This window comes from Magnolia sinica, chromosome 8 (assembly GCF_029962835.1).
Source record: "Magnolia sinica isolate HGM2019 chromosome 8, MsV1, whole genome shotgun sequence".
Lineage (NCBI taxonomy): Eukaryota > Viridiplantae > Streptophyta > Magnoliopsida > Magnoliales > Magnoliaceae > Magnolia > Magnolia sinica.
In genome coordinates, this window is record NC_080580.1 from 57,580,768 (window position 1) to 57,652,856 (window position 72,089).

Genomic DNA, 72,089 nt, shown 5'->3' on the forward strand with positions numbered 1-72,089 from the left:
CATCTTCACTTCTTGTCCAATTGTGAAACCTTCATAGGTCTTGAAGATGGGTCCTTCAATATGTGAATGGTTGCACCAGTATCTAGCCACCATCTACCATCGGATATTACTGTATTAGCTTCAGTAACCATTGCTACAAGTTGGTCTTCTGTCATGTTAGCCTGAGCTTTCAATTGCTTCTTCCTGTGTCGACATTCCTTTATGTAGTGTCCTGGCTTATTGTAGAAGTGACAGTTGTCATTTTTCTTTCCCTTTTTCTTAAACTCTATATCTTTCTCTAGGGGAATTGATTTGGAGTTCTAAAATTTTGGCTTGTCATCTTTTACTATATTTGCTTTGGAATGATTTTTCGAAACATTTTCTCTCTTATCTCGGTTTTTAGACTCTTCTTCTATACGAAGATGTCGTTGAAGCCCTTAAAGAGTGTACTTCCTCTCATCATGTTTCAGTTTTTTTTTATAATCAAACTATGATGAGAGTAATTTTGCAATTACTACATCGACCAGAAATTCTTCAAGAAGATTTATACCACTAATCTTCAATTCATCAACCAAATTCTATAGTTTGGTTACTTAAGAGAGAATTGGCTGATCCTTTTTAAACCTGAAGTAGACATAATTGTCAATCAGAAATTTCTGAGTACTGATCTCTTCAATTTTATATTTTTGATCTAAATTTGTTCACAGATCTTTAACAAAGGATATTTTACGGTACGAATTATTGATAGAATTAAAGAGGACGTTAAGGATATGACATTTGCATAAAAAATCGTCATCCTTCCTTTTCTTCCATTCTGCCTTCGCTTAATCCGAGTCATCTTCTTTCGGCTCGAGCAGAGAAGACAAATCATCATCTAGAATGTACGATAACTTGAGAGTAGTTGGAAAGAAAAGCATCTTCTGTTGCCATCTTGAGAAGAATTAACAGTCGAAACGATCCAGTCGTACAAAGTCTTGATTCATAACCTGAATAGAATGAATTTCCTCCATTGTGAAAAAATAATAAAATTTGTCTTGAATGTTAGAAATTAAGTTTTTCTTGTACACAACAGAGGATAAAAGAAAAATATAATGAGACGATCAGATTTATCGAGTTCAAGGCTCGACGTGAATAGTCAATTTCTCAAGACAGATTTGCTGCCATTTTTCTGAAAGTTCTAGTTAGTGTAAACGAAGGAAATTACAAATTGTCTTTAGGATACAATGAATTCTCAATCCAAATTTCAACACGAAAATTTGTACATTTGAATTAAGAGTATTAGCTTCTGGATTATAATATCCAGAATTTATATCAATTGAAGGTCATGGATTTCTTCCTGAAGAGATGCTAATATGCCTCTTTAAGAAATTCATACCCATTCACAGCAAACAATAGTATTTCATGAAAGGACATGACTCTTTGTCCTATGACGGTTATTTATGTACTCATTCAGAGAGAAACAATTATTCAACAGTAAAAACTATATCCACATGAGTGAGACGTGGCATAGGTGTCACATATACAATCATGTCACAGTTACTCTCAATCAACACAAAGGAAATAAAACATCAAGGTAGACCCTAGCTCCCAAGCCGTGCGCGCCCTTGAGGAGATTTAAACCCTTGTTGCATAAACAAAACCCCCTTCTTTTACCAACTAGCTATACACACTATTTATGGAAAGTTTAAATAATTAATATATTTATTTACTTTCTAAAAATAACTTTTATTTTTGAAATTTATTTTTATTCTAAAAAAACACAACAGTAACCTCGTGTTGAAAACCCACCCCACGGTAGTTGTGGCAGGGGACACCATATCCTATGAAAATCGATTAGGGCATTGAATATTATTATTAAAAAAATAATTTAAAAAAATCACTTGGTATTGTGGGTACGCGACGAGCACCCTTCGTTAGTGTGGGCGAGCTTCGCTCTCTAGTGTAGGCCTCTACGAGTTCTTTGGTTAGGGTCGTGGGCTTAGCTTTGGTTATACATGCAGTGTGGGTACTTTTTTTTTTTTTTTTTTTTTAATACTTAGAATATGCATTTTTTTCCTCCATTTTCTTTTCTTTTTTCTTTTTCTTTTATTCCTTACCCAGGGTATCAGCCCTTTCTTACGTTTGGCTTGTATTTTTTGACTACTGATCCTTTAGAATTAATAAAATTACTCTTAATTTTAATAAATAAATAAATAAATAAAAATAAAATAAAATAAAATCTCCAAGGATATTCTATCTTTGTTCTGGATTTATAACTAGGATTATCCCTTGGAATGTAAACGGTCTGTTTGTGGAGAGAGAAAATAAATTTTTTTAAAAAAAAAAATAAAAACAGGTTAAATATAACCAAAATTAATACACCAACCTAAAAAGTTGATAGACCACCCCAACCAGACCTCGCCCATTGATAGCCCTGATTTTATGGATGTAGTCAATTGCCTTTTGCATCATTAGCAAGAATCCAATTGATCCAAGTCTCAGGGAGTGGTCCTATAAAAGATCCATTTGAATAGATGGTTTGAAATGAAATGAACATGTCCGGGGATAAGAGTCATTGAAGGTTAAATACTAAATACAATTCACCTACATAAAGTGTGAAGCTGCTCTAAGAACTTGAGCAGCAGCGACTAAAATTTCATGTTACAATAGTGTTTTCAAACAATTTCTGATGTTCATCTTGAAATGGGAAATATTCCTAAAAGATAAAGGCCCGGGCTTTGGCTCGAAACGTCATTTATGTGTCAAATGCCTCTTTGTGGGCACATCTAAACGTTCCCTAACAGTAAGTGCAAAAGCATGGTAGAAGTCTTCCGTAGTCAATTTTCAATCTTGATCGTTAATCTTTTGAAATCACGTGGTCCAATAAAGAAGCTCATAACTCCCTTATTTGATGTTGGATTGGGTCAATTTTAGGGTCATTTGAAAGGTACTTAGGTGCTTTTTCATTCCTGACTGAAATCGTCATATTCCGAGACTATTTGGGCATCCAAAAATGAGATTGCAGTCATCGGTCCTGAATTCTCCTACTTCTCCTGGTCCTACGGAAACCCTCATAACTTTCTCTTCAAAAAACGGGAGAATGAATGGATTGTGTTGGGCCACACCGAGATTCGTTCATGCCTAGGCCATGATCTATATACACTTTCTGGGCCTGGCCCACTCGATTAGCTAAGAATCTAGTCCTAGGCCAACCCACCCAACCAGCTTCCCAAGCACCTGCTCTAATAGTATTGAATAACTCAAGTTGGGCTGGGAGTTTCATTGCCTTTGTAAAAGGCTCACACACCGGCCCAGGAAAACTACTTATTGGGCCTCAAAAATCATTCCTAATTCCACCGAAATCCCAAACAAAATGGGCTGAATTTGAGATGGGCCCGAGCCCGCTTAGCCCACTTTCGCCCTAAATCTGTGTACGAATATAAGTTTTCAAGCCATCATGCCGTTTGATATCAGCCAAGTTGTTTCAAGTCTTAATAAGTGTGAGAGAGACGACTGATGGTCTTTCAGAGATTTGGAACGATTTTATTTTCACCTTACTCATCATTTCTGTTTCTGTTTCTTCTAGTATTTCTTCCAGATATAATTTCTTCACTGACTTGACTTCATTTTACTTGAATTATGCTTTTGCTGTCAACGAATCCAAATCCTATATACACGTTTGATTCGTTTTCACACTGGCCGGGTTGATCGAGCGAGAAAAAAATACAACAATAGACTCATTCCATGGGCCCACCACCTTCATGAATCAATCAAATGGCTTGTGGGTCGCTCCCGACGTGTCTATGTAGACCCGTTTTCAGCATGGGACGAGTCAACTTGGGCCCGATTCGTTGAATTAGTGTACATTTACTTCAGCTGGGTTACGAGTCGTCGTTGCATATTGCTTGCCCAGTCTATGTTCTTGCAATATTCCAACACGTCGAGATGTGATTTGGTAAGCTCTCTATTTTTGAGTTCTACCATGCAAGCAACATGTACTCACTATCTCTCCTATTGCCTTAATGTCATTAAGCAATTTCAATCATTAAATTTATTTAATTAAAGAAAAATCTAATATCACACCTACGGAGTGGACCACCTTTATCTTTTCGTAGAAGCATCTACATGGTGATGTCCACATGATGGACTGCTTCATCTGCACAGCGTGTTGGCATATGTCATGGCATGTCCATTAGGAAGTTTTATATTATTTATATAAAATTTTAATTAAAGATATATTAGATCTATTCAAAATTTGCGGACTGAGCCAAGTCACTTGGAAACTTGAATATGAGAGTGAATCTGCCTGGTCATAATGAAACTTATAGAATCTACTCACTAGCTTGGTCCACTCGAGTCCGAAACCTATTAAAAATATGGAAAACTTTACAACCAACAAGCCATGAACAATTACTTAGTTACTATTATGGGAAAAATGGACTGACCCATAAAAGAAGGTCGAACCAGCAACCAACACGAACCAATGGGCCAAGCAACTCGAAGTATAACTGAGGTCAGAGCCGGCACGACAATAGGTCGGGATGGCTATATGTCAGCATCACCTCTGATGGGCTACCCCAAGGAACAACCTAGTTAAGGAAACTAAGGGCTATTGAAGTTAATGACCATAAGGACATCACAAGCATGCTTGGTCAGTATTATCATCAGAACGACACCGACTTCTGATAGCTCGGTATCAGTCAAGGTGTCGTTACCCTTACCGTCCGACCTTATCTATGGGTCGGGCGAGTTTATCGGCTTTCAATTGACGTTCGATCTTATCCATAGCAAATGATCCGAAGGTCTCTCTTGAGATCTTGAGGGATAGGATTGGGATCCCAGAGATCTCGGACGTCGAAGATCTTGAGATAATCTCCAATAAGATTAGGAGTTCTAATTTGACTACAACACGTACCTACCTTATAGGAAAGATCGGTCGACGGTGTGATCTTCCCTCTATTATAAATAAGGAAAAACCCTCAATGGTGAAAGGTACATAGTCCTTTATGCACTGATGAGTTTCTACTAAGACCACTTCCTACAAAGACCCAGATCCCTGACTTTGGCATCGAAGGGTCCCCTGCACTAGACAAGGTCTTCCTTGTTTGTTTTCTGTGCAAGTACTCAAGGGTCCAAGAAAGGTCTATCGGGAGACTACATCAACAGTTTGGCGCCTACTGTGGGAAGCGACATTAAAGTCTTTTCCTAATTTACCAGATAACTACAATGGCTAAAGGGAAGAAGAAATCCATAGTCTTCTGTGCTACGACTGATCTTACGCCATCGGAACAGCTTGACAGTCATCGCGACTCCACCTCCCAACAGCAGGCTGATTCCAGCCCCACAAGGCAAGCTCAGCGATCTTGCAATAGAGGAGGGCGGCTGCTCCCTTGAGCACCAAGTTAAAATGCTGAATGATAACGTGAACTCCATGAGACGGTTATTGGAACAATTACAACCCTGACAAGTACAGAGGACCGCCCAAGAAGCTGAGCAAGTGGTCCACGATCCTCCTCAGCCTTCCAACATGTCTGCTACCTCTCAAAGGAGCCGACAACTCGAATCGGCAAGGTCGGCCCCTTCTCATGTTTATGGGACTGCGGTTCTACCCGCTTCCAACCTATGTCATGAGCTGGACCGAAAGAAGCACGACAAAGCTCCCATCGAAACCGTAGCCGAGAGTGGCGAACCATGGAAAGCTGAACTAAAGGATTTGTGTGGTCAGATTAGGGACATACGACAAGCCTACCGTGCAAATGCTCTGACCCCAATGGAGGCAATAATGGAGGAAACCGAGCCTCCGTTTAGTGTTGACACTATGCAGTCGTAATTGTTGGACAGGTTCCATATGCTAAAAATCACCCCCTTCTCATGAACTACTAATCTGTACAAACATCTGGAATTATACAGGGTCTGGATGGAGCTCCACAATGCATCTGTTGGAGTGATGTGCAGAGCATTGTCATTGACCCTAATTAGAGCTACCCGACTATAGTTCAGATAGTTGAAGTCAAACTCCATTAGCTTGTTCTCCCAGCTCGATCAAGCTTTCGTCATGAACTTCATCGGGGGGAAGGAGAGACTCAAACCAGCCTCCCATCTTCTCCACGTCATTAAAAAAGAATGAGAGTTTTTGAAACATTATATCAAGCGCTTCAATCTCGAAGCAATGCGAGTGCGGAAACACTCCAAGGAACTTTCCCTGACCACAATAATGGGGGGATTAAGGGATCCCAAATTTCTCTTCTCGCTAAATAAGAACCCTCCGATGATGATGGTCGACCTACTAAATAGGTCACAAAAATATTTCAATGCCGAGGAAGCATCTACCCTAAAAAATGCTATCCAGAATAAAGGAACATCAGCCAAAGAATGGCAAACGAAGGTAGAACCTAGCTCAGCCACTGAAAGCAAGAAAAGGAATAATGATCAATTGCGTGATAATCAGCGCCCGAACAAGCGACCTAACAGTAAGTTCAAGTCATACACTCCCCTGAACAAAACACTCGAGCAGGTCTTAATGGAAATCCAGGATAAATGAATCCTTAAATGGTCGAACAAGATGAAATCTGATCTTGGCAAATGATATAAAAATAAATACTGCCAATTTTCATTGGGACCATGACCATTCAATGAGCGATTGTTTTAACCTTGAGGAAATTGAAGTGCTCATCCGCAGCGAGCACCTTGAGGAATACGTTAGTCAGAAAAGAGATCGGGCTGCCTCGAAAGATGAACAGCCCACAATAAGGAACGACAGGAAAAATACACACCATATACGGGGGTCCCACCGGAGGAGGAGACTTGAACCGAGCTCGAAGAGCCCATGCAAAGAGCATTAGTCACTCCAACTCGGAATGAGAAATCCTTACCACCAGCAGACCTTCAAAAGAATAAAAAATAACCACTTGTAGCATGACCTTTACTGAAGAGGACGCTCGAGGAGTCCACCATCCGCACGACGATGTGCTTGTGATCACAATGACCATAGTAAACCAAAAGGTATTCCGAATCCTCGTGGATACTGGGTCCTCGGCCGACATCCACTTCTTGCAGGCGTTCAACAAAATGGGGGTTGGACGGCCTGACTTAGAGTCGTCAAGACTCCCTTGCTTGGATTCTCAGGAGGCAGAGTTATCCCCGAAGGATCGATACAGCTTCCACTCACAGCCGAAGACAGACAGAACCAAGTAACCACAATGATTAACTTTTTAGAGGTGAAGTGTCCATTTGTCTACAATGCGATCCTCGACTGACCCTCCCTCAATGCCCTGTGAACCGTAGTCTCGACCTATCACTTGGCAATGCAATTTCTGACCAAGTAGGGCATCGAGTTGGTCAAAGGAGATTAACATGAAGTTTGGCAGTTCTACACAATGACACTAAGGGCTTCACATCAGACGATGACCATTGCCTCTCTGGACCCCCGAGAAGAGTCTGGAGAGAGGAGTTGTCCCATGGAGGACCTCGTTCTCATTCCACTTGACAATTCAGATCCATCTAGGATGGTCCAGATTAGATCATCTCTGACATCTCCAATGCATGACAAATTTGTAAACCTCGTTCGACAATATCAGATGTCTTCACATGGTCCCACGAAGATAGCTCGGCATCGACCTAAAAGTTATTGTTCATCGGTTGAATGTTGTTTCGATCATAATACCGAACAAAGTAAAGACTTGGCCTCGGTCGAAGCAAGGTATCCAGAGTAAGAAAAACTGGCTTTGGCATTAGTCATTTCGTCTTAACGATTACGACCATATTTTCGGGCCCACACCATTATCGTCTTGACAGATCAACCTCTCCACCAAGTGCTACAAAAGCCTAAAGCATCAGGGAGGCTGACCAAGTGGGCGATCGAACTAAGTGATTTCAACATCAAGTATCAACCCTGAACAATAATTAAGGGTCAAGCGGTGGCCGACTTTATTATCGAGCTCACCCTAGCACATGGACATCATTCCGATCCAAACTATCGAGCCGAGCCAAGCCATCAGTCCGAGTCAAGCTTCAATCCGACCATGCAGGCCGATCTCAACATTCAATTCGGACAAAAACAGTTACGAGTGTTCTGCTAGAGCAAACACCCGATTGTCTGGCTGAGCCTGATCTGTCGAGGTGGACGTTATATGTTGATGGCTCATCTAACTCTAAAGCCAATGGGGTTAGGATAGTCTTGGAGATTCCAGATCATGCATGTGTTCAATATGCCTTAAGATTTGGATCCCAAGCCTCCAACAATGTAGTAGAATATGAAGCTTTGCTCGCCAGACTCAGGCTAGTAGCCACCATGGGAGCCCAACACCTTTAAGTTTTCACTGATTCACAATTAATCGTCAATCAAATAGCCGACAAATACCAAGCTAAGAAGGAAAGCATGAAAACATACCTACTGAATGCCAAAGAACTAATCGGCCGGTTCCAGAGATGCATCGTCGACTTGAGCCCCCGAGCAAAGAACTCCAAGGCTGATATGTTAGCAAAACTGGCCACCTCAACTAAAGATGATATCCGAAGATCAATTCTGATCGAGCTCCTCACCAAACCGAGTATTAGCGATTCTGACCTTTCCATAGCTCTTCCGATAAGCTCGATTCCAACTTAGATGGATCTGATCATTGATTTCCTCAAAAGACGATAAGCTACCAGAAGATCGAACAGAAGCACGCAAACTACGGACCAAGGCAGCTTGCTACATCATGGTCAATGACATCTTATACAAGAAAGGGTTCTATCTCCCCTATTTTAGATGTCTCCGACTTGATGAAGCAGAGTATGTCTTGAAGAAAACCCATGAAGGTATTTACAGGAACCATTCTGGCAGTCGATCTTTATCTCACAAAGTCATTCAACAGGGGTACTATTGACCGACTATCTAGGCTGATGCTCGATAGTATACCCAGAAGTGTGATAAATGTCAGCGCTTCACAAACATACCTTGGCAGCCACCAGAAGAGCTGACTCCTACGATCGGGCCATGGCCATTCGCCCAGTGAGGCATCGACATCATCGGCCCTCTCCCGACCGACAAAGGTCAAACCAAGTTTGCAGTAGTTGCGGTTGATAACTTCATAAAGTGGGTTGAAGCTGAGCCTCTGACAAAGATTACCGAGTAGAGAATAACGGATTTCATCTAGAAAAACAACATATGCAGATTCAGAATTCCTTGCATGATCGTTTCTAACAACGAAAAGCAATTCGACAACAAGCAATTCCGATGGATGTGCGAGAACCTCGGGATTCAGAATGTTTACTCCTCGCCATGACATCCACGGGCTAATGGACAAGTCAAGGCGGTCAACAAGATCATTAAGCATCATCTCCGAACCATGCTCGAGAAAGCCAAAGGAGCATGGGCAGAGGAACTCTTCAACGTTCTCTAGGCGTATTGAACCACAATCAGTACGGCCACTGGGGAAACCCGTTTTTCCTTAACTTTTGGAGTTGAAGCCATCACTCCAGTCTAAATCAGACTCCTAACTTCTCGGACCGAATCCGAAGACGAACAACAGAATTCTGAGCTAATGGCACTAGATCTCAACCCTTGTGAGGAAAGAAGAAAACAAGCTCAAATCAGGACTGCAATCCGATAGCAGCAAGTAACTCGTTTCTACAAAGCCAGGGTAAAAGTTAGGAGATTTTGAGCTGGGGACTTAGTCCTTTGACGAACCTTCCAAAATACTAAAGAAATTGGCTCAGGAACCTTGGGCCCTAACTAGGAAGGTCCCTATGTAGTAACAAGTACGAACCGACCGGGATCGTACCGACTTGAAGATCTGGAAGGTCAGCTCCTACCCCGCCCATGGAACATTGAACATCTCAGGATTTACCGTTCCTAAAAGAACCGATCTGCCTCGATTGCGTAGTTTACTGTGTACTAGTTGCACGACCATAGGTCAAGATGGCTATGGGTCGGCACGACCATAGGTCAGCATCACCTTTGACGGGTTGCCCAAGGAACAGCCCGACAAAGGAAACTAAGGGCTACTGAAGTTAATGACCACAAGGATGTCATGAGCATGCTGGGTCAGTATTATCATCGGAATGACACCGACCATCTGATAGCTCGGTATCATTCAAGGTGTTGTTAGCCTTACTGTCCGACCTTATCTATGGGTCGGGTGGGTTTATCGGCTCTCGACTAACATTCGATCTTATCCATAGCAAACGATCTGAAGGTCTCTCCTGAGATCTCGGAGGATAGGATTGGGATCCCAGAGATCTCAGACATTAAAGATCTCAAGATAATCTTTGATAAGATTAGGAGTTCTAATTTGACTACAACACGTACCTACCTTACAGGAAAGGGCGTTCGACGGCGTGATCTTCCATCTATTATAAATAGGAAAAAACTTTCAAAGGTGAAAGGTACAGTCTTTTACGCAGTGATGACTCTTTCTACTTAGACCACTTCCTACAAAGACCGAGATCCATGACTTTGGCATCGGAGGGTCCCCTGCACTAGCCAGGGTCTTCCTTGTTTGTTTTCTATACAGATACGTGATGGTCCAAGAAAGGTCTATCGGATAACTGCATCAACAGTTACTTATTTTCTTATTTTATATTTCCTATAGAAAAATAGCTTATTAGAATAATTCTTCATACTCTTATTATTTTTAATTTATAATTATTAGTTATGGGTTGTAAAACTATGCTTGCAACTAGTAAACAAAAACATGAAATCAAACCTAAAAATGGGTGGTTAGAAAGAAAATTCATGGTCCAAATTCAACATGCATATGTGTCCCAATTGATGAGTGAGCCATCAAGAACTATGCTTGCAACTAAAACAAATACATGAAATCAAACTTAAAATGGGTGGTTAGAAAGAAAATTATAATGGTTCAAATTCAACATGCATGCGTCCCACTTGACGCGTGAGCCACGTATGCATGCTCACAATGCATGATGCCTCATAAAAGGCTCGGATATCTGTTCACTCCCTAAGTATAGGGTTGTGATGTAGTAATAAACTCGGTAAGACCGAGGTCGAATCCACAGGGACTGAAACTTGTACGTTTCCTGAAACTAGGTAGAAATAGAACTAGACTAAGATGTGATCTAAACCAAATAGAATTTAGGAAATAATTGTGGAATAATTATCTAAAACTTTAAGGAATTCAGAGGAAGGAAACTAGGGATTCAGAGGATCCACTTGTAGGGATCAGGGAGATCTTTTGCCTGCATCAATGTTTATGGAATTTAAACTGAACTTACTTGATCTGGTTTTCAAGAGATGAAAGGTATATGAATTAGAATGGATTCCATCATCTAACCATGCCCAGGAGACAAAGCAAACAACAGGATTAAACTAATTACCAACCAATCAACAATGTATGAGGATCAGGAAGGGTACTGTCATCCTACCATGCCCATGGAGCAATGATGAACAACAGGGCTTCCTGACTTCATAAACATAAAAAGGGGAAAGAAATATTCAAAGCCATTGCAAACCCATTGTAATTTCCACAACAGACCATTAAAGACTAGGAAAAATATTCCTTTAATAATTAAATATATCAAATTCAGTTTATGAATTAAAGGCATGAAACAATATCTCCCATCTCGCTACAGGCTTCACCTCTTTTCTAGCAAATTTCCTGTCACGCCCCAAACTTGGAAACCGGGCTCACAAAATCCTCGATTGCCAAATCCAATGCTGACAGCCTCCGTAGTACCCCATTCTCGGCTCCCAGCGTATATATACGCCAGATTTTGATCCTGGAATCCTACAAGGAGGATTTTCCAATGTACATTTATCTCATAATGAGCATAAACACAAGATTACCCAAATCACAAAGGCAACATCATCATCACATATCCACTAATATAATCGTTTGAGTACAATACTGAAAGGGAAATACATATACAAAATACATCAAAGCTCCAGAAGACCGCTGCACGCTTCAGGCTCAATGCTGCTACAACCTAACATCACCTGCACGCATCTATCGTGCATAAGCTTATAGAAAGCTTAGTGGGTAGTAAAAGTGTGTGCATAAGGTAAGTGCCAAGTAAACAATATCAGAGTAATCAGAGTAAGCGGAAATACTGATAAACGTATAATCATACAATATCAGAAACGCTAGTAAGATCATAAATCATACGAAATCAGAGTAATACGAAAACATACTGATAGGCCCATAAATACCATCAGTCTTATCCAGGCTATGCGACGCAGAAATATAAATAAAAAAAACAATATCATATACTGATGAAGCAATGTAAATCAACTATGCAATGCGGAGACAACAAGCCAAATATTAGATGCCACTGGTGCAATGCAATATACAAATCCCGATGAGTCCACGAATACCGTCAGTCGTATCTAGGCCGTATAATGCAGAAACATAACAAACTAAAATGCTAAGTACTGCGGATGCAATGTGGTATGCGATGCGAATGAAATGACCATGCTGGAGTGTGAAGTCGGGATGATAGTACGTAGTATCGCAGGCTATGGGGTCCATCACATAGGACTTCTATCCAAACTAGTCTCATAGCTAAATTTAGATAGTCAGACTCAATGTGGTATACTCCTTATCTCAGGTTAGTCGCGCGCCCCAACCGAAATCATGGCCATTGCGAAGGTACACTTAACAAATAGTTACGCACCACCAGCCCGAGTGGATAGTGAATGAATGAATATGCAATTCCTGCTCAATAAGTCCACATATCAGTACGGTTACTCTCTGGAAAAATCACCGGGGTCTATTACACTCCAAACCAAATTGCCGCCCCATCGCGCGCAACAAGGTGAGTGGAAGAGACCTCACTATCCACCTGCCAATATCGGGCCCGACTCGTCGATAGCGGACCCATTCCTCAAGCTGGTCAGACTCAGCCTAGCATTGCCCCCTCCTCTCGGGCAGGTAAGGCCGTACCCCCTTCCAACCGACCACGACACAGTGGGAGACGCGGCCTAACGGTATACGGCCCTCATGCGCTCATGCATCCACTCGGTCTAGACGTTGGAGCAACATCTGGAACTAAGAGGATTTAGGGACTTTCACCCAGGGATATCAATAGCACCCCATGTAGAACAGATTTTCGGTATCCCATCTGGCCATCCACGATATGCCTATGGAGGCTACAGCCCAGATGTCGCTAGGGCGTACAGTGATCACAATGCAAGATACATGAGTCATACAATCCAATCATGCATCACTCTATGCATACCATGTGCTCAGGTGAGACAATCTCTGCCTATCATGGAGTCTCATAACAACCTGCCCAATGACATATGCAATGGTCAACCACATCTCATAACAAACATGCAGATGATGCGTATGGGCATGTATCATGATGCTATGCTGTCAAATGCTCATAATCGGTATCAATAACCGGCATCGACAATCGACCTCTACAATGTGGACATTTAACTAACATTGCCCCCAAGGACTGGCCCACATAGAGCCTAACATATAGCGGACCCATGGCCCCACACAAGGGCCTAATATACAACACCATGGGCCTCACTCAAGAGTTTAATACACATCACAATGGGCCTAACATACATCACAATGGGCTCCATCGCCTGACCCTCAAATGCATCACAATGGGCCTCATCACATAGGCCTTAACGATCGGCCTCGACAATCAAAATCGGCCTCGACAAACGAAATCGGCCTCGACAATCGAAATCGACACTCGAAATCGGCCTCGACACTCGATCTCGACAATTGAAATTGGCATATACAATCGGCCTCGACCAATCAAAATCGCCTCGATACTCGGCCTCAACAAATTGGAATCCCGATAATCGAATCGAAATCGCACACAATCGGATTGGATCGGAAATCAAACTCGATAATCGAATTGCACAATCGGAATCGATCGATAATCGGTCTCAATACGGTCACGATAATCGAATCGATCAATAATCGGAATCGAAATCACCACAATCGGATCGATCGATAATCGAGATCGGCAAATCGGTCCACGAAATCGGATTATCGTAATCAAGTCAAAATCGTAAGAATCGGATTGGATAATCGTAATCGGAAAATCGGTCATGCAATCGGATCAATTGATAATCGGAATTGGCAAATCGGATCACGACAATCGGAATTGGTCGATAATTAGAATCGATAAATCGGCACGACAATCTGATCGATCGATAAATCGGCAAATCGGTCACGCTAATTGGAATCGGAAATCGGTCACAACAAATAAGAATCAATTGATAATCGAATCGACAAATCGGTCACGCTAATTGGAATCGGAAAATCGGTCACATAATCGGAATTGGTAAATCGGTCACAACATAAGAATCAATTGATACTCAGAATCGACAATATCAGCAATTGGAATCGGCAAATCGGTCACGAAATAGGAATCAATCGATAATCGAATCGACAAATCGGTCACGACAATCGGATCGGTCGATAATCAAAATCGGAAATCGGTCACAACATTCGGATCGATCGATAATCAAAGTCGGCAAATCGGTCACGACAATGGATCGATCGATAATCGAATCGGCAAATCGGTCACGACAATTGGATCGTCGATAATCAAAATCGGTAAATCGGTCACGACAATCGAGATCAATCGATAATCGATCAGAATCGACAAATCGGATCGATCGATAATCAGATCAATCAAATCGATCGATAATCAAATCGGCAAATCGGTCACGACAATCAGAATCAATCGATAATTAGAATCGCAAATCGGTCACGACAATAGGATCGATCGATAATCAAAAGTAAATCGTCACAAATCGAGATCACGACCAATCGGAAATGCCAATGGATCGATCGATAATCGATCAATCGAATCGGCAAATGACATCGGGATCAGCAAAAATGAGCTTAATAAGGCCCAAGGGAAGGTCACAATGAGGACATCTAACCATCATTGCCTACCAATGTGGACATCTAACCAACATTGCTCCCGAAGAGTGGCCCACATAAGGGATTCATACGCAACATAACGGCCACACATACATCAGATCAGGCCTCACCCATGGGCCGCAAATACATCACAATGGGCCACAACCCATGGGCCTCTAATACATAAGAGGTGGGCCCTACACATGGGCCTAATATACATCACAGGTGGGCCCTGCACATGGGCCTCATACACATCAAGTGGGCTGCATTAATGGGCTGCACTAATGGGCCTCAACTATATCATAATGGGCCCCATTACTAGGGCCTAATATTCATCGTAATGGGCCGCATCGCGGTGGGGTCCACATCCAGAAAATAGATGATCAGCGCGATAGAAACACATACAACATGGTGAGCCTATGTCCAGAAAATGGATGGACAGTGGATATAGAATACATACATTTAACTGGGTCCCATGGACGGTGTGTATTCAACACATACAATAAGGTAGGGCCCACCGCTGCTGGATGATGTGGCAGGTGGATCTCACGGATGGACAGTGAGGATGAAATACTTACATCATAGCGGTCCGTCAGATGGACGGCGCAGATAAACATTCACATCTGTGGGTTCCACCGTCCCTATCTGGACGGTGGATTGCATGGATGAGCATATGCATCAAGTCAAGATAGGGCCCACCGTCTAGATCTGGTGGGCCACGTCAAAATAGATGGGCGGTGGGATATAAAACACGTGACAATGATGGGTCCCACGTGTCAGGGACGGACGGAGCGGATAAAACACTTGCATTATGGTGGAGGCCCACCAAGTGAACAGTCTGGACGCTAAGGTGGGGCCTACACAGCACCGTCCAGCAACCGGACGGTGCAGGTACAATCATGCACCATGGTGAGGTCCACATGTCCAAAGATTGGACGGTGGGGATATCTCACATGCATCACCAGAAACCCACATGTGTGGACAACACACTCATCAAGTGGGGTACATGGCCAAACTGCCTGGATGGTCAGATCCATCACGGTGGAGACCCACCGTCACTACCATGGACGGTGTGGTTAAGAACATATACATCAAGGTGGGTCCCATCCCCACACGTGCCACACTGTGGGGTGGGCCCACGCCAAAATAGATGGACGGTGTGATCAAACACATATATCACAGTGGACTACAACGTCCTCAGCTGGACGGGTGGAAAGTACGTACAATCAAGGTGGGTCCCACGCCCTGGCTGGACGTGGAGACTCCACACGTGCAGGGCAGGTGCCACACACCCAGGACGGTGTGTATTAAATATACATGTTATGGTGGGTCCATGTACACGTGGCCCACCCATCTGCATCGAGATGATATTTGTATTCTCTCTTCGTCTAGATGGACGGCTGGTCTACATCCAACGCCAAGGTGGGTCCCACATGGGGCCACCATCATAGATAATAAAATATATTATAATAATATTTATTATTATTATAATCATCAGTGTCCAACCAAGGAATGGTACGGATGCAACGCATCAACAAGGCAGGCCCCACACGTCCAACTGCTGGACGGTGTGGGCTAAACAGATACATCAGGGCGGGGCCTCTGATCTGAGCGGTCTGGATCATGCACGTGGCATATGGGCCCCACATGGATGAAACGCATACATAAGAGGTGGGTCCACACGTGTGGGACCCACCAGCTATATCATAAAGCTGATGTTTGTGTTATCCCTTACATGTAGTCCAGCAGCCTCTGCTGCTGGACGCCTAATGACTGGACGTGCAACACCAGCATCAATGCGGGGTCCATGTACACGTGGTCCACCAGCCACGCACATCGAGGTGGCCCTACGTCCAAGTGCTGGACGGTGTGGATCAAACTCATCATAGTAGGCCACACAAACACACATCACACAATAGGCAAAAGAGAGAGAGAGAAAGAGGGATCGGATGGTGATGGAGGGGCCCCGCCACTATGGGCCCCTCTTGATACGAAACATACATCATGATGGGTCCCACCATATGTGGGCCCTCAAATCATTAAAATCTCACAAATCGAATTATAAAATGCACCCACCTCAAGATCTCTTCGTCCTTCTTCCATCAACGCGTTCTATAGCTCCAAAGAACTTGATCCAACGGTTGAGATGAGGCTTTAATGGTGGAGATGGGAGGTAGGAAGGTGGGCCACACCAAGCTCTCTCATGGAAATTAGAGGAGCTTGGACGTTGGGTTGCTTGAAAAAAATATGGGGAAGAGAGAGAGAGAGAGAGGATGGGGTGTAAAGAGAGAGAGAGAGTGATGGGTGATGTGTACTTGACATGTAAGGGATGGGTTTGTAAGAGAGAGTTGACTTTAGGGGAGGGGTGGTTGTACTTGACATGATGTGGTGATTGATGGGATTGATGGGATTGATGTGATGGGTTCTCTTGGGATTTGCAACGAGCAGCGTTTTCTTCGAACTGAACGCGGGCCCACATCTCCTAACCAGGGTACTGCATCGGCGTGCAAGACGCGACATCAGAACCGCGGCAACGGCGCGGTCGCACTGGTACAAGTCTCGGGTTGCGCCGATTCTGATATATGGGACACGACTCAGGATCGCACGTAAATGTCGACAACAGATCACGGGTCACTGGAATTCGACCGGAGTATCTCCCATCTCGCTACAGGCTTCACCTCTTAGCCCTAGCTAAGAGGTTTAGCCACACATGAATAGCCTGAACCCGAAGCAAATAAAAAGAAAAATAAAACGGAAAAGTAAAGAAAAGAAGAAAACACTTATTCTTTCTTCACTCTCTTCCGTTCCAGCATCCTGTTCCAGCCAAGCCAACCTCTGGACACGTCTCTTCAATCCTTTCTCCAAACGGTTACAGCAGCAGACCACCTGTACTCTCTGTCTAAAACCCCAAAAACCGATCACCCTGCTCCCACATACAGCCTTCCTCAAGAAAACAAAACCCAAAAAACTTCTCCCCCCTCAGCCACTGATCTCCCCCTCTCTTTATAAGATTCCGGCAGTGGTGGCTGAGTCGAGCACTGACTTCTCCTTCGCAGCCTCTTTGCAACGGAGACGGACTCCCTGTTAACGCGAAAAGAACCACGGCCTTGCATCTGTGATGACTGGTGGGCCCAGGATTGATGTTGGATGAGAAATCCGACCCATCCATAAGTTTCCCCTCGAAAAACCAATGAAATCTGATTGGTTTTGGATCCGCTTCGAGGTGAACAACGAGTTAGTTTAATTTACCGTCGGTCTTCCGATTGGACGGTCGAAATCCAATTAAAACTGTCCTCTGCAATTCCACCACCTAGGCGCTGTTTTTAGGGAGCATGGGCGTCTGATGAACGGTCCAGATTCGACTGATAAGTCACGTCAGTGGCCCACAAGCTTTCTCCGCAGCCACAGACGCGAAACAGAGCTTCCGTGTCGGAATATCCGATGATTGGTGGACCCCACAGTGATGTTTTTGATAAAATCCACCACGTCCACTGAGTTACTGACGAAAAACCAGTCAGGAATGGACGGTTTTGGAGTGTAGTTGGTGTGGTCCACTGAACTTTGCTCGCTGCCGTCCAACCTGCGATTTATAGTTACGATCTTCCCGTAGCTTGCATGAGGACAAACGGACGCCTAGGAGAGGGTTTTCGCCCCCTTATGGACGCAATGGACGGCACTGATCATCCATTTGGATGATGTGTGGGGCCCACAACTTGAAACCGCGAAGCACGGCATAAAACGCTGTTGCGTTTTGGTGGGAATTGGAAGAAGGAGTCGGTCAAAAGTCGGATTGACCGACTTCTCGTTCCTGTGCACGGCCAGTGCACCTATGCACTATGCACACGCATACTCCAGTGGGGTCCATTATGATATTTTTGAGAGATCCGCTCCGTCTATCCGTTTTGTCAGCTCATTTAAACAGTCTAGAACAAATTTGAAGCATATCCGGATATCAAAGGCGGGCCCCACATAATGATTAAAGGGGCTGATCTGTCCGTTGAGCCACTTCCACGTGATCTAGGGGCTGAAATTTTACGTGTACGGTTTATTTATGGTCCTCAAGCCACCTATGAAGTTTCGAACTGATCGGATGGTGGGAACCCTATGATCTTGCATTCGGGACACTTTTCGGGCCACTTGAGCTTCAATTCCTCGATTTTTGCGGACCCTGATGTGTAATTCTATTGATCTTGGGTCTCTGGAGTCCGTCCCATGCTTTGGTGTCATTAGAGCGTTAAGTCCATGCTTTAAACACCCTTTTCGGTCCAGGCTCGTACATACACTCTGCATTACAAACACGATTAATCAGGTGAGCCACGTATGCATGCTCACAATGCATGATGCCTCATAAAAGGCTCGGATATCTGAACATGTGTCGTCCACACATCTTTTACACGTTTTATGCCCTCTCACGTGAGGGACCTTCCTCTAATATGGGTTCGGTTTGATTCATACACGGTCTCCTCACTATGGTAAATAAGTAAATAAGTTGTTTTTAGAGTTGAGTGCCAGCTATTGAGAATTTTCCTTTTCTATATCCAGAAATTCATCTAAAGATGGGATGGTCGAAATCTCAGTTCAACATAATGTTTTCATCATAGCCCCAATAGCATGGATGGTTTTGATTATTGGACCATTAAGCATGTGAGCCTCAGGTCAGTTTAGATCATGAACCTTTCCCTTGCCGGACGGTTCCAATCATTAATCTCATATAGATTAAAAGTCCACGGAATGGACGGTTCCAATCGAACTGCAACTTCCAACCAGAATTGCAAGGCTTAGTTTTTTGCACTGTTTTTTAAATGGTGGTGACTCATCATTCTCACGTGTGGCACTGTTGTATGGGTAGCCATTAAAATTGTGGAGCCAGCTAAGCATGCATGAAGCACGTTGATGCAGAAATCTAGGTAGCCTTCCCTGGACCTTCTAGTGTCAGGTAGAGAATCTGGATCCAGTCATAAATAAGACTGTGCGTACCTTTTACCATTGAGGTGCTTTTATTTATAGGTGAGGAGAAGCAGTGGCATAGAGGGATATTCTCTGATTAGTAAGAGTTTATTGTAGGATCTCAAGTTGGATTTGTTTCCGAGGATACTACGGATATCTTCCGATATCTTCAGCTGAGATCTCAAGGAGATCCATGTTGTAATCGACTTCCAAAACCATCGGCTAGGGTTTTGGATAGAGTCGGTCGAGCCCAAATCAAAACTAAAGGAGGCATGTGGTAGGAAACCGAGGTAGATAATCCGAGGTGACCTATACAGCTGTTCTAGAGATTGGTTTGCCGACCTAAATTCATTGGTGAATCATGGTCATATTTTCCCTTACTGCTAAGTGGATGGATGATTTGCCGACCTGCCCTAAACTGTTGAAGCCGAGTTGCTTCCCTGCTTAGGTCGGGGATCTTCATCATAACCATTGTTAAGTAACTTTGCGGTGCACACAGATGCCCGACCTTCTTTTTTTCCTTTTTCTTTTTCTTTTTTTGGAAGATCAACATAATATTATTACTTCCAAAAGGGCCAAAGGCTGAAAGAACATTCCACAAAGTTTTCCGGCAGACCCTCCGCAGCACACCTTCTTGAACCTACACAGGTGAAGGTGGGAGACAAAGGAGGCCCTAGCTTGTACAGGAGACTCTTCGATGCCTAAATCAGGTTTGAGGTCCTTAAAGTGGGGTATGATCTCCAGAAAAGAGACTAGTCGAATACTATGGTTTTCTCTTTTAACGTACCTCAAACGGTGGGACATGTTGATACATTTATAGGAGAGAGAGGATCCCGTAGTATGGGGATTCTTTCCTGATATCTTAGAGATCTGATATGATCCAGGATCTTCCCGAGATTGCAGGTTCCCGAGATTGTCAGGATTTAATCTTATCTCCCGAAGATCTTAGGAGGAATCTTCGAGACTTGAGAGGATTCTTTGAATCTGTAGCTTGGCTCTAGGTCGGATCCCAAGGCAGGTGCTAAGTTGTGAATGAATGACACTGACCTAATCGACAGATCCACATTCACCATTTCGACCGTCAGACGAGTTGGAAAGTTCGTGTTACCTTCAGTTAGGTGTTGAGCCCTTTTGACCTTGTCAGGGGTACTGTTGATCTATGATCATGTTATGGCCGATCTATGGCCGGTCTGTGACTGATCTACGATTGAGCTATGGTTGATCTGTAATCGACACGTGGCTGATTTATCGGCGATCCATAACTGTCCTATAATCGACCTATAAATTAGGTCAGTATTTCAGTTGCAGTGACCTCCTTGGAGATTACTTTGTTTCTAAATGTAGAGGCCTTATCAGGCTCGGGTCTCTACATCCTCAAAGTCCGGCTTCGCCTTCCATAAGCCGATTTATGGACTTGTAGATTTTTTCCCAACAGTGAGCCCCCCTTACTTTTTGAACGAAGGTTCAAAAAGTAAGCTCAGCCGTAGCTAGGTCGAGTTACATTGTCATTAATGCCAAGTATGGCGGCCAGCATGGTAGTCGAAGTATTGTCAGCCCATAATCATGAAGTGTCATCTCGTGGCTCGAGCTCACGTAGGGCATCAAGCCGTCTTTTTTATGACGGACCAACGACATCGTGATGCGTGGCGTCGTACTCAATATTAAGGTCGAGCAGCGCGTCGGGTCACACCATGTGTCAAGTTGGGGTAGCCAATGGGGCATTGTATGGCGTGGTATTAATGAGCACCTCAAATGGCTGCCACGTGGCCCGGTTATTTAAGGGAAGCCCTAACGCTTAGGGTTCCTTTCTTACGCATCTCATCTTCTCCCCCTTTCTGCTTCCCTATTCTTCTGTGTGCATTCCGGCAACTATTCTTCGCGGAACCCAGTCAAAATTCTGCCAATCTCAACTCTAGTGTGCCTTCTTTCCTCCTCCTCCTTTCATTTTTCTATTCAATCATTATGTCTAGCTCCATGAGCTTATGGGAGGGAGTTTTCGGTGGCGAAAGCGGAGCGAGTAGTCGCCTTAAGGTAATGTCGAACCCACCTTTGACACTGGTGGTGATGGCAGATGTTGGTTTTCAGTATTCATCATCGAGGAGAGCACCGTAGAGGTCTCCGGCACATAGACTGGCACCCAATGTTAGGGCGTTGAATCTGTCTCCCAAGCATGAGATGATGCTCGGAGCACGGGAAACGAACGCGCCCTCGGTGACTGAACAAGTCGCTGAAGCGCGTGACCCACCTAATGAGGATGGAACAGGGGAACATGAGGGCAAGGAGGATCCAAGGGGGTCAGTCCCTTCGACCTCATCCGAGAAGGAGTTAGTCCGGATCAAGCTCGGGTATTACATCCCTGAGTCTGTGATTCTTAGGCTCCCTTTGGCGGACGAACTCCCAAACCGACCTCCTGAAGGGGTAGTAGCGATATTTCATGTCGCCCTGCAATGCAGCCTGTGATTCCCAGTTCAGGGAATTGTCCAGCATCTTTTGTCCTGCCTCAGCTTGGCCCCGGGACAACTGACTCCGAATAGGTGAAGGGACTTGTTCGGTTGTGCAGTCTTATGAGCTAAGCTAGAGCAGCCTGAGCTATCTGTGGATAAGTTCTTTCACTTGTATCAAGTAAAACCGAACACCCTTCAGCCCGGCTAGTATTACTTTTCTGCATGGCATTTTCCTCCATTGGAGGTGGAGGCAGTTGCTTCAGCTTTCTTTCGCAACCCTATCTTTAAGGCGACAGTTGCGAACTGTCCAGACCTTCAGATTTGACCTACGCTCATGGCCAAGTCTGTACTGCAATGGTTGTTCGTTTTTATTTAACAGCTTAAACTGTTGGATGACCTTGTTCACTTGTCTCTTATCGCATCTGTTCCGAAGCATCAAGCTCTGCTCGATAGTGGGTCGTTGGCTTGGATTAGGGATCTGCGGGCCCTCGACGAAGGTAGACGATCTTGGAGGGTCCTTCTCCAACCCAAGCGACTCCTCTAGGCGGGCTTAGATTTAGCTCTTACATGTACGACCATAGGTAAGACCTCTAGCTGAGATTCGCTACTTTAAGAAATTTCCTTACTTGAAGACTTCTTCTGATACATTTATTTTTGTACAAAGATGCCTGAAGCTCGACCCTTCATTTGCCCTCTCTCTAAGGTCCGCGTGCCTCCTCAAGACGAGGTGGCGGCCCCGAAGAAGAAGAGACAGAAGACTTCCTCAAAATCTAAGGGGAAGGTCATTCCCTCTTACCCGGTCGTCATCGAGGATGAGGGAGAGGGCATGGAGGTGGAGACCTCCTCTGGAGCGGCGGGGATGGTCGCCTCCGACTGCGTCATTCCTGCTGCGGCTCTTGGGGTTGCCGAGCCTCTGGCTGAGGCTCGTCCTTCTGAGGGGGTAGAAGCTGGAGAGAGGCGAGGGAGCTCCCTTCATTAGACTGTGGAGGAGATCCTTACTTGGGTGGCTCGTCATACGTCCGACATGGAGTATGTCACTTTATTTGACTCTCCGACAAAGACGACCCTCGCACACATGACGACCACTCTTCTTTGAGTAAGTATCTCGTCCGAAGTAGATTTTATCTTTCAGATTGCTCATACTCATTTTTTCCCTTAGTCTACAGTTCCCTCCATGTGTCTTGAAGGCGCACGCTGATTTTGCTCGGATGCGCAGTAAGGAGGAGGGAACCGAGCAAAAGGTGGCTTAACTAGATGCCGAGTTTGAGATCGCAAAGATGGCTCTTGAGGTGTCTTCCACTGAGAAGGCTACAATGGCGACGCAGTTGGAGGAGGCTAAGCATGTGCATGATGAATGTCACGCTAAGCTGGTCGAGGCTAAGGGGAAGCTGGACAAGCTGAAGGCGGAGACCAAGGACGTCATCACCAAGGCTCAGGAGGAGGTCGTTCATCAATTCATATCTTCCCAGGCGTTCATGGATGAGAGAGACACGCTCTTTCGTCAGGGTTATGCCGAATGTACGAAGGACATGAGGGCTTCCTTCCTTGACCTCTCCACTTTCGATGAGGTAGAGTCGAGCTACGATGGGTCAGGCGATGAGGCGGCCCCTAATGCAGCTCCCGAGACGGCGCCCGAGTCTTAAAGTTAATTCTGCACAGAAGTATTTCCTCCCTTTTTTAACTTCATACACTTCAAGCAAACCAAGCATCTGGACTTTAAGCATAAACAACATCATCTTCTTTTATATTTTCCTTCTCTGGAATTTTGGTCATTGTCTGATGTACAAACTTGAGTTTGTAGTCGATGTAAAGCCGATGTAATTAGATCATTTTTGGGTCTTATCAATGAGAAACATTCCTTTTTTGTCAATCTTCATTTGTTTAAGTCAAGCAATTAGAATTGTCTCTTTAGTTTTGTTGTTGTTGGTCGGATTGAAACTGAGCTATTGCTCAGGCATCAATCCGATGCTGATCAGAATTTTATTGAAGTTCCTAAGGTGGGACAGATCAGATCTTGGTCAGATATAGGTCAGATTTTAATCGAATAGAGAACTGGTGATTTTATTAATCTGATGTAACTTTGACTAGTACGAAAAATGAGTATCACTTCGGTCTATCTATAGGTAGTAGATCTTTAGATACTCGGCATTCCATGGGTGCAAGAGCAATTGTCCGGTCAGATCTTCTAGTCAGTACGTACCAGGTCGGATGGTGCTCAAAACCATCTAGGGCCCTTCCCAGTTCGGGCCCAGGGTCCCTGTTCCTGCTTCTTTGGTGTTCTGGAATACCTTTTGGAGAACCTAATCTCCAACCCGAAACCTTCTAACCTTGACTCGAGCATTATAAAATCATGATACTTGCTGTTGACGGACAACAGTTCGAAGCCGAGCTTGCTCCCTCTACTTTTCTAAGAGGTTGAGACCGAGGGACATAAACTCGTTATTGGCCTGTTCACCGAACGAGCTCGTTCAGGATATAGGTAATCCGATCTCTATGAGGGTAACCGCCTCAGCTCTATATGCCAAGGAGAATGAGGTTTCCCCAGTAACTGTCCAAGCAGTTGTTCGGTAAGCCCATAGAACTTTAGGAAGTTCCTCAGCCTAAGCTCCTTTGGGCTCTCGAGTTTGGTTCAGAGGTGATGTTTGATGATCATGCCAAGTGCGTTGAGTTGCGGATTTGGTTGTAGATGTCATGGTGATGAGTAGATGCTACGAATCCCGAGGTTCTTGCACATCTCTTGATATTGCTTGTTGTCGAATTATTTCTCATTATCAGAGATAATGGTCCGAGATATTCTAAAGTTACATACGATATTTTTCCAAACGAAATCCGTAATCTTTTGTTCGGTTATCTTTGCTAATGGTTTAGGTTCTACCCACTTGGTGAAGTAGTCTACTGCTACTACAGAAAACTTAGTCTGACCTTTGCCCGTGGGGAGTGGGCTGATGATGTCGATCCCCCATTGTGCAAACGGCCAAGGTCCGGCTATTGGTGTGAGCTCTTCCGGTGGCTGCCAAGGGATGTTTGCAAACCTCTGGCATTTGTCGCATCTTAGGACGAGCTTTCGGGCATCGTGCTGGATAGTTGGCTAGTAATATCCTTGTCGAACAACTTTGTGTGCTAATGAACACCCTCCCGAGTGATTTCCGTAGATCCCTTCATGGATCTCCTAAGGACGTACTCCACTTCCTCTGATCGGACACACCTTAAGTAAGGAAGGTATAATCCTTTCTTATAAAGCACGCCGTTGAGTATGGTATACTGGGCGGCCTTAACTTTCATTCGATGTGCTTCCACTCAATCCTTAGGGAGTTCATTATTCTCGAGGGACTGGATAATCAGATCCATCCACGTTGGTTTTGAACTAACCAGAAGGATGGGCATATGGTTGACCTCATTGACGCTCGGTTTAGACAAGAATTCAATCAGGATGGATCTTGGGATTTCATCCTCATCTGCTGTAGCGAGCTTTGCCAACATGTCGGCTTTGGAATTCTCCACTCATGGAATCAAGGCGACTTTGCATTTCTGGAAACTTCTGATCAATTCCTTAGCTTTTTGAAGATAGGCTTTCAAGCATTCTTTCTTGGCTTGGTAAACGTCAGCTATTTGATTGATGACCAGTTGTGAGTTGCTGAAGACTTTGAGAAACCGAGCCCCCATGTTTGCTGCCAGTTTGAGTCCGACGATCAAGGCTTCATATTCTGTTGTATTATTGGAGGCTTAAAATCCAAATCTTAAGGCATACTGTATGCACGTATGGTCAGGAGTCCCCAAGACTACCCCGCCCCCACTTGCCTTAGAGTTGGATGAGCCATCAATGAAAAGCGTCCACCTGGGTGGGTCGGGAAGTACTTGGGTTTCGGATGGTCCTACAATATGTTGTTCTGCCGACCTCTTAGGTAAGAACCCTAACCTAGGTAGGTCGGTCGTGGGTCGGACGTGAATCGACCTTGACTCTGAGTTATATGGTTGGGCTATTTGTCGGTCGTTGGTCAGCTCTTGCTCTAGAGATTGTGTCAATTCGACAATGAAGTCAGTCACCGCTTGGCCTTTGAGTGTGGCCCATGGATGGTACTTGATGTCGAACTTACTCAGCTCGATCGCCTACTTAATCAACCGGCCCGAGGCTTCAGGTTTTTGTAGGACTTGGCATAAAGGGTGATTGGTTAGAACAACGATCGAGTGAGCTTGGAAATATGGCCGCAAGCATCAAGAAGATGTGACTAAAGCCAGAGCCAACTTTTCCAAGGTCGGGTATCTCGTTTCTACAGGGACTAACGCTTTGCTGACGTAATAGACTAGTAATTTTTTTCCTTCATATTCTCTTATCAATGCCGAGATGACTGCTGCATCGGATATGGCTAGATACAGCAGCAGAGATTCGCCTAGCTTGGGTTTAAAGAGTAAAGGCGGTGATCCCAAGTATTCCTTAAGCTGCTGAAAAGTTGTTTTGCATTCTTCAATCCATTCTATTATTTGTCTCCCCTTCAGCTGTTTGAAGAAAGGGAGGCATTTATCGGTAGCTCTGGACACGAAGTGGTTAAGAGCAGCTATTCTTCCAGTTAGTCTCTGTATGTCTTTGATTGTCTTTGGAGGCTGCATGTCGAGGAGGGCCTTAATTTTCTTGGGATTTGCCTTAATCCCTCGCTGGCTGATAAAAAATCTAAGGAACTTTCCTGAGCTTACGCTAAAAATGCATTTGCTCGGGTTCAGTTTCATCTGGTATTTACGGAGAATGAGAAACATCTCCACTAAATTGACCACATGGTCTGTGGCTTTTATGCTTTTGATGAGCATATCATCGATATAGACCTCTATTATTCACCCTATTTGGTGGGCGAACATCTTGTTGACCAACCTTTGGTAGGTCACTCCTGTATTCTTTAAACCGAAAGGCATCACGCAATAACAATAAAGACCTTTGTCAGTGACAAAGGTAGCCTTAGATTTATCTACTGGGTGCATTACAATCTGATTATATCCCGAATATGCATCCATAAAACTAAGTAGTTCATGACCTGCTGTATCATCGACCAACTGATCGATCATGAGAAGAAAGAAGCTGTCTGTAACACCCCGTACCTTCAATACTCGGGTGTTAGCATGGAAACCTCACCCGGCATGAACATAAACTTGATTAAAGTGAACATTCACACACTCTAGCCTAAATCTGACCATTAATGGTGATCTTCATCCATAGACCAACCCATCCATCTGTTAATTATTGAGAGAAGCCATCACATCTTTTAGTATATAAGTTACACCACCTATTGTTTATTACATCCATAGTAGCTCAAATGGTAGTTGACACCTAAGCCATACGTCCCAACTTAGATATGACCAATGGGATAACACTAGTCTAAAGAACAAGCCATCCACCCATTGATTTCCAAAACAGGTCATCACATTATCCCTAAACCTATTTCGATCATCTCATAAAACAAATCGAATCATTAATCGGGCCCTGAGAACCACTCAAGATTAAATTTAGGATTAAATGGTTGAAAAAGTTATAACCCTATTATTAATGCCCACACGGATAGCTATTAGACTCACAGAACTCTTTGAAATTCTGGTAATGACCACTTTAGTTGAAGTGGAAATATGTCAATATGTCCTAGAGGGGGGTGAATAGGACTTTTTAATATTTTATGGTTATTTAAAATCCTATCAGTCTAATCCTGAATAAATATGCATGCATCAAGATGTCTTCAGAGTAACTCTAATGGCTTCCAAGCCAAATAGAGGATCCAATCATAAAACTAATTGACAGGTATATAAGATACATATCATAGTTTATGATGGATGTGACTGTGTGTGAGGTGTGATCTCAGATAATCAAATATGAAAGCATTTAAGGAAATCACATAAGTAATGGAAGACAAATATCAATCTCAAACACAGTCATTTTTATAGTGGTTCGACTACTTGTCTACTCCACTTTCGGTGGATGCACTCAACCCTTGAGTATACCGGATCTCATTAAAGGAGGTTTCACAATAAATTCACCTCAAATCGGAGGTTTTAAATCAGGTTCACCTCTAACTAATACAACCTACACTTAGGCTGACACATTGTGTCTACACGACACACTTTATGCTCCCATGAGCAAGGGTCAACACACATCACCCAAATTTTAAGCCACACAAGCTAAGGATCCACACAAGGAACCTCACCAGTTTATGCTCCTATGAGCATAGGTCAACACACAACACCCGACTTTTAGACCATACAGGTCAAGGACCTACACAAGGACCTACACAAGGACCTAAGAGTTTATGCTCTCCACAGAACAAGGGTCAACACAAAGCACCCCCACATACGCTCCCGTTGGAGGCCTCCTATGAGGACTTGTAAGGGGTTAAAAACACCTTAGACCCAATCCTATAAAGGAGTGATCACAAGGGTCCTTTAGACTCTAATGATTTACAGATATGTAGAGGAGCCCCATTCACTGCGTTGTCAAAGATCTCCTCCTTTGTTGATGAAGAATCTTCTGCTTCCTTGAACCGCAACTCAGAAGATGTACCAATACATGACGACGAGTTGGGTCAAGGTTATGACGAAATCTTACTCTATTAAATGTTTTCCTATAAGAGAAATAGAGCGATTCCAATCATCTATGCATTCAAGGCATCCCAGCTTAATGATTTACCATTACGGTGGTAGCTGTAGATCCTTGAATGCAGAAGTTCATTCCCCAATCCACTCTATTGAATGTCAATGATGAGGGTGGATTGGAAGATGAACTTCCATGAGAGAAAAGGCTTTAGGATATATGATCTAGTGTTAAACACTCAAAAGCACTCTCTATTTTCTGTCCAACAACCAAGGACAAGTTCTCATTAAATAGGGAAAAGGTCCCAACGGATATAAAACGGTCACATTTTTTGACAGAGTTCGATATCAACGAGCAAGGTCGATATTATCGAGCGTATACTCTCGATAACATCGACTGGCTGCTTGATGACACGAACTCAAATGTCAAAATGCTTTTGAAACCTTTTGCCAGCTGGTCGAGGAAATCGAACATGGGTCAATGTCATTAGATTTCGAACTCCGATTTCATCGACACGAGGTTCGATTTCTTGACATTTGAAAATGTGAGAGGAATTGCCTTTGAAATATTTCAGGTATAAGATATGATCAAGCATCACTCGATATCATCGGAATTTGAATATTGATGATATTGAGGATAGGGTCAATTCATCAATAATTCCAAGGAATTTTCCTATAAGCTTGTTGGATAGATTGTGTCCACATTCGATGACATTGACCATGCCTCGATATGATTGATATTTAAATATCGATTTTATCGAGTGACCCTCGATCCAAGAGAAACAACCTGAAAACTTTGCTAGAAAAATGTGTGTCCAATCCGATATCATCGAAGGGCTTCCGATATCATCAAAATTTAAATTCCAAGGATATCGAGGTGCTCATTGATATATCGAAGATTACATTATTTGACTTAGCAAAATTTTAGACACAACAAACCTGATGTCAATTTTATCAAGTCTACTCTGATGGACTCGAGATTCAAATTTTGATGATATCGATACATCAATAATTCCGTCCAGAGATCTTTGTGGTTACTGGACATATTATGTCCTCATTTCGATAATATCGAGTAAGCTTCGAGGACATCGACAACACGGTTCGATTATATCGATCCATGTAATCAATCCATGTATCGATAAATCGACAAAGGTAGAAAACTTAAAGATTTTTCCTGAAGTTTAGGAAAGTTTTCTAACCAAAAAACCCTAAAGTATTTTATTCAATTTTAAGGGATTTAATTACCTGGTGTTTTGGGACATGGGATGTGAGGCTAACATTTACCTATGACTATTTCGAGCACACATCCAGTTGAGGCAGACGCTTGATCAGTCTTCCTGTGGGGCTTCTTTGTCTAGCTGACTCAACACTCACGCTAATTGACAAACCAAGGCACTTTCACCCTTAATGTGCAATTAGAATCGATCTGCCCGTCAGATTAGTAGAGATCGATAGTTAAAATAGATATCCACTTGATAAGGCCCACTTGGGGTATGGGTCTACCTCATAGTCAGATTGGATGGCCCATATTAAGCTGTTGAAGCTGACAGCCGGGCTAGATTTTGGGTAAACATCTTAGTGGACCTCTAACGATCTGTGTTTGAGCAATCCAACCATTTAAATTCACTATCATGCATCCAATTGAGATATAGGATCAGCGAATCATAGGAGTAATTGACAAATTCCCCCTAAATTGGACTATAAACCTTTGTAACCGCTAATGACCACCTTTAGATAGAATTTAACTATCGAATTAATGAAAATCTATGACTAAGGACCCCAAATCACAAAGTATGGCTGACCTAAGACTTGGATCTGCCTTATTCTTTGGACTAGACCTAATACGGGCTGACAAAAGAGATAAATGGTGTGGATCAGATCACAAATACCTTTGTGGGCCCCACCTTTGGGGCGTGTGCTAAACCCATGCATGCACTCGTTGTGCACTGTTCGGGGAGACCGGTCAAAGTGGATCTAACCCGTCAAATACAAGAGAGGAAGGAATTTCCCTTCCTTTTTCGCCCACCTGCAACAAATGGACAAACAGAATCCATTTTCTTCGGGCTATGGGCCACCACGATAAAACACCTGGGCGATCTAATCCATTCATCTTGTAGAGAACACGAAGTTGTCCAATCCTGGCCATTTTCACCCGATGGATCACACATGTGTGTACGCGACCTCGGGCACAAAACTGCTATGTGCGGCTGATTTTTCCAAAAACGGAAAGCTTCCATTTTGCCTTGCCTTTCCACGTTGGAAATCCACGTGAAGTCTACTCCTGAGATCTCAGCCATCCGGTTGAGAAAATCTCAGCCCTCCATGCTAAGGCTTCTTAAAAACCAAACCAAGTTGCACCCACCGCCATTATTGGAGCCAAATACTTAAGAGATGTTAATCACCATCCATTCTATGGGTCCCACGGTGATTGTGGGAGCAATCCACACCATCCAAACACATCAGATCACTAGATCACCTATGTAACACCCTGAATTTCGAGGGTCAAGCAAAACTCTACTCCCAAGATTCAGCACATCACTTATGCAACATGGAGAATGATATTTAGATATCGCCCATACCAATGCATTAACATGAGTGAGATTATACTAAAACAGCATATCATACTCTAGAGATAATGTAATTAAGTAAACAGAAGTCTGACATATACGAATTAAGATAAGTAAGAAGCTCTCAACCTTCAGAGTATGATAATGTAACAGGGTTTAATATATACAAAATTTGTTACAAAATAGACAAAATGGGAAAATGTAAGTTGTCCAACTAAACAAGTATCCCAGTATCCCAGTGCCCCGAGGAATCAGCTCAAGGTCTACGTAAACCCGCTCGAAAGCTGACAGTAGGAGAACTCCTCGTCCATGAAATCCTGCTCTATCGCGTAAACCTCATCATCATCTGCATCTAAACTAGTGTCTGGTTGGTGTTTTAAAACATCGACCTAAAGTGGGAGTGAGTGATCAACTAAGTGGTACTATAAGGCAAAGGTTAACATGTTATCAATTCAATCAAGCAGTAATGATAGAGCAACATAACAATCACTTCCTAGCTACTCTTGTTAATACAGAAATGGAGTGCAAGTAATGATGCCGACACCATATCGCATATGATAACACTACCTCCTGTGCGACTTCCACACCTTTAATGCACGTCCTAACTAATGCAGTGCTATGCATGGTCATGTTAGCCCAGTAATTAATTAAGTTTATTCATACAGCGGATTTGAGAAGGTAGGGTACCTCCCTTTATATCATTTACTCAGACTGAAGGATCCATCTAGGGTCTTCAATCCTAGTTAATCACATACGATAGGCAAGTTGTAGGACATCACTCCTAATGAAAAGTAGTCGATAACCAAGTTCATAAATTTGTACTTGCGGACACTACGGGGTGGCTAATCACCTCGGCGTAGGCCGATAGCTCGAACACTATGTCCCATACCACCATGCTCGGCTCACGAGTCTGAGTTTGCTCACTGGTCACTATGGGGTGGCTGATCACCTTAGCGTAGGCCGACAGCTCAAACACGGTGTCCCATACCACCATGCTCGGCTCATGAGTCTTGGTGGATCATAGTACCATGGTTAAGGCGGGCCTTTACATCGGAGGGGGTACCTTAGATTCAGGCAGTGGTGTCCGTACATGGTAAACACACATTAGGCTAATTGATTTATTAGACAAGTTCGGTTGGTATGAGCACACGCTGACTTAATCGACATAGAGTGCATAAGCACCCCTCATGGCCTAACCACTGTCGATAATCGTCGTGCGACCCGGATTCGTCGAATATATCTGGGGTGGCGAAGTTAATTCGACCACATGAATGGGGACATTTACGGTTTGCCTGGATACAGCGTAACCCCAATCCTACTCAGATGTAACAAGTAAACACATGTGATAATAACTCCAGCATTTGACAATCAATCCAAACATATCTCTCATTTGAGCATTTCATAATACACATTGAACATGTCACCAAACACTTGCATTTTACCCATAAATTGTGTAGTGGCAAATATGATTACATGGAAGAAATTGTACATATGATTAAGGTAATTGAGAATCCTATCTTAATACACTTAATAGATACACTTCATTAACATTTTCTCATTCAAACATTTTATCGAACACCTAAGTTACACTTTACCAAATACATAGACTAGATTAGTTACGACATATATTATGGTGATTCCTTACACAAGGAGATAATCAGGCATATGACAAATATGAATCCTAGATTAACATTCATGGTAAGCACAAATCACAATTACATGTTCATTCAAACATTTCAACAAACACATGGGATGCATCTTGTATTCAACATAGTTCACACATGTGTAATATATCGAAAACATCATATATAAAACAATATGGCAGCAATCAAGTCAGACATAAATCATTAGCTGACATTGAAAGCATTGAAAGCCATAAACTAAATGTTTATAGTTCACACCTTCCGTCGGATTACTCGATTCAGACTCGGTTTAAACACTATGTTCCTGAAAACAGAACAACGAGTACCTAAACCATGAAACAGGTTAGCTAGTTTATCGATTACTCAATTCGAATTTCTAAATTAAGATTAGGGTTAGGATTTCTTACCCAAATCATAACCGAGAACATTTGTGTAGCGAAGTGAGGTGGTGAATCCGTACGTGGAGTAGTGGGAGAGAACCACTGCAGCAATCTCCAAAGATTTCCCCTCTCTCCTTACTCTTTTCTCTTCTTTTCTCTCTTCTCTCTCCTAGAGTTAAAGAAATTCGTATGAAATAGAAATGGGGTGGTTTAAGGGCTTTATATAGGCCCAGAACTGATGTAAATGGCCCTAGGGCCATGGTATACTTAATTTATAACCAAAGGGCGACTGTTTCTGACGAACAGGGCTCATCGGGAGGTCCATTAATCACCTATGTCAGAGGATAAGTTCCCTGACAATGGATCTATACCAGGATGTGATTTCGGCATGATTGGATAGGCCGATCGGCCGTAGAGGACCCGTGTCAGATCAACGGTCGTGCTTACTCTATCAGGGTCACAAGTACACATATTCGTGTAGCGAAATTTCCTTTTCCTATGGGTGAAGTTTAGTCAGAAACTGACGGTTTGAAATCATCAATTTCACGCGTAAGCGAATGGCCCAATTTACTTAAATTTTATTTCATTTTCTAAAGATATTTACATTTCTCACACACTTCACTCGGGGCTCGAGTTGTGCGTTTCTCAGTACTATCTGGGCTTGATTCCTGCGATGGTTGTCAAGCCCAGTAGGACGGATATAACCCTATAGTTTCGCGGTCATTGGACTTCCGACATGCGGTCCAGGTCTGATACGGAGTTTCAATGTATTTCCGAGAGTGACCAGCTCATGGATTTCTCCTTGGTTTTTAAGTAGTGTTGAGTTAGTGATTTTGATGGTTTTGGGTCTTGCCATTTGTGTAAATGGTGGTTCGAGCTAAATTCACCAATTATTTAGTTTTGCACTTAACCTATTTTTGCCTAAATTTCTACGGGATACTATCCTTAGGTATATCTGCCTGAGGTGGTACTTGGTCCTTTGTGCAAATTTTTTCAAGACGTTACAACCTGCCCACTGAAATTTCGTCATGATCGTCCGAGCCTTCTTCCTGGATTGACCAAAAAACCCCACCACCTGTACATGGGTCCCATTGGTTGATCTAAACCATCCATTAGGTGGACAAAGAGCCCAGAAGATCACTCCTGATGTCAGATAGGAACCATGTAAGCCGTTCATGGTAGCCTTAATCGGATTAACGAGATTTCACTCGCGTTACATTAAGGACTGAAACTCTCTTAGTTTAACTACTCAGCGATTAGTTGTGATCGAAATTTTGGGGAGGGGATTAACGTGGCTTATAAATGCCACCCTTTTAAGGTTTCCTTTCAAAAGTAAAAGGAAAGAAAGAAAATGAGAAAGGCGCCGCTTCTTACTGCCGCACCAAGTCCCGTTGGGTTCTCGAGCAAGTCTGCTCAAGCCTGGTCTAGAGAAGAGTTAGAGGAAGAAAAAGGAGAAACATGAGGGTGAAGATAGAAAGAGGAGAGAGGAGTGGAGGCCACGACCAGAGTTCTGTTGCACTCATCGTGCTGCATTGAGTTGCTGCAACATGCCTAACTCATTACTGTGACGAGCTCGACATAGGCGTTGGCTATCCCAGGGTGCTGGTCATAAGAGAAGAAGGGAGAGAGAGTAGAAGGAGAAGAAAAGATAAACAAGAGGGAAATGAGGGCTCAGGCTCGAGTCGTAGGCTGTTACACCAGCTCAACTCAGTTAAGTTTCCGAGCACAGTTTACGCACGCCTGGCTCAGCCCATTCCAGATGTCGTCTGGTCCAGAAAGGAGGAAAAGAGGAGTAGATGAAGAAGAAGAGAGGGGATAACACTGCCAAGTTAAGCTAACTCACTGACTCGACCCAGTTGGGTATTTAGCAAGAACGGAGGCCTTGGCTTAGGTCGGGGTTGCTGCTGGACATTCCAGCAAGAGGGAAAAAGGTAGGGAGGGGTGGTTGTTCACCACCAGCAACAACCAACCGAGTTGGCTCGATTGAACTTCATCGAGTCGGGCTGAGTTACTGCCCAATGTGTTCGCTCAAACTCTACCTGAGTCCAGATGGGTTGAGCTATGCCTGGTCTAGGCTTGGCTGAAATTCCAGCTGGAAGAGAGAAGACAAAGAGAGAAGGGTTTGGACAGGACTGATTGTGTTCGAGTCATTGCCGAGTTGACTCAGCCGGTCTCTACCAAGTTCGGGGCTTGTTTGGAATCAAGTTTGTTTGAGCTTAGGTAAAATCTAATCAATTCATTGAGTTATTAAGTTCTAAGTTGTTTAAGTTGTTCTAAAAGCTGATTCCCATGTTTTTGTTGTAGCTTCAATAGCTAAGCCTGGAGATCTTGAGTTCTTCATTGAAGCAAAGGTGAGGACTCACCCTTTGAGCTTCCTACTTAAATTCATTAATATAATCATAGATGATGCCTTAATCCCTTCCATTTAGTATCTCCTACGTTACTTGATTGAGTTACTTATCTTGCTATGCGAATATGTTAATATGTTGTACAATTGATTCCTGCATTAGATAATGGGCATATCTCTTTAATTTTTAACATGCATAAATAATTGATGTTCACATGTTATTTTCATATGCACCACTTGTTAATTAATTGGATGTTTGTTACGTGCGATTATTTGATGGATTAAATGAAACTTTTTGGGGACCCACCATCTTGCAGTCCCTATTTACCTTACACAGCTTGGATCGCACGTTTACCTTACATGATTTGGACCGCATATTTGCCCTCGTGGCTTGGATGGATTATTGTTGCCCCTTTGTAGCTTGTTGGTTATATTCGCATATCCTATTGTTTCCTAGCATTCTTGCGGTGTTCGGTCGTATTGTGATTTTCGAGTGGAGCGGGAGTTCGTTTATTGATTTTCTAGCCATCTTACAGTGTTCACGTACAATATGATTTTCGAGTGGTCTAGAGTTTACATATTAGTTTTCTAGCCATCTTGAAGTGTTCATCCGTACTGTGATTTTCGAGTGGAGCGGATGTTTGCTTAGCAATTTTCTAGCCATCTTGCGGTGTTCATGTACGATATGGTCTAGAGTTTGTATGTTGCTTGTCTCTTCATCTTGCGGTGTTCAGTCGTACCGTGATTTCTGTGTGGAGTGGGTGTTCGCTTAACGATTTCCTAGCCATCTTGTGATGTTCACATACGATATGATTTTCGGGTGAAGTAGATGTTTGTATGTTGTTCTCTCTTCATCTTGCGGTGTTCGGTTGTATTGTGATTTTCGGGTGGAGCGAGTGTTCACTTAACGATTACCTAGCCACCTTGCGGTGTTCATGTACGTTATGATTTCTGGATGAAGTAGAGGTTTAAAGCTTGATTTTTTAGCCATTTTGCGAAGTTTGAATGATTGATTATTTGACTATCTAGACACGTTCACTTGCATTGCTATTTCTATTAAATTTTCTTAATGTTGAAATTATGTTGACTAGCTTATTTCTGAATATATAATCATGATTTTAAATTTGTATTGTTTAATATGTTTCTTCTCATATATTGTGATTTAGCTGGATTATGAATGATGAGAGTGCAATCTTAGAGGATACTCGTCATTGCGATAGCCATTAACACTATCAAACCATATCAGTTGATGCAGGTGTAAAGTGAGCCGATGTTGTTCACTGGGTTGCTAGAGCAGATCAGGTCGCTGAGGAGCCAAACAGGGTCCTTGCGGCCCATATTGAGCTCCACTGTTAGATGATGGATTTCTGTTTTTAATTAATGAACTTTGCTATTTGAGGGTTGTATAAGTCCTGTATGGGCACTACATTTGAAATTTTGTGATGATCAAAATGTTTTTATTCAATGCATGGTTTATTCTGCCAACATTTGCAGTTAAGTCTGATTAATGATAAGTGGTTCAAATTTACACTGAATTTTAAAGGCTAACACTTGGGTTTTTGGAAAACGAGTCATATACTCGGGTTCCAAAAACTAGGGTGTTACACTGTCTTTGGGGCAGGCTTTGTTCAGGTCTGTGTAGTCTACATAGATATGCCACTTCCCATTAGCTTTCTTGATCAGTATGATGTTGGCCACCCAGTCTGGGTAGTAGACTTCTTCAATGAAGTTGGCTCTGAGGAGCTTGCCGACCTCTTCTCCAAGCACAGCATATCTTTCCAGGCCGAGGGCGCGTTCTTCTGTCGAACTGGCCGGTAGGACGGGTTGATATTTAGTCGATGCGTAATGATGGCGGGATCAATTCTCGACATGTCCTCATGGGACCACACAAAAACGTCGACAAAGCATCGAAGGAGTGCTACCAGCTTGTCTCGCAGCGGTGGCGTCAGGGACGACCCAATCTGTACAGTCTTGGAAGGATTGAACTCGTCTAGAGGGATCGAAACAAGGTCCTCCATGGGTCACACTCGTTCCTGAGATTCCTCTCATGGATATGGGGATTCAATCATCATCGTTTCGTGCGGAACCCTCAATGTCGTCACGTAACACTGCCGAGCGTCCTGTTGGTCGCCCTTAACGATTCCCACACCATGTTTGATTGGAAACTTCATGGCGAGGTGGTAGGTTGATACTGCTGCCCGGAGGAGGTATAGTGATGATCGGCCAAGGATGGTGTTGTAGACAAATGATTGGTCGGCTACAAGGAAGTGACCATTACGGTGGTCTGACTTTGGTCATTTCCGGCCAAGAGAGGGAGCTGGATAGCTCCTTCGGGCATAACCTGTCCCCTTAAAAATCCGATCAGGGGAGTCTTCACGGGTCGGAGTGAAGCTTGACCAATGCCCATCTTCTCGAAGGCTTGGAGGAAAAGCACGTCTGTAGATGACTCCGTATCGACGAGAATCCGAAAGACCTTCCGGTTAGCTTTGGTCACAGAAATCACCAACGCATCGTCATGAGGGTGGTGTACACCTCAGGCGTCTTCATTGGTGAAGGCTATACTATACCTCTCTAGCTTGCTCTCTTTCAAAGGTCGGGCAAGGACCATCGTTTCCCCCTCAGGGTGATTAATGCTTCTTGCATGTATTTTTCGGGCATTGTTCAAATCGCCTCCACCTTTGTGTCCCCCAATAATCGTGTGGATCTCCCCAGTTAGCTGGTTGTTGATCGGTTGTTCTTCCGCGATTGTAATCTGACTTCCTCTCTAATCTACATGTTTACCAAGATGACCCTCCCGAATGAGCCTTTCAATTTCCTATTTGAGGTTATAGCAGTTGCTCGTATTATGTCCGTGATCCCGATGAAAATAGCAATATTTTTTCTTGCTTCTTCGATTGGGATTGCCTCGTAACTTGTTCGGTCATTGAACGAAATGCTCATCTTTTATCTCCATCAGGACCTGCTCTTGGGATTTATTGAGTGGGGTATAAGTAGTGAACTTACTGTCTAGTCATTTGTTCGACCTATGGTCGTCCCAAGAACAATCATCTTTTCATTTTTTGCTTATGTTGGTCAAATCAGGCTCTTTCTTCATCTGGTCTTTGGCAGGGGGGTTCTTACTTTGGGCAGCATCCCATAAGATCCGGGACTCCTCGAAATTAGCGTACTTTTGTGATCGGTTCAGAAACTCGGCCAAGGTAGTAGGGAGATTCTTGTCCAAAAAAAAAGAGGAATGGCTTGTCTCTCAGCCCGGTCATGATGGTGTTCAGTGCGGTCTCATCTAAGTGTTTCCGAACCTACAATACTTCTAGATTGAAGCATTTGATGTAATCTTTTAAGAGTTCGCCATCTTTCTAAACTATATTCATGAGGTGGGCCGGTGCTTTGAGTCTCTTTTTTCCTTCGATGAAATTAGTGACGAAGGCCTCACTGAGTTTGGAGAATGAGTTGATGGACCTCGGTTTTAACTGTTTGAACCAGAGTCGAGCAACATCAGCTAGAGTTAGCGAGAAGGCTCGGCACATGACTGCGTCGGAAGCATTGTGAAGTTCCATGTAGGTTCGGAAAGACTCCATGTGCTCTGTCGGGTCAGTAGTCCCCGTGTAGGGAGTGATCTGAGGTAATCGAAACCTATCCGGCAATCATGTCCGCATGATGTCGACTGTGAATGGGGATTCAGTTTCTTCTGGGGTAGTCGTATTGCCTCGGTAGGTCTGCTTCATGTCCGGGATCTGTCGTTGCAGACTTTGCAACTCGGTCTTCCAAGGTTCCTCACTGTCGGCAGTGGCTTCAACTGGGGCTCTGCTGCACCTCCTCTGATCTATTTCGTGCCATTAGCTGAGGCAAGCAATGGAACAGTCCCATAAATATGGGATGGAACAGGTTCAGTAAGAGCATGTTACAAGCTCGGTTACTAGGCGGCCTATGCGACAGAGGGTCGAGGAGGATTAGTGCATATTCAAACATAGCTCGACTGTCCCTCCCTCTGATCGGGCTCATGAACGCGTTGGGGCTGCATATTTTCCATCATTTGCTTCAAATAGCCTAGGTCGGCCCTGATATCTCCGACCTCCCTCTCGAGAGCATCTCGCCGACCATTTCTTCCGTGCCTTTGCTGACCGCAACAGCTCAAGCCCAAGGTGACCTGATGCTGTGGAGAGCCCTGACGGCTCCTGTCTTTCAGGACGCTCGACGAGTTGCAGGGCCTGAGTGGGCACAGTAGCAATTGGAACGGCTACTGGAGGGGATTGGGCTTTCTTCTTTACCTTGGCCATTACTGGATTTGAGACGTTCACTAGTAGAACTAGAACAGCTTAATTACGTCATTCCCTCAGACGGCGCCAAACTATTGATGCAGTTTTTCGATAGACCCTCCGCAACGCACCTTCTTGAACTTGCACAGGTGAAAGTGAGAGACAAAGGAGGCCCTAGCTTGTACAGGGGACTCTCCGATGCCTAAGTCAGGCTTGTGATCTTTAAAGTGGGGTAGGATCTCCAGAAAATAGACCAATCGAATACTCTAGGGTTTTCTTTTTAAACATACCTCAAACGGTGGGAGATGTTGATACATTTATAGGAGAGAGAAGATCCCATTGTATGGCGATTCTTTTCTGATATCTTGGAGATCTGATATGATCCAGGATCTTCCCGCGATTGTCGGGATTTGATCTTATCTCCCGAAGATCTTGGGAGGGATCTTCAAGACTTGAGGGGATTCTTTGAATTTGTAGCTCGGCTCTAGGTCGGATCCCAAGGCAGGTGCTAAGTTGGGAATGAATGACACTCACCTGATCAACGGATCCGCATTCACCATTTTCAACCGTCAGACGAGCTGGAATGTTCGTGTTCCCTTCAGCTGGGGATTGAGCCCTTTTGACCTTGTCAGGGGTACTATTGATCTATGATCGTGTTATGGCCGATCTATGGCTGGTCTATGACCAATCTATGGCTGATCTGTGACCAATCTATAGTTGGTCTGTGATCGATCTATGGCCGATTTGTGACTGATCTATGATCGAGCTATGGTCGATCTGTAATCGACACGTGGCTGATTTATAGGCGATCCATAACCGTACCTATAATCGACCTATAAATCAGGTCGGTATTTCAGTCACTTGTGTGAGCTTGTTAGTTTTTTCAGTGTCCTTACAGTTGCAGTGACATCCTTGGAGATTGCTCTATTTCTGGATATAGAGGCCTTATCAGGCTCGAGTCTCCATAGGCCCGTGCTGGCTCAGTAGAGTTGGTCCATTCCATAAGCTGATTTATGGACTTGTAGATTTTTCCCCAACAAAAACAAACCTACATACTTAGCAACCATCGAAGCAATCTCTATACTCCAAGGAAACCAAGCACCAGAGGATGGAGATCAACCACCAATGCCTAGCTGAGACAATAGAGACGCTTATATTGTCATGGGAGGCTATGATGTAAATAGATTTGGCATAGAAGCGCATGGTCCAAAAAGAGGAAGGTGGATCCATAACAACAAAAATGGTCTAACTATTGTGAACCTTTAACACAAACTCTGAGAGATTAACCTCACAAAACTAAAACAAACTATTGAAAATAAGTTTAAGGTATCTATTACATATCTGAACTATGATGGTAAAGAACATAGCCCCTGAAGGAAAGCAAAGGCAGCTCGACATAGTATCATTCACTTGAGCACAAGAAATGATCCACCTCACCAATAACAAACGGGTCAAACTATGATGATCAGTTATGATACAACTATTTCTTCCTAATAACGATTCACCTCCCAGTGATGATACAGCTATTTCTACCTATCTGTATAATATCTAGACTGTACAAAAGATGAGCCAGACCATGATGGTTACCTGATATGAAAATGAAAAAGATGAATGTAATCTGAGCGAGATGGATTAGCTAGGTTGAGGGTTAACCCAAGCACAACGCAACCTCAATAGAAATTGGCTGAGGCCCAACCCATGCTACCCAACTTAATCCAAATTATTAAATACTCAACTCTCAACACAATTTGGGTTGGATTGGTTGATACATATAATTATAAACAAACACATAAAATTCAATATATAACTATCAAATAATATCATTAAAAGTATTACATTTAATTATCCATATAACACTAGCAAGATAAAGTTTAAAATTACGTTTTATTTAAACAAATAAAACAAAACAAGTAAATAAAAGAAAAACTCCCTAGCGATGAAAGAGACTATTAATCAAAATATATTGGACCACTGAACATGTGCAGTCAATTTGATCATGAGCCCTATTTTCCATGCATGGGCAATTCCGATCATGAACTCTACACATCATGGAGTCCACAAAATGAATAATTTCTATCATGAAGTATCTTTTCCTTAGAGGTTACAATTTTACATTTAAGTCATGTATGTTAGTCATGACTCAAATGTACATGTACTACTACAGAATTCCATCAAGTTAGGTTGGTTAAATAAGTGGTTCTAGGGTCCTCACTCATGCCTCGGTAATAGACTCACAAGAGCTTCAAGATGAGGTCATAGGTTTGAGTACCCATTGAGGTTGCACTAATAGAAACTATTCGAAAGACATTAAACTACTTAATGTGTGGGTCAATTTTAATCTTAAATCTTATTTTTGAGGATTGTTTTGATCATAAATTTTATGTATCATTGAGTTTACAAAATGACCAGTTCCAATCTTGAACCCTCCTTTCTTTGAAGGCTGCAATTTTACACATCATGGACACTAGTCACGACTCACGTTATGGGGAAAATGCGCCAACTTACCGTCAACAGGCCAGGTCAAGCACTCTAACAACAATATGTGCGACCCAACGGTCCAACACTCGCCTCTCGACCAACCAAGAAGAAAGTTTCATCTCAGCCTCAGGCTGAGCTCAACCTCAGTGGATAGGTTGTGCCCGATCTCGGCGGATAGGCCGCACCCGACCCCAACAATAGGTCGAGCCCAACCTCAGCAGGCCAAAGCCCAACTGAGGAGCTCAACCCTTCAGCATCAAGTCAAGCTCGACCCCGACGTTAGGCCGAGCCCGACCATAGTCGTTCGCACGTCAGCTCGCAATTCACACGGAAGATCGCGGGAACCATCTCCAACACGGTTCTCCTTGCCAAAGATTCAAAAGGATCTCGACTGCGCATCAACTCAGAATCCTACCAACATTCTATCCCCATCAAAACAAGGGCGATCGCCTCTACGCCACCGTATATTCCCATCTATAAATATGAAGATCCCCAGAGGGGAGAGGTACACGCACAATCTCTAGCCCTAACAGCTCTATACCCGACTAGACCCGAGTTCCTGACTTTGGCATCGAAAGGTCTCCGGCACATGAGTCAAGGTCTTCTTTGTTTGTTTTTTATGCAGGTTCACAAGCCAAGGAGGGCTACCCGAATTTCTACACCCACAACTCATATGTACACGTACTCCATATAAATTTGGGACCAAGAAGCTAGGTCAGGTTACATGAGCTCTCAACCCGACCTAAACCCAACCCAACTTGGGTTAGGTTTAGGTTGGGTTGAACCCTAAATAAGATATTTTTGTTTGAGATAAAACTTGAACACTCGGTAGAGTGGGATGGATGATGCACGTGTAAGTATAAAATATTTAAGAATTGCATGCATGACGGAAAAGTAATTTAAATTTAAGTGGCTAAATTATAGCTCCCTTTTTAAATGTGTCATGAACAAAAAATGACAAGTGGACATTCATTTGGGCGTTAAAAGTGTAATATATCTCATGGTCTTAATTCAAGAAATGAGTTTCCACAAATCAAGCTTGGAATTGTTCCGAAAATGTGATTTTGGTGATGAAGGTCAACGACTTCTACAATGTGGTCGGTTGAATTTGAGTTAATATATACCACGGGTACAATTTCTAAGTACCTGTGTATCAACCACCGTGTGCGGCCAGAGCATGGAACGATTTGCCTTCTTGGTCTTGAGCAGGTGTGAAAAGGCCATAGACGAGTGATTCCGTTCGTTGCATCTGCAACATCCTCCCACCTTCGCTTACAGCCGCTGGTGGGCCCACACATCATTAGTGATGCATGGGGGCGTTGGGGAAACCAGATATTCTCGTTTTTCTAACACTTGTGGAAAGGCGCGTTGGGGAAACCAGATATTCTCGTTTTTCTAACACGTGTGGAAAGGCCATAAGCCAAGTCATACCATTTGTAACTTATCCAATAGCCGATGGGGACCCACACGTCATAGGAAGCGGGTGGGGCCACGGAGATCCGAATATTATTGTTTTAAAACGTGAGGGGAAAAGGGGGTGGATTAGGTGATACAGCCTTTACCCGGACGCGGATTAGCTACTGACAGGTTGAGTAGCGAGACTCGCTACTGAAGTGACGTCACCACGTTCCGTGGGCCCTACCATGATGTTTGTTTTGTATCCACACCTTCGTCCAGTTGGAGAGATCATTTTAGGGCAATATTCAAAGAATGAGTTAAATCCAAAGCTACGGTAGACCCCCGCACAGAAAACAGTGGGGACAGTAACGCCCACCATTAAAAACTTCTAAAGGCCACAAAAGTTTTTCGATCAAGATGATATTTGTGTTTTCCCTTATTTCATGTCTTTTTTAACTTTTGAACAGGTTGGATTTCAAATAAATAGTATGTTGGGCCTTAGATAGTTTCAACGGTGGGAATCATTCTCCCTGCTGTTTTCTGTGGTGGGGTCCACTACATATTTTTATCATCCTCATTCTTTGGTTCATGCACTAAAATGATATCTTAAAATGGATGAACAGTGTAGATACAACACATACATCCTAGTGGAGCCCACAGAACTTAGTGACGTAACTTCAGTAGCCGACTCGCTACACAACCTGTCGGTATCTAATCCGCGTCCCCTTTACCCTGGGCCAACTTGATGTATTTATCCTATATCCACGCCGTCCTTCTACTCTTTCATATCATTTTTAGGCACGAACCCAAAAATGAAGAAGGTAGGAATCTCAAGTGGACCATGCTATAATAAACATTGGTAATTAAACGTTAGAAATTACAAGTGGACCATACTGCAGGAAACATTGGTAATTAAATGTTATCTTCAAAAACTTCTTATGGCCAAAGTAATGTTTATGTTATGGGAAGATCCGAGCTCTTTATAACTCCGAGGGCCGATGTCTTGCTGACCCGATTAGACAGACAACTACCCTATGTGGTGACCGTAACTGAAGGATTCGCCGATGAGTCGCAAAGTCGCTTCGGTCCTGAGACTAACGATCGATTCGGCTCGAGACAATCTGAGACCAAAACGGGAGGAATCCCAACTCGATAAAACAGGTTTGACACTTCACCTCGGACCTCATGAAAATGTCCATCAGAACGTCCGATTGGCAAGAGGCCAAGTCCATCGGCTCGACTCAGATTGTAAATACAGCCACTGATCAGCGAAGGCTTGTAATCACCCCGATTAAGGCCATATCTGCTAGAAGAACAGAGCCAAGGCTGGATCCGGAGATAGGTGCTCCATGTGCTAAGCTTAGAAACTACCATAAGTGGACATGACCGGTTACTTCGCTCATAGATACGCATGATGCTCATAATATGCTACAAAATCCTTAAATTGCGTACGATATCCCCACGATCCAAAAATCCCACTAATTGAGTGAATCGTGCCGAGATTAACAAACCTAGACCATCCGACAGTCAGGTATAAATACGATAAGATCCTATTGCTAAGGGGACGAAGAAATCTTGCACTCTCCCTCTACCTTTCAACTTAGACCCCGATTCCCTTGACCTCATTTAGGCATCGAAGGGTCCCCTGGCCTAGCCAGGGTCTCCATTGCTCACCCTTTGTGTAGGACCAGGGTCCGTCCGAGGAGCATCGCAAGGAGTGGAGGGTGATCCAGGTTTTGTCATCAACATTTTTGGCGCCGTCTGTGGGAATCTGATATAAAAGGTCAGGTTCTTATTCTCAAGGATAATGGCTAGAGGGAAGAAGAAAGCGGTAGCTGCCAAACCGGAGCCGAATGAGCAAACTCGTTCCTCCTCACTATTTCATGCAGAATCAGCACCGGGGCCTTCCTAGTGTTCTCACAATCAGGCAAGTAAATATCGCATCATGCAGGGCGAGATACAAGCCCTACGTGACGAGGTGAATAGGATGAAGTAACAACAGGAACCACAACCGCACCCATCTCAGGAAAATCCTGTTCTTGAAATAGTCGATTTGGTCGTGGAAACTCATTCTGTGCCGGGAAGTATGAGACCCAAGGCACCTCAGCACCCTCAGATGCCAATTTCAGGGCAGAATCCTCTTCCGACCCAAATCCGAGACTCGGCTTGGAACGATGTCACTCGAGCTCCAACCAACGCTTCAATCACTTCAGCCCTGGCGTCGACGGATCTCCGCCATCAAATAGAACGGAGGAGGGGAAGGAGAACTCCGGAGATAAAACACCCAAGAAATCATAGCAGAAAACAAGGACCCATGAGAGAAAAGGTTCGCTGAGCTCAACGACAAATTCTTAACCCTGGAAAAAAAACAACAGCCGACATCAGTCCCTACCGCCGTTCAGGCAATGATGGAAGAGACCGAGCCTCCCTTCACCTCGGAAATCATGAGCGAGGTGATGCCTCAGAGGTTCCGTATACCTCCCGTCATCCAATATTTTGGGTTTGGAGACCCATCCGAGCATGTGGAAGCCTATCGCTCATGGATGCAGATCCAGACAGTGACGGACGTCATGATGTGCCAGGGGTTCTCGATCACACCCATAGGTTCCACTCGAAGTTGGTATCGGCAGCTCAAACCAAATTCCATCAGTTCCTTCGGGGAGTTGAGCTGACTATTCCTTACCCAATTCATAAGTGGTAAGAGAAGTCGGAAGCCCAACACCCATCTGTTCACTATCAAACAAGAGTCGAAGGAATCATTGAAAGACTACATCGCCCATTTTAACAAGGAAGCACTGTTGATAGAAGATTACGATGACAAAATGGCGCTCGCTACTGTGTTCAGCTGGTTAAGAAAAGGGAAATTCACTTTCTCTATTGGAAAGAACCTGCCGAAGACGCTGGCTGAACTAGTCGCCCGAGCTCAAAAATACACCAACACGGAAGAATTGTCCAATGCCCGTTAAAGTGTCCAACTGCTAGAGATGAATGATAAAGGGAAGAGGCCTAGGAATGGGGAAGCCCAACCATCCAGTAAGGGGACCGACGACCACGCCCCTCGCGATCGTCGTCCGAATAAAAGGCCGGAAGAAAATTTTCGTTCCTACACCCCCCCTTAACACGTCTGCCGAGCAGATTCTATTAGACATTCGGGGAGAAAAACTGCTAAATTAGCCTATTTGTATGAGGGCCGACCCGGATCACCGAGACAAGCGTAAGTATGTCGGTTCCACTGAGATCACGGCCACAATATGGCCGATTGTGTGGATCTCAAGGATGAGATCGAAGTCCTTATTCGAAAGGGACACCTGTGTCGATACACCAAAGAGGGAAAAGCCCATTCCCTCTGGTGGAGGAGACTCAAATAGGGCGCAAAAAGCCCATTCCCGGAAGCCTAACCTGGAACATTACGTTCATTTAACCGAGCGACCCAGTAAGGAACTCTGCGTCAGCCCATGCACTTTAACCTTCACGGAAGAAGACGCATGTGGAATTCAGCATCCACACGATGATGCCCTAGTGGTTACTATGACCATAGCGAACCGTAAGGTATACCGCATCTTGGTTGACACCAGGAGCTCAGCCGACGTGATTTATTTCGAAGCCTTTGAAAGAATGGGAATTCCGAGGTCTCATCTTAGGCCTGTAAAGACCCCATTGCACGACTTTGTTAGGGAAAGAGTGATCTCCGAAGGAGCCATCTCCCTCCCGGTGACTGCAGGAGAAGGACAACATCAAGTCACACTCATGGTGGACTTCCTAGTTGTCAATGTACCATCAGTACACAACGTCATTCTAGGCAGACCTTCTCTCAACGCGATGAGAGCAGTTGTCTCCATGTATCATCTGATGATGAAATTCCCCGCCAAGGGTGGAATAGTCTACCTCCGAGACGATCAGCGAGAAGCTCAGAGATGTTATGCAATGACAATAAAGAAATGTTCAATTAAACGAGCACTCACCATCAATATGCTGGACCCCAGAGGACCTGCGGAAGGCTCGTCCGTGGAAGACCTAGTGAAGGTACTGCTTGATGAAGCTGATCCAAGCAAAACCGTTCAACTTGGGACAGTATTGAACTCTTAACAACGGCTCGGAATACTAGCCTTCCTATGACAACATGGGAATGTCTTCGCATGGTCCCACCAAGATATATCCAGAATTTCTCTGGATGTCATAGTGCACAGGCTGAACATAGATTCGAATCACAGACCTGTCAAGCAGAAGAGAAGGCCGTTCGCCATTGAACGATATGAAGCAATAGCTAACGAGGTCTCTGTTCTGCTCGACGCCAGATTCATAGAAGAAGTACATTATCCCGACTGGATCACGAATGTGGTCCTTGTGAAGAAAACCAACGGGAAGTGGCGAGTCTGCGTGGATTACTTAGATCAGAACAAAGCTTGTCCGAAAGATAGTTTCTCGTTGCCTCGGATTGATCAGCTAGTGGACAGCACGACCGGTCACGAATTACTCTCTTTTCTAGATGCATACTCCGGGTATAACCAAATTGCGATGCATCCCCCAGACAGGCAGAAAACTACCTTTGTCACAAACAAGGGACTCTACTGTTACCGGGTCATGCCATTTGGCCTGAAAAATGCTGGGGCCACGTATCAAAGACTGGTCAATTAAAAGTTCTCCAAACAGATCGGGCGCACAATGGAAGTGTACGTTGATGATATGTTGGTAAAAAGCATTAAGGCAGCCGATCACCTTAGGGATCTTGGAGAAACGTTCGCCGTCCTCCGAGAATACCAGATAAAGCTGAATCCCACGAAGTGCGCTTTCGGGGTCGGCTCAAGAAAATTCCTTGGGTTTTAAGTCAATCAGAGAGGCATTGAGGCGAACCCCGATAAGATCAAGGCGCTCCTTAACATGAGTTCACCTCAGACTCTAAAGGAAATACAATGCCTCACAGGGCGAGTCGCAGCGCTTGGACGCTTCATATCCAGAGTTACAGATAAATGCCTCCCCTTCTTCCAACAGTTGAGGGGTAATAAGAAGGCAGAGTGGACATCAGAGTGCGAACAAGCCTTCCAACAACTGAAGCAGTATCTGGGATCACCCCCTTGCTATCCAAACCTGAAGAAGGTGAACCACTGTTCCTCTACCTCGCAGTCTTGGCCTCTGCTGTCAGCTCGACCCTGATCAGGGAGGTCGAGGGCAAGCAACACCCTATATATTACATGAGCAAGGCTATAGTACCTGCAGAAACGAGATATTCACCCCTAGAAAAGCTGGCGCTCAGCCTCATTGTTTCAGCTCAGAGGTTACGTCCATATTTCCAAGCTTATTCTATAGTTATGTTAACAGACTCCCCTCTCAGACAAGTTCTTCAGAGGCCCGAGGTGTCAGGTCGGATGACCAAGTGGGCCATCGAACTTGGTGAGTTCGACATCTAGTTTCGTCCGAAGACAGCAATCAAGGGCCAATCGGTGGCCGACTTCAATGCCGAATTCACCACTCCGAGCACGAGAGAGATCAATGCGGAGGTTGAAATAAATCCACATGTCCCCCAGGAGACCAAAAGGAGGTATCAGACCTGGGATGGGTCCTCTATGTGGATGGGTCGTCCAATATCAAAGGGATCGGCGCCGGAATCGTCCTGATCGCGCCTGATTCCACGACTATCCAATATGCGATAGGCTTAGATTCAAGGCCTCAAACAATGTGGCTGAATACGAAGCTTTGCTAGCCAGACTCAGGCTGGCGGCGAGTCTGGGTGTTCAATCTCTTCAGGTCCGATACGACTCTTAGTTGGTGGTAAACCACATTTCCACCGAGTATGAAGCTAAGGAAACAAGGATGATCGCTTATCTTGATGAGGTGAAGAAACTGATCGAAAGATTTTGGAGTTGCACTGTCCGTCAAATTCCGAGAGCGGAAAATTCATGGGTTGACGCCTTAGCACGGCTCACCTCAGCCACGAAAGGGAAGATCCCACGAGTCATCCCCGTTGAATTCATAGAGCACCCAAGCATCGACCAGGCTGAGAAAAAGGAGGTCAATCTGAGTCATGCCAATCCGAGCTAGATGAACCCGATCTTCAATTACCACATGACTGGTGAAGTCCCCTCAAATAAGTTGGAAGCCAGGCGACTGAGAGTCCGAGCAGCTCAATATACTATCCTAGATGGTATCCTATACAAAAAAGGGCATTCTCAGCCCTACCTCAAATGTCTCCAACCCGATGAGGCTGAATATGTCATTTGAGAGGTTCACGAAGGAATCTGCGGGAACCATTCTGGCAGCCAAGCCTTGGCCCTGAAAATACTCTGACAAGGATATTTTTGGCCTACTATCAAAGAGGACACTAAAGACTATGTTCAGAAATGTGACAAATGCCAGCGTTTTGCACCCGTGCCGAGACAACCCGCAGAAGAAATGACTCCTATAAGCGGTCCCTGACCATTCGCCCAGTTGGGAATCAACATCATTGGTCCTTTACCCACAGGGAAAAGGACAAGTCAAGTTCGCCATCGTTGCGGTCGACACTTCACCAAGTGGGCCGAGGCCGAGCCTGTCACCAAGATCATAGAACAGAAGGTGATTAACTTTGTCTAGAAAAATATTATCTGCCGGTTCGAAATTCCGTGCACCATCGTATCAGACAATGGCCGGCAGTTTGATAACGACAAATTTTGAAGCATGTGTCAAGGACTCGGCATCACAAATGCATACTCTTCTCCTCGACATCCCCAATCTAATGGACAGGTGGAAGCGGTTAATAAAGTTATCAAGCATCATCTCAAGAGGAAGTTGGAGAAAGCGAAAGGCAACTGGGCCGAGGAACTTCCATTCGTTCTCTAGGCCTACAAGACCACGTCTCAATCCTCAACAGGAGAAACTCCGTTCTCACTCTCTTATGGCTCGGAGGCGAGGGAGTCAGTAGAAATCGGTCTCCCTAAGGCTCGAATTAAGAATTATCATGAAAATCAGAACTCCAAGCAGATCGCGGCCAATCTAGATTTGCTCGAAGAAATCAGAGATATCTCGAAGCTCTGAGTCGCAGCTCGACATCAACAAGTTGCACGATTCTATAATTCAAAAGTCAAAACCAGGCGATTCCGACCTGGGGACTTAGTCCTTCACCGGGTATTCCAGAACACCGTTGAGCCGGGGATTGGAACACTCGGGCCTAACTGGGAAGGGCTTTACCGGGTCGTCTAATCGACCAAACTGGGCTCCTACCACTTAGAAGATCTCGAGGGCCGTTCGCTCCCCCACCCCTGGAATGCCGAGCATCTGAAGTTTTACTACCCGTGATAAGATAGCCTTTAAGGCCCTCAATAAATATGCGCTTCTAAGTGACAAGCCTTTAAGGCTCTCAACAAGTGTACGCCTCCGAGCAACTAGCCCTTAAGGCTCTTAATGAAATTCACTATTTCCTCTCTACATAATCAGATTAAGGAAAATTTGTCTCTCACATGCAAAGGCAGACTCAACAAGTTGATCCCTTAGAGAAGGGGTTAGCGTAATCTCACGAAAACTCGACAAGGCATCCCCTCTTAAGTCAAGGGAAAAGCCAAAAGATGACCTGACTCCCTAAGCGTTCGGACTCCAATAATCATGCCATAAAGGTTTAAAAATTCTACGAGATGGCATTGGAAGGGGCTGACTCGTCAAAGGGCCGGCCATGCCCAGAAGTAAACCGACCTGTCGGCGAATCAGTTCGGCAATCAACAAACAACAGTCATCATCCGAATACCCTTTCCAAAGGGTTAAATTATCATCATCCAAAAAAATCTATACACAGGAAAAAGTTTCAAGTCCATGGAAAAAATACTAAATATTATACAGTCGGAGGTGCTTGGGAGTTGGGGGCTTGGTCCGGTGGACATCTTCAGTAGGTACCTCTCCAGTGTCTTCGGACAACAATGGTTCGAGGTTGAGGTCTGGGTGCAAATCCTGGACCGCTTCAATACAAGCATCGAAACCACAGTTGTAAAACTTGGTGGCTTCGGTGTCCGTTTCCTTTGAGGTCTTGAAGGCATCTACCACCGCGGCCACTGCTTCAGCCAGGGAGGCCCCATCCTCGACCCGTTAGGCCTCCATTGCTTGGGAGACAGCTCGACTTCGTTCTTCTGTCACTTCGGCTCTTGTCCGATCTAGGACTTTGCCTAGTTGAGTAATCTCCTTAGCCAATGAATCCACATGAGCCCTAACTCGTGCCAGCTCAGCTGCCGCCGCATCGCAATAGCCCTCAAGATCACTCACGACCCCTTGCAGCTGGAGCTCTTTAGCCTGCCCATCCCGCTCTCTAGCCTTCCCTTCCTCAAGCTGCTGACGCAGCTCGCCCTGTTCAAGTCGGAGATAATTAGCTTCATCCCGCAAGATCCCCCACTTCGGTCTTGAGGGCCTCCGCCTCGACCTCTCTCTTTTCCAACTCCCGCGTCCTCTCCCCAGCCGAAAGGAGCTTTGGGACAGACTAAATGAAAACAGAGAAATAAACATACGGGTGTGAAAGAAATGAAAACTAGAAAGTAAAAAGGTGACGAAAAATACCATGTAAAAAATGGAAGCCATGTTATTCCAAAAGGAGCTATTCGATCTGCTGAGAAGGCAGGCTATATCCTCATCTAGGGCATGTTTGGCTGTCCAAGGCGTTAGGTAAGACAAGTGGTCACCCGGTTCAAACCTTCCACCGCTCGTCCCCACCTGGGCCGAGCCCATGGCTTCCTCAGCTCCGGTTCGACTGCCTGCCAAGACTTGGACCTCAGCCCTAAGATCATTCCCGTCATCGGGAGGAGAAAGCATGTCGTTTGCTATCCAGATAGCCTCCTCTCACTCGGATGAAGAAGGGACAGTAATATAAGGCTCGGGGGCTGGAAGAGGAACCTCCACGGCAGGGGGGCTGCGGTAGGTGGAGGGGGAAGGGGAGTTATAGTCGCTGGAGTCGGAACAATGATTGCTGGAACTTGGGGCCCAGCAGACATTGTGACTAGTGTGGTAGTAGGAATTAGAGCAGCAGCCGGAGCTGCAAAAATGGAAGCGGGGCCAGAGGGAGGAATGACCTATCTCTTTCAAGAAGTGGTCTTTACTCGGGGCTTGGCTCTCAACATTTCTTCAGCCGTCAGAGCGGCTTTCCTCCTCCGAGAACCAAATGCCTCGGCCATACTTGTCAAAAGCAATGGGTTAAATAATCAAGTCTGAGAGTTCAATCCCTGCCCAAAAAAAAACTTACTGAAAGACGTCGGAAGAGGTTGGGACTCGCACAACCTGCACCAATGAAGGTTGTGGCGGTGATCAGGTCCGACCAGGAACGAAGCTCTCCCGATCGCGCCTTGGCCTTAGCTATGTGATTCTTCTGAGCCAAATCAAAGAGAGGTGTGCCCCTTGGAAAATCTACAAAGACAAATATAGCTTCAGTCTGACCAACATAATAAAGAAGAGTATGAAGAAAGGAGGGAATAATTGGTCTGACCTGGTTTTGAAAATCGGGTGGGGACCCGTGTTGTCAAGGTTCTGAGCTCAGTCAACGGCTTATTCTTCCAATCCTTGTTTGGAGGTCGGGAGATTAACGATGAGGCCCCGGCCTCTGTTCGCCCATGCTGAAAAGTAGTACTAGCTCCGCTGCACGGGATTGTGCTTGACCTGGTACAACTACATGAACTCTTCAGGCGTCAGCTCATTGTTCTTGAGCTGAAATCAGAGGATGTATGTTCCTAGAGACACCCTCCAAGCATTTGGGATGAGCTGACCCGGAGCCAATCTCAAGCGAGCTGTCATTGCCCTTACAAATGGGTGGACCGGAAGCCAAAGTCCGCACTGGAGAGCAACAACGAAGATAGCTACTTTCCCTTCGGCCAGATCCCTGGGGACTTTGTAAGGGGCAGGAATTTGGATATGCACAGAATCCAGGATTCGGGATCCGAAACTCCGAGCGGATCCTGGCCATGGCCGCTTCCTTCAGGGTCGACCCCCCAGGACTACCTCCGAGGCCCGTCCACTTGCTAGCATCCCAGTGGCCTCGGTAGTTGTAACCCAGGGGGCTCGAACAATCTTCTTAACAACCCTTCGAGTCCAAGCCCCTGCCTCCTTCTATCTTCGAGGTGGAGTGTATAAGGGGATAACTTCAAAGGGGCCTTAGGAGGCCCCTCTCCCACCATCAGAGCTTCCCGGCTCGGAGTTATCACCATACTCCTGAACAGTCTCGAGATCAGATGACATTATAAAGATAAGTAAAAGGAACGATGAGAGGGACTCACCGGATGGTCACCAGAAATCGCCTTTGCCGGAAACGTTTGATTGGTTGGAATCGCCCGTCGGAATCTCTAAATCAACCGGAATCGCTCTCACCGAAAATCGCCTCCTCCAATAACAACTCAAGCACAAAGCGCAAACAGAGGTCTTCAAAGGAGGCTTATATAGACCTTGCCAAATCTTTGCATTAATGACAAGAAATGATGGTCGTAGCCGAATCGTCGCGAGCCGACTTCGGAGCTTACGTGGCCGCACACTATTGGCCCAGGCTCTGTCGAGCAGTACGCCTATTACATCAAGCAGCATGCTCCGAATAAATAAAATGATGCCCAAGCAATGAAAGCTCCATCTGAAACATTGATCGGGGTATACGTGGCAATATGTCATAGGCGGACGACGATTCAAACTCTTAACCGTCGCCACGGGGCCATTGAATATTGGCCCGTGAGCGAGAAATCATAAGGGCGTGTCACTTCAAAATTTTGAAATCAGGATAATATCGGCACGCATGGAAGGTTCAGCAGAAGAGGCGGTTGATCTTCCGAATGCTTACTCTCCGAGTCCGTAACCTACCTCAAAGAGTAGGGGGCTTCTGTTATAGGAAGATCCGAGGTCTTTATAACTCCGAGGGTTGATGTCTTGCTGACCCGATCGGACAGACAACTACCCTATGTGGTGACCGCAACTGAAGGATTCGCCGATGAGTCGCAAAGTCGCTTCGGTCCTGAGACTAACGATCGATTCGGCTCGAGACGATCTGAGACCAAAACGGGAGGAATCCCAACTCGATAAAATAGGTTTGACGCTTCGCCTTGGACCTCATGAAAAAGTCCTTTAGAACGTCCAATTGGCAAAAGGCCAAGTCCATCGGCTCGGCTCGAATTGTAAATACGGCCACTGATCAGTGAAGGCTTGTAATCACCCCGATTGAGGCCCTATTTGCTAGAAGAACCGAGCCAATGCCGGATCCGGAGATAGGTGCTCCATGTGTTAAGCTTAGAAACTACCATAAGCGGACATGGCTGGTTACTTCGCTCGCAGATACGCATGATGGGCATAATATGCTATACGATCCTTGAATTGCGTATGATATCCCCACGATCCGAAAATCTCACTGATTGAGTGAATTGTGCCGAGATTAACGGACCTAGACCATCCGACAGTCAGGTATAAATACGATAAGATCCTATTGCTAGGGGGATGAAGAAATCTTGCACTCTCCCTCTACCTTTCAACTTAGAACCCAATTCCCTTGACCTTATTTAGGCATCGGAGGGTCCCTCGGCCTAGCCAGGGTCTCCATTGCTCACCCTTTGTGTAGGACCAGGGTCCGTCCGAGGAGCATCACAAGGAGTGGAGGGTGATCCAGGTTTTGTCATCAACAATTTACATAATGTTTATTTTCCATCCAACTTGTTGATGATTAAAAAAAAATAATAATAATCAATCAACATTGTTTCTTAGAATATGGTTCATCTTGGATTTGGGTCTTTCATCTTTTTTCAGATCATGTCTTGAAATTATATTGAAAAAGATATGAATGGTTACGGCATGGATATAAAATAAATATAATTACCATAAGGGCCTTGCCGTCTTGGTGATGTCGGGGCCACACCTAATCCGCTCCCGCGCGGAAAGGCCGTAAATCGAACAATTGCCGTCTTACGAAATCGGATTCCGTAGTCACCGAACGCGTCTTAGATGCTTACAGGTTAAGTAGCAAGACAGGCTACGACGCCAATAAGTTTTGTATCCTGTCATGATGTATGCGTTGTATCCACACGATCATCCATTTGGAGAGAGATCATATCAGAGCATGAGCCAAAGAAAATCATATCCAAAGCTCGAGTGACCCCACCACAGCAAATAATGGAGAGAGTAACTTCCATGGTTGAAACCCTTTTAGAGTCCACCATGATGTTTATCTGAGATCCTTAACTCTGACACGAAAAAAGGGAAAAACACATATATCAGCTTGATTGAAAACTTCCGTAGTTCCTATGAGTTTTTAAATGATAGATGTTAAATCTCTACTATTTACTGTGATGGGTCTACTCAACCTCTGGATCTGCCTTATTTTTTAGCTCATGCTCTTAAATGATATCTCCAAATGGATGGACAGTACGGATACAAAACAGTGGGGCCCACCGGCTTGGTGATGTCGGGGCTGCACCTAATCCGCTCCGGCGCGGAAAGATCGTAAATCGAACAATTGCTGTCTTGCGGACTCGGATTCGGTAGTCACCGAACGCGTCTTAGATACTGACAGGTTGAATAGCAAGACAGGCTACGACGTCAATAAGTTTTGTAGCCCGTCATTATGTATGCTTTGTATCCACACGATCATCCATTTGGAGAGAGATCATATCAGAGCATGAGCCAAAGAAAATCATATCCAAAGCTCGAGTGACCCCACCACAGCAAATAATGGAGAGAGTAACTTCCATGGTTGAAACCCTTTTAGAGTCCACCAAGATGTTTATCTGAGATCCTTAACTCCAGGTTTTGTCATCAACAATTTACATAATGTTTATTTTCCATCCAACTTGTTGATGATTAAAAAAAAATAATAATAATCAATCAACATTGTTTCTTAGAATATGGTTCATCTTAGATTTGGGTCTTTTATCTTTTTTCCGATCATGTCTTGAAATTATATTGAAAAACGTATGAACGGTTACAGCATGGATATAAAATAAATACAATTGCCGTAAGGGCCTTGCCGGCTTGGTGATGTCGGGGCTGCACCTAATCCGCTCCGGCGCGGAAAGATCGTAAATCGAACAATTGCTGTCTTGCGGACTCGGATTCGGTAGTCACCGAACGCGTCTTAGATACTGACAGGTTGAATAGCAAGACAGGCTACGACGTCAATAAGTTTTGTAGCCCGTCATGATGTATGCGTTGTATCCACACGATCATCCATTTGAAGAGAGATCATATCAGAGCATGAGCCAAAGAAAATCAGATCCAAAGCTCGAGTCACCCCACCACAGCAAATAATGGAGAGAGTCCACCACGATGTTCATCTGAGATCCTTAACACTGACATGAAAAAAGGGAAAAACACAGATATTAGCTTGATCGAAAACTTCCATAGTTCCTATGAGTTTTTAAATGATAGATGTTAAATCTCTACTGTTTACTGTGATGGGTCCACTCAACCTTTGGTTCTGCCTTATTTTTTAGCCCATGCTCTAAAATGATATCTCCGAATGGATGGACGGTGTGGATACAAAACAGTACTGCCTACATAACTGACAATACTAATGGCGTCCGTAGTTACCCCCCTAATACCAAGCTCAGTACTGGTCGAAGCTACAAGTGCCTACGATGTATATGTTTTATGCACGTTTTCCATTTGATTTTACATCTGATTTTATGGTATCGTTTAAAAATGAGGGCGTATTTGTTAACGCTGAATTTTTGCACTTAACGCGGTATTGGGAAAATGTTCCGTGTTTAGTAATGTCTGTTAATGCGTTGTTAACGCAGAAGAAGGAAAGCACGTGCCAAGTGGTTTTTCACTGAATTCTTTCCGTGATAGAGTTTGGCTTAATGGTGAATGCAAAATTAGAGTTGGGCATTGGTCCGGATCGGATTGGGTCCAACTCGACCCGATCCGAAGTCTTAATGGCCTCACCTGAACTCGATCCGATCTGGGACCGAGTTCGGGTCACCTGACTCAGACCAATCCGATACATTGTTGGCCTGACCCGAACCAAGTCTGACTCGGTCAAGGAAACCAAGTCGGATCGAATTCAGTAGGATTCGGATCGTATGAATTTAATCCAACCGTTTCATGTGGTGTGGTCCACTTCAACCTTTAATATACCACCTTTTTGTACTCAAGGCCTAAAATGATATGTCAAAATTGGATGAATGGCTTAGATAAAACATATACATCAAGGTGGGCCCCACATGGCTCTGAAAGAACTCTCTGTTATTGTATCCATACTTTTACCAGATATGTGTTGACGTGCACTGCTCGTGCAGTGAGTGCTTTTCATGCAAGTGACTTGCTGTAACGACGTTAGCAAGTTCTATAGGTCTGATAATGGGGTATGTGTTATATCCAAACCATCCATCCATTTAGCGAGCTCGTCATAAGGCTTAAGAAGAAAATAAGACAGATCTAACTATCAAGTGGACCATATGAAATGTTTAACGGTGAAAATCATCCTTTGCTGCTATTTATGGTGTGGTTCAGATGATCTTTGGATATTATTCATTTTTTGGATAATGCTCTTCAATGATCTCTAAAAATATATGAACGGTGTAGATATAATAAATACATCACTGTGGGGCCCATGTAACTTTGATCTCCTTTGAACCGTTCGTACAACTCGGAGCTTGAGGAGCATCAGCCTCATCCTCGCACGCCACGTACCTAGCCAGCTAGCATAGGCTACGAAAGCGGATTGCGTACTGAGTAACTTAGTACGCTAAGTGTACTGAGTAAACTCTGTGGGGTCCACCGTGATTTTCATATTTTATCTACTCTGTCCATCCATTTTAACAGATAATTTTATGGTTTCATCCCAAAAATGAGATATATCCAAATCTCAAGTGGACCTCACCACGGGAAATAGTGTGAATTGAAATTCTACCGTTGAAAATTTCTTGGGGCCCACAGAAGTTTTGGATCAAGCTGATATTTGTTTTTTACCTTCATCCATGTCTGCGTAATCTTATGAACAGGTTGGATGACAAATAAAAATCATTGTGGGCCCTAGCAAGGTTTCAACGGTGGAAATCATTATTCGCATTGTTTCTTATAGTGTGGTCCGCTTGAGCTTTGGAAATACTTCTATTTTAGACTCAACCAGTAAAATGATCTTGAAAAATGGATGGACGGCATGGATAACCCACATACGTTCATGGTAGGCCCAACTGAGTTTACTCAGTAAGATAAAAGCGTACTACGTAACTTAGTACGCAATCCAATTTCCTAAGCTATAGGCCTACAAAGTAGCTGCTAGCTAGTTTGTGGTACTGACGCTCGACGGATTGGCTACTCCCTGTGTTCGGTGATCTGTGGGCCCCATCATGATGTATGTATTTCATCGATGTCGTTCATCCATTTTTATAGATCATTTTAAGGCTTGACACAAAAATTAGAGGGATAAAAATCTCAGGTGGACCACACCACAAGAAAACAATAATGATTGGATATCCTCCATTAAAATCCTCCTTAGGCTGCAGATCGGGTCAAATATGATCAGATCGGATCCATTCGGATCGGATCGGTCCGAATTGACCACGATCTGATCCCGATCCGAAAAATCATTCGAATCTGAAATACCTAACTCAATTTGCACCGATCTAGGCCGTCGGTTCGGTTAGGATCGGGTCTGATTGGGTCGGATCCACTAAATCAAATCTATTTTTCCCAACTCTAGGTAGGACGCAATCCGCTTTCGAAGTGGATGGGCTGGGAGCCTGGGACGGATTGGGACGCAAATTGGCTGGTGTATTTACGTCAGTAAGTTTTATGGGTCCCATCATGAAGTATTTATTATATCCAAACCATCCATCCATTTTGCGAGCTCGTCATAAGGCTTGAGCCAAAAAATAAGACAGATCTAAAGATAAACTGGACCACACTGCAAAGAGAAGTGGGGGATTGAACGTCTACCATTGAAACCCTTTTGGGGTCACAGAAGTTTCGAATCAATATGAAATTTGTTGTTCCTCTTCATCCAAATATTTTTGACCTTATGAATAGATTAGATGGAAAATAAACGTTATAGTGGGCCCTGCAAATTTTTTAACAGTGAAAATCATTATCCCACTACTATTTTTAGTGTGGTCCATTTGAGTTTTGGATATGATTCGTTTTTTGGATAATGCTCTAAAATGATCTCAAAATTTTGATGAACGATGTGGATATAATAAATACATTATTATCGGGCCCATGTAACTTGGATCTCTTTGAACCGTTTGTACAACTCGGACCTCGAGGAGCGTCGGCGCTCATCTTGGACGCGGATTTCCTGTGAAAGCCTTTCGCAGGAAGTTCCTGCGCTAGGAACGCAGGTGGGGCCCACTGGGATATTTGTGAGAAATCCTCACCGTCCATCCATTTCGTGAGTTCATTTTAGGACATGAGACCAAAGATGAACTGTATCTAATGCTCAAGTGGGCCGAAAACGTGATAATTAAACGTCCACAGTTAAAATATTCGTTGGGCCACAGAAGTTTTGAATCATGCTAATATTTATGTTTTCAATTCATCCTAGTAGGAATGACGTTATTAATGGTATGGATGGCATGTAAACATCACTGTCGAACCAGGGAGGTTTCAACAGTAGGAATTTCCCTAAATACCTTTTCCTTTAGTACGACCCACTTGAGTCTTGGATCCTGTTCAATTTTGGTCTAATCTCTTAAAATTAGCTCACAAAACGGATGGACAAAGTGGATTCCTGACAAACATTACGGTGGGTCCCACCTAAGTTCCCAGTGACAGGAACTTCCTACGAAAGGCTTTTGCAGGAAATCCGCATCCACTCCTCTTCACATGTATACATTGGATACTCCCCCGGCACTAGCCCGGTGGGTGGTAGTCGGTGCCCTATGGCCCCATGATGTTTGTGTTTCATCCATTCTGTTCATCCATTTTTACATATCATTTTATGTCTCTATCCCAAAAATAAGAGGGATATAAATCTCAGGTTGACCACACCACAAGAAAACAATAGTGATTGGATATCCACCGTTAGAATCCTCCTAGGGCCCACTGTACTGTTTATTTGACATCTAATATGTTGATTAGGTCAGACATGCCCAGATGAAGTGAAAAAACAAAAATCAGCTTGAAAACTTTTATGGCCCCAAAAGGTTTTCAATGGACAAAGCTCATTCAACACTATTTCCTGTAATGTGGTCCACTTGAGATTGGGATATACCTCATTTTTAGGCCCACTTGAGTCTTTGATCTTGTTCGATTTTGGTCTAATCTCCTAAAATTAGCTCACAAAACGGATGGTCGGAGTGGATTCCTGACAAATATTATAGTGGGTCCCACCATGGACGTGGATTCCGTGGGAAAGCCTTTCGGAGGAAGTTCCTGCGTTGGAAGCCAATAGGGCCCAACCTGACTTTTGTGAGAAATCTACCTCATCCATCCATTTTGTGAACTCATTTTAGGACACGGTTGAATTAAAAGTTTACCATTGAAAATTTCTTAGGGGCCATAGAAGTTTTTGAGCAAGCCTATATTTTTATTTTCCCTTCATCAATGTCCTTATGATATAATGACCACACCCACAAACCAAATAGGAAGAAGGATATACAAATGCACTCATACATGAGGAAGAAGAGGATATGAAGCTTTGGATAGAGACTTTAGATTAGTGTGTGGTTTAATTTTTCATACTTTTGACATTAGTTTTATTTCATTCTCTTTAATGTTTTGACATTAGTTTTGCTTATAGACTTTATATTAATGTACCGTTCAATTTGAATAATTTTAATATTAGTTTTATTTCTTTCACTCATGAATGTCTTTAATTCCACAGTAACTCTTGATTTATCGACATGCTGAAGATCACTAGATAAAGCATATCGATTTTGGTCGATATAATCTAGTTAAGAGATTTGTTAATCTTAACTAGTCAATTGTTTAAACATCTAATTGAAGTCTTTACTTTCAATATTGATAGAATTATGGCATTAACAAATGAACAGAAGAAATTATTGAAGATTATTGTATTAAAGCTGTTATTTAATTATTTAGAGACATTTACCAATAGAAAACAAGCAAGTTCTCCTGCATTACCTGAATCATATATTTGTGAAAGAATTGCTAGATGGTCCATCTTCAGTTTGGTACAAATTGTTTAAAAAGGAGAAAGATACATTCAATAGTTTGTGTAACTTGTTACGCATTCGAAGGTGGTTATTTGATAGTAGATATGTATCACTCGAGAAAAATATTGCCATGTTTATAATGACAATTAGTCATAACTTTCAGAATAGATTGGTTAGAAATCGATTTGTACATTCAACACAAACGGTGCATAAGTAATTTGATGAGGTATTATTTGTTATGTTAAATTTTGCCAAAGAAATGATTGTCAGTCCATCATTTTATCAAAATGTCCAAGAAATCAGAACATACTGACATCTTCGACAAATATTTAAGATAAAAATTCATATAAAAAATATAAATATATTTACTTATAATTGAATCATCCTACTCAAGGGTTAACAATTTACCTTTAATGTTTAGAGTGTTGTTGGTGTGTTAGATGGAACCCTTATCCCGACAGATAAATAAATACCTTACAAAGGAAAGGGAAGGGGTGAATGTGCTCAGAACGTTATGGTCATCTATGACTTTAATATGATTTTTACATATGTCATAGATGGATGGGAAGGGGTGGCACGTGATTCAAGGGTCCTTATGGATGCTGTGTTTGATCCAACAAAAAAAATTCCGTTGCCCCCTGCTGGTAATATTTAATATATGTTTTCATATAAGATGTCTCCTAGGATCATGTACCGAGCCAACCGATTTTTTATTTTGTGGGCTTCCAGCTTGTCCTCAGGCAGCTCGCCCTGTCACAATATTGTATGATCAAGTCCATCCACCTTGGTGATTGGTTTATGTAATGACCCTGAAAATTTTGTGCTAATCTTTCCTTAGTAGTTGTTTTTGAGGTAATTAGCGCTATACTCGATTGCTTGTGAAATCTACATCAATCACTTTAAATTGTATCTGCATGACTCAAAACGTGTAGATTAGTTAGCGTTATGTTACTCTGAAATCTGGGATCATCGCTAAAGCGAGTTGTTCTTGGGAATTTTGAAAGTTCTGGTATCGGACATGGACCGCGTGTCGAAAGTCCGATAGCGATGATCTTAGTCATTGCGATCACCATGTTGGGCTTGACCATCACCTCGAAAATCAAGTCCATGTGATGTTCGGTTGATTTGATTGAGTTCGAGTGAAGAGTGTGAGAACGGTTGGAAATTTATTAAGCTTTTATGAAATTGAGTCGTGTCGCTTGCGACGATTTTAAGCAATCGGACCGTTGGATTTCGACCGTGGACCATCATCAGGGAAGGTGGCCCTGGCATGTCCTTGTGCTTGTGAACTTGATCGAGATTCGGGGACCGTTGAATTGAGTGTGGTCGCCACGGCGATCTGAAGATCCGGTCGGTACGAAAACTCAGCTTGACCTAGATCCATGGTCAGTGAGCTTAAGTCCGACCTTTCGTGGTATTTGGCCCACCAGAAGTGCTTCGTTGGATCGTGAGAGGCAGGTTTTGGTTATACCCTAAGTATACCTTGGCCCTGGGGTTATTTTCATCAATTTTAGGCCTATTTATAGTCCTTGAAACCCTAGCTCTCTTTTCCATACGAATTTCCTAACCCTAGCTTGGAAAGAGAAAAGGAAAAGAGAGAGAAAGTGAGAGAGAAGTTGGTGAATCACCTTAGATTCTTTCCGGTTCTTCTTCATCCTTGAACCTTCACTTTGAATCGTTATTCTGATGGTTCTGAGTTCATCTTTGGGTAAGTTAACCTAACCCTAATCTGTGTTAGAGCTTAGAATAGTCTTGGTGTTGTCGTATCTCATTTCTATTCTTGCTTTAGGGTATTCTATCACCGTTGACGAAGACAACTCGTCTGAAATCAGTTCAGTGTTCTTTTCTGGCTTAAGGTGCGAACTTTAAGTGTATAGGTTATGGTTTTCAAGGCTTTCAATGCCAGTTAATGATTTATTCTTGTTATGGATGAGATTTCACATGCCAAATGTTATGTTTACTTTGCGTTCCTGATATGCATGTGTTATATTGAGATTTGTGTATTCTATGTGTATGTATAAAGTACCGTATGCGTATAAAATATGAACCTGTGTTTGCCATGATTATTTGTCATGTATGTATGCTAGATGTATGTGTGACAACTCCTTGGTAAAAGGAATTGTCCAAATGCATGTATTTTAACATACATCATGTGTGTTGTTTCATGTATTCTAAGTGTTTGTAGAAATGTCTGAATTATCTAAAGTGTGATGTATCAACCTAGTATGGGCGTTGAGAAGCGATTCTCAACTCTCCCACTAGTGTGTATGATTTCCTTCTTGCTAGTTGTTGTTTAAATTCAAGCATTTCTTATGCTTACATTTATGTTAAGTTGATATTCTTCAAATGCTTGAGTACCACATGATTTGAGTTGTTGTTCCTTTACTGTTCTACATTCAATACGAATATCTGTTGTAGTGTAATGTGTGTGGGACTATGCATTAGTCCAGGAAATCGGTAATCGACCTTAAGATCGTGGCTGAGGTTGCTTTCGCCACGTAGGACGTATTAGATGAACCCGAGTCGTATTAGAGTTGTCGGCAGTGGTTTGGCCACGCGGAGTGTTTGCGCACTCTATATCGTTCAACCCAACGTGCGCTCGTACTAGTCGAGTTCGTCAAGTAACCCGATTGTCCGATGTATGTTCACCATGTATGGACGCTACTGCTTGAATCTAGGGTACCGAACTTACCAATGAAATCCTATTAACCTTGGTACCTTGATCTGCTAAGACTCATGAGCCGGACATGGTGGTATGGGACACCGTGGTCGAGCTGTCGGCCTACGCTGGGGTGACGAGCCTCCCCGTAGTGACCAGTGAGCAACTAAACTCGTGAGCCGATTATGGTGGTATGGGACACTATATTCGTGCTGTCGGCCTACATTGATTGGTGACGAGCCCTTTGTAGTGACCTCGAGCATGCCTGGATACCGCATTGAGGTGACGAGCCTTAGTGTAGTAACGAAGGTATGATAGGCATGCATTGATTGGTGACGAGCCCTTTGCTATGAACTGAAACCATATGATCGTATGAGATGTCCAGGATTGACGACCCTAGTATGGATCACTGTTTGGATGGTGTTATAAGGAAGGTATCTTGGCTTCCTAATCCTGCTGTATGAAAATGACTAATAACAACTTGGTAATCATATCCATGCACCGCATTTGCATGTGCATTGTAGATGTGGTACACTTTGAGGTGGTGTCATGCGTAACGTAAGATGAAGACGCTGAGGGTGTACGCGTGAGGGCACGCATCATTCTCGCACGCATCCTTGCATTAACAAGAGTACTTAGGACTTGTTTACTTGTTCGCTTTATCATTACTGCTTGATTGAACGATAACATGTTAACCAGTGCCTTATTGTTCCACCGAGTTGATCACTCACTCCCACGTTCGGGCGGTGTTAAACACCCACCGGACTCTGTCTTAGGTTCGATGTTGCAGATGTTGATGCGACTTCGAGGCGAGCGGGAGATGGATGATGATGAGGCCGCTTTCTCTTTTATGCGTTTTGAGACGGGTTCTAGCGAGCCTCGTTCCGATGCATGGGATGCTGGGATTTCTTTTGGAAAAATAAATGATGTAATCTAATACTTGTAATTTTGATAAGTAACACTTTCATTACGACTTGGTATGTTATGTACTTTAGGATTTGCACTTGTACACATATATTTCTATAAGTCTTCCGCTTGCTTTCTTCACTTATCCTTGAACTATATTTGCACTTTGGCTTAATCTATTCCATGTTTTATGCACTAATGCGACAACATACATCCAAGAATATTTATGGCACCATACCATAATGTTCGATATTAGTTGGGTGACTTTCGTAGTGGTGGGCGGCCTACTAGTAAAGAGGAGGTTTTTAATCATCTGCATGCGAAGTTACAGAATGTCATCGAAAGGTCTTTTGGCGTGTTGAAGGCGCGTTTTGTAATTTTGAAGCGGATGGCACAATATTCCTTCCTAACGCAAAGAGACATAGTTATTGTATGCATGACCCTATACAATTACATCAGAAAAAAAAATCCATCTCCGATCCACTCTTCTACAATATAATGATGAAAATGTTCTTTCGGAGATGAATATTGAATCAGAGAATGATATGCCTGAAGTGGAAGGAGTATTTGGAAACTTTGAACAAACTATTATGTCCAATATGCGAGAAAAAATTACCGCTACACTTATACATGCAAATCATTAATTTTTTATCTATTTTTATGAATAATGATATTTTAATTTTCTATTAAGTTCTTTATAGTTTATTTGAATTAAATAGAATAATTTTATTTTCATTTAATAAAAAATAATTTCTTTATAATGTAAAACATTTCCAAACAGGAGATAGGGGCAGATGTGTCAAATTAACATATTTCAGACATTTCAGTTGTTTGTTAACAAACAGATTGTTTCAAATTCAATACTTAATTTTCAAACTTCAACCATAATTACCAAACAAGTTTTTTTACTTCAAATTTCAGATTCAGGCTTCAAACTTCAGATTTAACAAACAGGGCCTGAGTCAGATTGAGATTGAATAGCTACCGATGAAAAAGTGGTGTTTTACTTTGTACAGGCTTATATGACTTTTAATAGGTTGGATGGAAAATAAACATACTAATACACCATGGGAAGGTTTCAACGATGAGCATCACTATCCCCGGACGTGGATTTAGAGCTGTACACAAGTCGAGCCGAGCCGAGTATTGCCCAGCTTGTGCTCGGCTCGCACTGCCCGAGTCCCAGCTCGTACTCGGCTTGGCTCGGCCTTCGAGCTCGGATGCCTAGCTCGTGCTCGGCTCGTCCGAGTTCGAGCAGATAACAAGCCAAGTTCGAGCAAAGTTTTCAAATCGAGCCTAAAAAACACCAATCCAACCAATAAAATTCCCACCGAAAGTCAGCTACTTGTGCGCATGACTCACCCCACAAGATGAACATCGCAGATCACCGAAGGTGAGCTTCACAAGCACAATTCTCGAGCCGAACAGAAAACAAACCCCATCTTGTTCGATCGAGCATCGGATGAATCTAGCAGAAATACTCGACCGAACAGGGAAAAAACGAAAAGAGAGAGGAAAAGGAAAACCCCATACCTTGATGTTCGAGAGCAGGACTGGTAACTCGAGCAACGACGTTGGGTTCAGATCAGGCAGGATCGTCAGACACGTGGTCCTCGAGATCGGAAGCTTAGCTGGTGACATCGACTTGTATCTCGCGACGTTGGATCCGACGGTCAAGAATAGCCCTTGGTCGATTTTCCTGGATTCCGATTTGTCAGCCATTTTTCTCGGGATTGAGAGAGAGAGAGAGAGAGAGAGAGAGAGATGTCTGAAGAGGGGCTGGAAGAAGGGAAAGGGGGGAGAATCTGGATTTTGTTTTTCGGGATTTCCAGGGGTAATTTGGGGATTTTGCAATGTAGGGTATTTTCGAAATTTGGTGATCTGGTGGTGTGTTTGGGTGGGGATTTTGCATTGTGGGGTATTTTCGGATTTTGCAGTGTAGGGTATATATACCCCTGGTCGAGTACCGAGTCGAGTCTGAGTCGAACTGAGTCGAGTCAATTTCGAGTACTATTTGAGTCGAGCCGAGTCAAGCAGGGTCAAGCTCGTGCTCGGCTCGAACTCAATTCGAGCACCAAAAATCAGCTCGTGCTCAGCTCGAACTCATTTCAAGCCGAGACGAGTCGAATATTTCCGAGTCGAGTCCAGCGAGTTACCAAGCTAACTCTGCTCGTGTACAGCTCTACGCGGATTGCGTCCTCCCAGACAATAGTCCATCCAGGCAAGGCTCTGCGGGGCCCACCGTGATGTAAGTGTTTTATCTACGCCGTTCATCGTGTTTTTTAGATCATTTTAAGGTATGAGCCTAAAAATGAATTAGGTCCACTACACTAGTGGACCACTCCAAAGAAAGCTACAATGATAATGACAACCACTGTTGAAAATTTTCTAAGGGCCAGTGTGATTATTTTTTACCATCCAACCTATGCATAAGGTCATGTAAACGTGAATGAAGTGAAAAAACAAATATCAGCTTGATCCGAAACTTCTCTAACTTCCAAGAAATTTTTAATGGTGGACATTCAATCCCGACTTTGTGGTCCACTTAAGCCTTGTACGTACCTCATTTTTTGGCTCATACCTTAACATAATCGGATAAAAACGATAAATGGCATGGATAAAACACTTATATTATGGTGGGGCCCATAGAGCCCTGCCCGGACGGATTACCGTCCCGGCCGGGTAGGACGCAATCCGTGTCCCACTATCCCCACGGCTTTATGTGGTGTGGTCCACTTAAGCTTTGGATTTGCCTAATTTTTAGGATTTAAACTAAAAATGTGCTCGTAACGTGAATGGACACATAAACCATGGGGGGGGCCTACAGAGCTTTTCTAGCCCGAGCTCAGTGCCAGAGGTGTCACTACGGAATCCAAGTTCTTTGTGACATCTCCAGCAGCCACCTGTGGCCCATGCATAGTTGAGAGATAGTATGCCCGCCTCAAAACCATCTCTCACGGGGCAGTTAGGTGCGGCTGGTGTATTACCCAAGACAGTGCGGCCCTAACCATGGGCCCACCTTGATGTGTATATTATATATTTGTCTCATCCATCCAATTTTTCCTCTGACCTCAACAATGACGGTGATCCAAATCTCCTGTAAACCATGCCATAGGAAGTAATGGTGACTGACCATTAAAAACTTTTTATTGGCTACAAAAGTTTTGAATCAAGCTGATATTTATTTTTTCTTTTCATCCATATCTAATAGCGGGCATTGCGGTGTGCCTAGGATGTCTTTAATGGTGAACATTCAAACACCACTTTTTTCTATGATATGGTCCACCCGAGATTTGGATCTAAATTATTTATAGAGTCATGCCTTAAAATTAAGGGAGACGGATTGGCTACTCCCCCTGCCACCAGCCAATGGCTGGTGGTCGGTACTCTGTGGGCCTCACCATGATGTATGTGTTTCATCGATGCCGTCCATCTATTTTCCTAGATCATTTTATGGTATTACACAAAAAATGAGGTATATCTGAGTCTCAAGTAGACCACATTATAGGAAACAGTGTTGAATGAACGTAGACCATTAAAAACCTTTTGGCGCCCATAAAAGTATTGGATCAAGCTGATATTTGTTTTTTCCCTTCATCTGGGTCTTTATGACCTAATCAACAGATTGGATGTCAAATAAACAGTATAGTGGTTTATAGTAGGATTTAAATGATGGATATCCAATCAATATTGTTTTCCTGTGGTGTGGTCCAGAGGAGATTTATGTCCCTCTCATTTTTGGGATAAAACCCTAAAATCATCTTTTAAAATGGATGAACGGAATGAATGAAATACATACGTCATGGTGGGGCCCACAGATCACCGACCATCAGCCACGGGGCTGGTGTCAGGGGGGGTAGCCAATCCGATTGTGTTGGGTGAGGCCGAGGACGCACCTAATCCGCCCCCATCCTTGCTAGGCGCGGCCTCCGTGGATCCCGGATCCGCCGAGGTGGGGTGGGACCCTGACTGTGGGGCCCAACGTGATATATCTGACTACGTTCAGGCCATTCATCCCTATTGAAAGCTTAGGGGATGAAAAAAATAATAATAATAATAAAATAAAATATCCAAAGGTCAGATGCAACCTGGCACAAGAAACAGTGATACTTTTGACAATTAAAAGCTTCTTGTGGGCGAAAAGGCTTCGAACCAAGGTGATACTTGTGGTTTGGTTGTAAAATAAGCATTCCGGTGGAATTCAAGAAGTTTTTAATGGTAGAGATTCAATCACGACTATTTCTTACGGTGTAGTCCACTGAAGATTTGGGTTAGCTTCATTTTTGGAATAATGCACTAAAATAATCTGTCAATATAGTTGAACGGTGTGGATTTAAGGCACATACGTCACCCTGAGCCCTAAGTCAGGATCCAATCCACCTCGGGGATCGGGGATTCACTGAACCCGCGCATCAAGCAGCAACACAGGACTCCACTCGAGTGAATCCCGATCCTGACTCTAGTGACCACCTTTATGTATATTCCTTACATCCACACCATCCATCTGTTTGGAAACCTGATTTTAGGATGTTATACAAAATAAAAATAAAAGCAGATCCAAATCTTTGGTGGATCCCACCATAGAGATTAAATACTCATTATTAAAAACTTCTTACTACCAGAACGTTTATTTTACATCCAAGCTTTTGATAAGGTCGAAAAGACGAGGTTGAAGGGACCACTTGATACAAAACTTTTGTAGCCCACAAAATTTTTTTAATTGTAAATCACTACTGTTCCTTGTGGTGTGGTCCACCTAAGATTTAGATCCGATTCATTTTCTTTGCATTATATAAAATAATATTTCAAAAAGGATAGACGGCGTAGATGTAAGATAAATACATCATGGTGGACCCCACAGTCAGGGATCCACCCAAGCCGCCCCCACTGCGCAACGTGTCCTTCAACTTTCCTCAAGTCAAGGCCTCGTCGGAGTCTCCAACGGTAACTTTTATTCCACCTTTCGCAGCCAATCTCAGGCAATCCAAAGAAAGGATTAGAAGAATCATGTCATACTCTGTTGGAGTATGGGATACAAAATGCATCCACACTAGATATCTAAGCATACGACGGAAGTAAGTCAATCCAGACCACCCAAATTGTGATTCTGTTTTTCGACTGGAAGTAAAACAAAATTAAGCTAAATTTAAGATACTGATATGGTAGATATAATATCGATAATGCAATTTAAACATAGGCAGCAGTTTAGACCAGAAATCTTAATTTTCTTTAATAAAAATAAAATAAAATTGTATGATCATCCATAAAACTTCCATTTTGTGGCTTAATTCCATTCCATATCATAACATGATTTGGACCGTTTAGATTGAGTTACGTGCATTCCATGCCATCCATGTTCTAAACCTTCCTCTTATAATGGAATCGGTGACGCGGATTTTTTTGTGAATGGCTTTCGTGAAGTTACTGCCTAAGGATACTGGGTGGGGCCCACCGAGATTCTTGTGAGAAATCCACCCCGTCCATCCGTTTTTCAAGATCTTTTTAGTACGTAAGACGAAACCTCGGATGTATCCTACACCGAAGTGGGCCACACGAGAGAAAACAGTGTGCATTCAGTGAGCACCGTTGAAGCATTCCCATGTCCATAAAAGCATTTTGTATCAGGATATCTTATCGGTGTTTTCACTTCATCGCATTTGGAATGACCTTATAAATGGTTTAAATAGCATATCACCGTTAAGATGGACATTAGGAAAGTTTCTGTCGATGCTGTTTTCGGATCGCCCCCTTCATGGTACTCGAAGCCTACGCACTAATAAAATAAAGGAGACCCTGGCTTGACCAGGGGACCTCCAGTGCTAAAGTTAGAATATGGGTCTAAAAGTAATGGTGTTAGGACAAGAATGTGTGTACCAAAGAGCTCTCCTAACTGGAGTAGATCTCTATCTTGAGCGATCCCATAATCTTTGATCTTCCTAGATTTTTGGGATCAAAGTTTATCTCCTGAATATCTCGGGTGGAGATGTGAGGCTGATTCCTTGAATTGGCTAAGGCGGAGCCTAATAAACAGCTTTCGAAAGAGAAGCAATGGGGCTTGGCTGACCGTTATCTTTTGAACACTACCGTGTTCGGATAGGTCATGTGGTAAATCTTCAACCGCTCTATTGGCCAACTAAGAGGGTGAGTCGGACTAGAGCTCGGTCAGAACTGGAGCTCGACTAATGAACTGGGTCGGCGTATAGTTGCCTTTGTGAGGCCCTCAGGGGGACCTAAAGGTGTATTGATCTCACTTGGAGGTCTCACTTCGTGGCTCATGGCATGCAAGTCGCGGTCAGACTCAGTACCTAGTGAGTTCGGGTTATGTCTCTCCATCCAGCGATTCGGGTATAGGCTGTAGTCAGACTCGATGCCTGGCGGTCTGAGCCATATCAACAGGGTCGGTCCGACGCCTAAGCTGACTTAAGGACTTGTTATATTTTCCCCCAATAGTGAGCCCCCCTACTCTTTGTGCCGACCTAAAGCGGTCGAGGAGTAGATTGGAGTTGGGTCGGGTTGTGCACGGACCGAGCTCATCATGAAACATTTATTATTTGTAGGGCAGTTAGTATGGCTATCGAGGCATGTTACCTCATTTCACCACCGCCAGTTCGTTTCTTGAGGCCACACGAGCAAAACGACCGTCGTTTCAGCAACAGAGCGAATAAGAGAGAGACGTGGTGGGGTGTTTAAT